This window comes from Halictus rubicundus, chromosome 4, assembly GCF_050948215.1.
Source record: "Halictus rubicundus isolate RS-2024b chromosome 4, iyHalRubi1_principal, whole genome shotgun sequence".
In the NCBI taxonomy this organism is placed as follows: domain Eukaryota; kingdom Metazoa; phylum Arthropoda; class Insecta; order Hymenoptera; family Halictidae; genus Halictus; species Halictus rubicundus.
The window spans coordinates 11317849-11378796 of record NC_135152.1 but is presented as its reverse complement, the minus strand read 5'-3'; the positions used below and the strand labels follow the sequence as shown (position 1 = coordinate 11378796).

The window sequence follows — 60948 nt, the reverse complement described above, 5'->3', positions numbered from 1 at the left end:
TGTGCGAGCAATTATCATACAAGGATATCTAATACCGGAGTTGCACCAGCATTTCGTGTGGACCACAATAACATTCTGAGCAGCATAAAGCATGTCGGTTACGACACCGATTTGCACAATTGGATGAACTATCGCAACGATGTGCTCCGATCGCATGGTTTCAAACAGGACGATCCGATCGAGCACCGGGCAAACAGGTCCAGTTTGTTGTTGTTGGAACCATTGTTGTTAATGCCCGACTTCACGAGACCCAGGAACGGGCACAGGAAAAATCGCTACGCACAATCGGAACACATGAAAATAGTGAAAATACTTATTGCTTACACCCTTTCATTCTTCATATTAGCAACAATTACGTTTTACATACTTTATTTCACTTGATCGTCATGCGATTGTAGAGGAACGTTTTGTTACTTAAATGATAATGTTCGTCTGCAATGCAAAATCGATTTAATGATATGGAAGGCAACTTCTACAGTTAAAGGGACGACAAGAATCCAGTCTGAATTTCGTAAAATTTGTAAAACTTTGGACATAGAGAAAGACAATAATTATATGGAGATACAGTGAAGAAAAAGAGAATAAAAGGAACATGTTTCGAAAAGAGCACAATTTCTTAAAAATTGAAATAAGAAGACCTCTCTCATTGAAAAAAAGAATTTTTCTAATTTAATAGCATTTGTTATATACAAATTTTACACAACAATACAAGATTCACTATTATGTCGCATATACAATCATTTTATTAATTATTGTTTGTTAATGCTATTTGAAACTAATTATTTGTTCTTGCTTGTGTGTAACCATGTAGAATATATTTATATACTTTGTTAGGAAATTGTATTCCAGCGATTTTATTGAAAACATACATAAAATTATGAAACAAAAAAAATAGATTGTATTTAAATGAAAACAAATGTTTCTCCACTTTTTAAATATATACTCGATATCTATTCTTTACACAGTTTTGGCATTCTGTAAAGCTTGTTATCGAATGAAAATCAAAGCGTATATTTTGGGACAGAAAATGGGTTGTTGAGATTTCTAACGCCTCTCTTTTTTATTACATTAATAATATATTTATTATCAGATGCCGTTAATATTGCAGGTATATTTTGGACATATATTTTCATAACCGTTTTCATATCTGTATGGAATATTTGCAATAAAATTAATATATATAATGCCATTTTGCATAACAGTGGAATCATTATTGAACTCTTCCCTCTTTTAGATCTACATTCTTCCTTTCCATTTATTTCATGTGGTATAAAATAAATTAGTTTATTGAACAGTGTGCACATATAACATAGTCACTATGTTAACATATATAATGATAAATAAGTTTCACAGTGTTATTAATTAGATAATAGAAATATTCGCCTATTATTTACAAAACATATTACTATTATCAAAGCAAATAAAATTTTACTTACATTTAGGATATACGGCATTGATTTAGTATAAATATAAACTTTTCTTCATTTGTTGAAACTTTAAAATATTAACTCAACGGTTAACGTTCGTAACACAGATAAATCCCTGTTTCCATTGTAATCATGCAAATTATCTCATTCTTATGCACTATAAATACAATCAAGCAGATACTTTTTACTTCAACTATATGATAAGAATTATAAGTACCCACTTATACATACATATAATTACTCAATGACACAATAAATTACACCTGTTTACAATTAATCAATCAATTATTTCTATATTTTAAAACTTAATGTGTAGCTTCCCTGTACTTACTCACTAAAGTGTTCTACTGTTTTAAACTGAAAATAAAATTGGGACCAGCAACACTTACAGTTCGCGTGCACTTCGATTTTTCATTTATATAATTTACTATATTAATGAATATTTATGTTTATTTACGTATACTACAGCTACGTATTCATTGTTAAAAATATATCAAATACTGTACGAAATTTAACACTTTATGTCAGATTAATAAACCTATTTTTAAGATTTATTATTTGGACAGCGATAAATGTCTCAGTGATACGAATACAGAAATATGAATGAAATAAATCAACTTTCTGAAAGTTTCGGTAAGAAAATCATAGGTATACATGCATTCTACTTTTATTAACTTGATAATGTCTTATACAGACTGCGAATCTTTATGCATCTTTATGACAGATGCAGAATGGTAAAATACAAGGAAACGTATCTATTAACAAAACTAATATTGTTTTAATTTTACTTTTACTACAGACGATCTACGAACAAATTTTCTCTTACTTCGATGTTTATAAAATAACTAATGAAAACGAATATTTGCACAAAGATCTACGGTCTGGTCATAATGGACAGTGAAAATATGTAAATTGAAAATTCTTTTAATCGCACCATTTAAAATTAGTTTGATTGATACTGTATTTATGATAGTATAATTGTATACTATCCCTACCATTCAAACATATAATTATGTTCACAACCTCTGCATTAAAAAACTCTATGTACCAAGAGTAGATGGATTAAATGTGAGTATTATTAACCATATGTGTGTTCGTTTAGTAATTTATTACTGGGCAAATACTAAACAGTGTCGAGTTAATTTTTAAATGTCATCGAACAAGCCTTTCGGTGGAGGACCTACACGGTTTGTGTTTGTAGTAAATGCTCTTGCATTGTCTGTACGCTCTTCGTAAAAATCATCTACTGGATAGTCTCTATCGTAACTATTATTTGCACTGTAACTATCTACACCGGAAGTCATACCGATGTAATAATCCGCCGGATCAAAATCCCGAAGTAGTCCAGCCCTTGCTGATTCCACTGACTCGTCACGTTTCAAAGGTCTCACTGTAAAAAAATACAATTTACATTAAAAATCTCATGTTTACCTCTACGTATTATCTCTATACAAAGTACAGAGTTAATTACAGAACAGAATATCTGAATAATATTCAGATAAATATTGGATTGACGCAAAGGCAAAAAGGAAAAAAAATGCAGGAGGAAATATCTTGTATTAATATAGTCAGTCTCATAATTGATGGTACACACTTTAAATCAGAATAAGTTTTTTAGAAATGGATCAAACGACTTCAGTTTTTCTGCAAAGCTAGATGGATTAGTTTAGTTGGGATTACGAAAAAAAAAAAAATAGAAAATAGTTGATGTTTACAACGTCTTTATTTGAGCTTGTAACGAAAATTTAAAAAATAAGTTTTGTAGTTTCGGAGAAGTTATATCGTGCTGAAAATTTCATCGAAATTGATCAATTGGTTTATGAGTTATAAACGATTAAATATGGTGAAAATCGTCGAATAATAGAATAAAACGGTAAAAATTAATTTGTTACCTGTATCGGTACTTTGCCGTGACGTTCTGTAGCGGGACGAAGTTGCGGAACTGCTAAATCTTTCTTGAAACTCACGTCTTCTACACAGTGAGTCCTCAGCTCTTTGTCGCTTGCGTCTCTCTGAAAGCAATATAAGTAAGGAATATACGAATAGCAAAATTGAAAATAAATGTACAAACACAACTGTACCTCGTTTTATTAATTCTCGACCTTCTTCCGTTAGATCCGTTGTAAATTCATCTTCATCGAGAAACTGTTGGAAACCCAACAGAGAAAGTAATCTGCTTCCTATGCTAAAATATGTTGCTAGGCAAAATGCCAAAATTGCCATTGGAAAGTACACGTTAAATCCATCTGATATAATGGAAATAACATCCATGTGACCCATTACCTATGCGATTAAGTTGAAAAATAAGTCACGTTAACTACAAAGGTTGAAAGGGTACTTAACACTACGTTTACGGAGCATTAAAAGTGAATATTTTACATTTCTTTATAAAAACAACGAGAACGAGACTATTCAAATTTTTAGCCATTTTCCGCATAATATATACCCACAGAAATAATTTTGTCGAATAATTCCTCATGGATGCACCTTTACAATCTCAATAATCGTAAATTAAAAATATTAGAATGCGTTCTGTAAACCTAGTGTTAATATTGATTCAATGAACTAACTTGAGTGTAATAAGTTTCCAATATATGGGTCTTGATAATGTGTGAATCCATATGGATGAGACCCAAAAAATTCAAGCACATAGGCGGTGTCAAACGACAAAACATCATACCGCTAAATATTAAACTGTATTCATTGGTTTGATGATGTGGCGCCAGGTAATACAAATTCAAGACACGAATTTTTAAAACCGTTGAATAAGCACAGTAACAGAGGTATGCGATTATTAGAGTGGACAGTATCTGAAATGAAATATTTCATTTGTTTAAATAGAATCTTTACGTATCAGTATTGTACTGATCTATGATTTAGTTAAAACGGAAAAATGTAAGTCGCATATAGTTGAGAGTAACAAGTACCACATGTACACTAGTAAGTTTAAGCACTCATTCTCACCTCGATCGTAAAATAATCGTAATTCTCCTTAGCTAAATTCACAAATTGAGCAAACAATGACAGCACTGGAGATTTGTTGAAAAATGTTACTTCTGACCATACAACAGCTGCCGAAAGGCAACCAGCAATAATAGCTGCAATTTTCTGGACGTAACTCTTTACGACACATTTCCAGTACCACTCTAAAAATTTGAAGAAGTTGCAAACATTCAGTAAAATATTGAAATTCTGCGTGTATCGGTACATACCTATAGCGGGATTATAAATGACACGAAGTGAAAATGAACGATGTACAGGAAAAGTTGGTTTGAATCTTCGGTCGTGACTCTCTTGATTTTTCGCTATATCCTCTAAATCTATTATTTTATTGACTAGGATTCCCCATTGTGTTTCTATACGTTGCAAAGTCTGGAGCGCTTTTATAGTCTAAAAGAAAAGTAAATAAATCAATATTTCTCCATGTATACATCATAATAATATTAAGCATACAAAATGTCCGATTCGTAATAATAACTTAAACAAACATAATTTTTCTCGAAATAAAATTTATTGGTTAAAGTAAGTTCCATTGCAATCATTATATTATATTCTGTCACCAAACGAATAGTTTTTGATGATACTGTGGTAAAAATGGATTTTTGAGTCTTTTCTATCATTGACTACCACGTTTTGACTAAACATGACATAATGTTGTCGTCGATGTGTTTATTTTCTTACTCATATAAAAAGAATACACAATGATCACATCGGCTGATATTGAAATAAACCAAGATAGGACTGAAAAGATTAACTTTGTACCTTCAAATGATATATAATAAACCTATAGAGTATAATAGTATTTCTTGATTAAAACACTTCATAATATTTGCATTCTGAAATCGGACACTTCATATGCAATAATCTAATATTTGTGATATTTTCAACTGAACGAACTTGTCTGTGTAAACGAATCAACGATTTTTCAGACGGAGTATCAGTTGGTGTGTCATCAGGTAACTGTCTTCTGTTCATTCTATCTTTTAATTCTGCAGGAATCTTTTGGAAGATAGTCTCTAAATTGCAATGAAATGGATGACCTGGTCCAATAGATACTGTAGCAGCTTGCAATGACTAAATGAAAGAATATGCAATGGAAACATTATACATCAAAATTAACCATACACGTATCTTTTAAAATATTACCTCAAGTATATCATCCACTGTCTCTTCTGCGTCACATTTGTCTAAACTTAGTTTAGAAATTTTAAAGTAGCTATAATTTAAAGTGTATCCAGGTTTACTAGCATTCCATAACCCACGAGGAACTTCCACGAGTGCATATCCAAGAAGCAGTACCAACAAAAACAAACCCCATGTGTTTGATGCAGATGAAGCTATGGCTTTCAATTTTTGACTGTAAAAGATAGGGAGTATCAATGAAATCAATGCAGTGAACATTGCATATCAGTTGAAAATATTTACCCATCAAGATCTAGACCAGGCTTTAATGCTATATATATTAGGAGAATGCCACATATAAACAAATAACTTCCATAATATATAGCATTATCAATCAAAGCAGATTTCAGTTTTCCTTGAACTGTGAAGTCTCCTGCCTTTATGTATGATTGCATAAGTGGTAATATTAACCATGTCAAACATTGCGATGTCCAATATACAATTCTCCATAAATTGGGAAATACATTTTCTGGAACATTGGGCCAAGGCTTTTTGCAATTATGAAATGGTATCGAAGTTGTGAGATCACTAGTCACTTTAGTGGTATTGTGAGTGTTCTGTTCAACGCATGTCCTAAAAACAGTCTGCGAACATATACGTTAACATTAATTTTGGTGTAATAGAGGTGTACAAGAATGAGAAAATGTTGAGATCCTGTTTCCACCCCAAATAAAATTCTCGACCTGTCCCAATTCCAAACAAAATTCCTAACCTATCCCAATCCAATGTTTTCAGGTTCTCGCACATACCACTACATACTATTTAATTTGTATAGTATAAAGTTTTTTAAATAGAATTTCACTTACAGATGAAACATCTGAAGGCAATATGAATATTGTCAGCAGTGAAAAGTACCATGCTATAAGCACAGAGATCGTAACAAAGATGTGATGTTGAAAAATATTCCCATATTTGTACAACAAAGTTGCAGCAAAGCAAAACGCTAGCACAATTTCTATCGTAAATGCTCCAAGAATCATTTTGTATGTCCTTTTTTTCAATTTTGGTTTACGATAAACTTCTTACATGTCTTGTTTAAATTCTCAAATACTATTCATTGTTCTCCTCTTTGTTCTCTCCTTCTGCTGTCTCTCGAATTTTTAACTCAGCATCTCTTTGCATTCTTTCCAACTTTTCTAATGTGATTGACTTTAATGGCATCAACTTGGGTTTGCAGAGTATATAATCTAGATTTTCTTCTTGGTACAGTAAGCCTTGCCGTGGAAGTACAACATCAATTTTCTCTGTAGAAGTATCTACTATTTCTGACATTTTTGCTGGAACTGCGGGAAATCTGTAAATCAATGGAAAAACATTTAAGTATTCGATGATATAGCTTGATATTTAGATTCTATTTATTCGAATTTTTGTGTTAACCGTAGACTTCATCGTTTTCCAAGCATGTCATGTTTTCACATTTGGTAACAAATGATATCTAACAATTACAGAGATTTATCTCAAGAAGTAACTACGAAAAAGTAACAGATGCAAATAATAGTACCGAAAAGAAAGTAGCAAAAAGCTATTCCTGATCGTACGTATATCGCGTGTCTACTTCCGTCAATTTATGTTGCTAGATTTACATGTTAACATACTTTTACCATCGAGAAATTTAATGTTACCATTTTTTTACGTTCATAACCGTTAAAAATACATTGTACGATATTATAAAAAGTATCGACGTCACACGAACTCTGTCAAATTGTCATACGCAACCGATAGATGCATCACGATATTCACGATACATTTTCAGACAATACGTAAAGTCACGAACTAGAGAAGAAATGAGAAAGTTCGCGTCCAGAGGTTTGGTGCCGCTGGTATAGTGCTGCACCAAGCGGATTATGCAAACCATAACCTACCCTAACGGGGTTGTGATCGCTAGGTGTCCCTAGTAGTACTAATTCCGTTAGTTTTCCCTTTGGTGCAGCACAGTGCAGCATTATCATATGTGCAGAAATTGTAGACTGAGTGAAGCATGAACCTAAGTACTCATGGACCTTAGGTCCTCTCTGCTTAGGTCCATGGAGTACTCTTTCCAGAGAGGAAATGAGAGTGCTCACGCCCGGGATTTTAGTGTCCCCGGTATAGTGCTGCCCCGAGTCTAATTTTTGGCCTGGATCAGAATCTGCATCATCTTTTTAGCCTGGACCAGAACCTGCATCATCTTTTAGACTAGATCAGAGCCTACATCATCTTTTAACATAGAAGTAGCATCGACTCTGGCATTATTTGGAATCCGCTGCTAATGATGTAGGTTCTGGTCCAGGCTGAAAAGATGATGCAGATTCTGATCCAGGCTAAAAATTAGACTAGGGGGCAGCACTATACCGGGTACACTAAAATCACCGACGAGGTACAGGAGTAGACCAATCACCCAATGTATTTTTTTGTCTCGCGTCCGCGAGGTTCTAGGGCTTTCAGTCTTCCTAAATATCTCGTCAGTGATAAAGACTGCTTGGTTCTGTTCCAGGAAAGACGGTCCGGTTCTGTGCCATGCTAAGGCTGAGCAGATGTCAGCACTATATCGGGAGCGCCGAAAACCCGGGCGTGAGCACTCTCCTATCCTCTCTGTTCTTACTTCATGGGTCCATGAAGTACAGGCTCAGATATCACTAGAACAACGGCCAACATTTTCCATTAAAATTTTCTAAAGATATAGTACATTTTATGATACCAGATTAATGAATTTAGAGAACATTAAACTTGGTTGTATGTTATACGCAATTTTAATCATTTCTTGTACTAACGAAGGATCTCGAAAAAGAAATTATCGTTTATTATGATTAAGTTTAGTAATGAATGTGCTGAGCGATGCTTTATGTCTAAAGTGCTTTAGCAACAATAGATCGTGCTTCATGACTGCATTTATAGTCAATGTCAGTAGTCAACTATGAAGTGGTTATGTGTATCACTGTCCATCGATGACAGTTCTATGACATCTATTAAAACTCATATACTAATAAACACTAAACCATGAGTGACACAACAAAAATTGAATGCAATTCTTATATAAGTATCAAATACAGGTAAACTAATCGAGCACATTAGGTTTAAGTTGATATGTATTGATATAACATTTTTTTTAAAAGTACGTTTCGATTGTAGTACCCTGTATGTGTACTTTCCTTTCGCTGATAAGCTGATAACGGTTTAAATGTCACTGATTCGCAATAATCACATAACGAAACATAATTGTTATCTCCCAATGCTGATAATAGTTACTACAATCGTTTATGTTGACAGTAACTACTTACAATGTTCGTCAGTTTCATAATGTACAACAACGTAATATTTCTTCAAATAATTTGTATTGGTAACGAAGATAAAAATTAACGAATTTACTTTCATATTTAATGTAATTGATCAGTAATTTATAATGATCATTTTTAATTAGAGCTCATCATTTAGGTTATGTTTACAAACTTTTGCATTTCCGTTTAACAGTCTTACAAAAACTGATGGACATTAATAATAAATTTCGTTTCGTTGTAAGAGTAAATTTTAAAAACAATACTAAAGTGTCAAAATAAGCCAAAGTTTGTTATCATTATATTGTTTTGATAATTTTTCTTTTGTGTTTTTAGTGTTTAAAAAATGAGTAACAGCTCTTGATTTCGTAAATACAAGAAAGGCATAATCATGGAGGAGAACGAGCTGTATAATGTTACAGTTCCATCTTTCTCTGGAATTGAACCAGCTTTCTGGAATTATTCCGATCATGTCAACCTTGATGATATTAAGATGGATAGAAGTTTTATATATTTACTTTGCTCATTAGTGTCTGCTACTTCTTGGATTATTTATATAGCTTATTATAATAGCAGAGTCATTGGCTACATATTAACAAAATTATTAAATCGATTTGTTATTAGAGATGGATATGTTAAAGTAGGTGAGTGTTGAAAATATAAAATACTGTTTCACTATAATATATATCTTTGTTTGTTTTTCTTGTAAAAACAATTGCAATATATTGTTTCTATTATCAGGTTCTTTTACTCTAAGTGTACTAAGCGGAAAAATAATGTTTAGAGATATAGTTTATATTACAACAGATTATAGTCTCAGAGTTCAAGATGGATGGCTTATATTTAGATGGTGGAGGAGTTATGTTCCCAAAGATGTATCTGAAGGTATGATAAATACAATTGCATAACAATTGTAACAAATCTTAACAGAAATTCGGTTGTTAGTTCAGTTGTTTCATTCGGTTGTTAATCCTTTCCTTTCTTTTCAGATCTTTCACATTCCGATACTCGACTATCAGTCATGCTAAATGGCTTTGAATTACACGTTTACAATCGCTGTCAACTGTATGCACAATTAGAAAAAACATTTGGTCTCACACCCCAAATGTTTCCTGACGAAGAAGATTATACTGTTAATATTGATGATCGTGATGCAGAGTCAATTAGAAACTCTGCTAATCAAAATTGCCAGCAAACGAACGCCATGGATGTTTCGCGTCACGTTGATAATATTAGAAAGAAAGAAGCTCATGTTATAGCTCGAACTTGGAGAGATTTAATACCTGTTATTAAATTAGATGTCTGCACGGTTAGCTAACCATTCATATTTCCAATAGGTACTAGAGGTGTGCGAAAACTTGAAAATGTTGGGTACCCGATGGTCGGGACTGGTTGGGAAGGCATCGGGTCGAGACGAGTAGGGTTCTCGAAAATTTCATGATTCTCGAGAGCTCGTCCCGATTCCGAATAAAATTATTGACGATATTTTCGGGTTCTCGCACACCTCCAATAGATGTCGATTCTTTTTTAATGTGTGCATATAACAAAATTTTATTATTTTAGGGGAGAGTGGTATTTGGCAATCGATTGGTCCCAACAACTTTGTCAATAACCGTAGAAGAAGCACATTTTGTATATTCTACAAAACCAGCGGCATCCCGACATGATCATTTTATGCACTTTACGAAATGTAAAGCAGAAAATTTCAAAGTGATTCTAGCACCTAGTCCGAAATACACTGGTATGGTGGATGATCCGCCTAGATACATGGGAGAAGGGTTTGTTGTATTAAGCTCAAACAACATGGAAGTTTATTACTATATGGACGAGCCTGGATTTGTCCCTGAACATCCAGAAATGATTCAATTGGTAAATGGGGATATGGTAGAGGCTATGCCACCGATTTGGGGTATCGACATTAAATGTGGTAAAGGTACAGACTTCAGTTATGGACCTTGGGCAGATAGACAACGAGAACACTTGTTTAAATTCTTTTTCCCTAATGACTATCAGCCGCTAAAAGTTACGAAACCTCCTGTGACCGGAGAAAAGAGACAAGTTCAATCATTCGATATCAGATTGTCAACGTTAAACGAAGCCACGATCGATATACTCTTTAGTAAAAATACGGAAACGAATGCTGTTCACATCAACGTAGGGCCTGGTTCATATCTGGAAATCACTATGCCATGGATAGTTTTACAAGACGGTTATACCACGAAGATAACAGGCCAACTGTTACATTTAGAAGCAACCACGAGTTTACAATATCGAAGTTTAGTTCAAAGCGAAACGTTAGAGTTCGGTATTAAATGCCATTATCCAATAAGATGGAACGATCACCAGGAATGGACTTTGAATTTAACTGGATGCAAAGCCACTGCTAACTTAGTTTACTCGCACAAAGAATTTTTTCAGGATATGATTAACGATTGGGCCAGTAAAGCCAGACCTGATATTTTACATTTTGTACCTTATACGTGGAAGTTTAACTTATTGTTAAAGGAGTTCGAATTGATTACGTTATGCAACGAGTATAATTGGATCGATTGTTCATCGCAGAATCAAGAAAATGCGCACATCGCTTTTTGTGGGGAATTCTTTGAGCTGTCGTTCGATCTCCCGTTCGTGGACTATTTGCCAGTCACGATACGTTTACGTTTCTGGATTCAAGGCGAGAGTGTTGATCTCTCCTTTTATCTACCGGAAGTCAACACGAACCATACGATTTTGTTAGCTTTGCATAAGAATGCGAAGATTATGACGCGTGACGGGTCACACATATATCTGTCGGAATTAAGTAAAACTAAAAAATGGAGAAATGTTTGTCAGAAAGGTACAGGTTGGGTTGATTGCTGGTCTGTACCAATCGTGGCGTTAAGTATTAATTATACATATCATCTATGTCCACCTCTTGGACCTACTCCTCAAGCGAATATTACAACACCGGAGAAAGAAGAGATTCTTTTGTCCCCGATGAGGATTCCTCGATGTAGAAAATCACCCGGTCTTGAATGGACAACAAACGGTAGTCAGAAATTCGACCCACAATCTATAGCTCCCGACAAAGTTACTTTAGATCTTGAAATAGGCCCGTCTATATTGCTTTTATATGGGTCGTTGTTGAAAAATTTTATACATTTGAAAGAGAACTTGTTTGGTGATTATCAAACGTTCACCGACATGCAACAAAGTAGAACTAATCCTACATCCACGACTACGGAAAGAAGCAAAGACAGGGATGTACAAAATAGTAGTATCGAGTCTGTGGATGATGAAGACGCAAAGTCGAAGGCGTTTGATCCCAGAGATTATAGACCGCTGGAAGTAATAGTTGGGATCACCATGCACGACATTCAAGCCCATCTGATAAAGAATTGTGGCGAGAATGATCCTCCTTGTCCTGTTATACTTCTCGAACGATTCGGATTCGAAATGAAGAAACGATATAGGGAGACGGAGCTCCAATTGCTCCTCTCGCCTGCTATTGCATTGCTCACTGATAACGTGGTTCGATCGAGCAAGGAACGTCACATGAATCAAGGTCATTTAATGTTAAGTGCACTGCAAGTCAGAGGACACGCGATGTTCAGTAACGAAGGAAGAAGTTTAGACCAAGAGACCTTGGAGTATGCATGGCTAATCGAGGTGCAATTAGGTAAATTAACTGGGAAAATGAGTTCTCCGCAATTGCATCATCTCATCACGTCTCTAGAAACATTTTTACTAATGGTAAAGAATAACGAAAATACTTTACGTCCTCCTGATTTACCGCACCATTGCCATCATGGTATTCCTCCCTTGCAATGTCCTGATAGTGACATTGATAAACATTACAGGTAAGTAATAATTTTATATAAATAATGTCTCTAAAGCGATACTATACTCAGTATATCATTTTAGGTGTCCCAGTTCTGAGGATATAAAGTATAGGATGACAAGAATAGCGATAGACGCAGTCGATTTACATTTCCAAGAGGTGGGAACAGCCGTGCATCTTTGGATATCTCCAATTCGTGTTTCTACTTGTAATCTTCATGGTCACCAAGTCAAGTCTGGCGTAACTAGTGTACTACCTAGAATATTAATTCGGCAATTTGTATCGGCAGCTGATCATTTCGCGAATACAAGTAACACTAACACAACAGGCAGCGGAAGGTCACACAATAATGCAAGCAGTCGTATGTCAGGTATACTAATTTTATGCATAATTAAATATACAAGCTGATTCAATTACAACATACAACATTTTTTCATATACCAAATAGTTTACAAGTAATTTAAGTGGTACACTTAGTTGTATCACCCTGTATATCGTTTTGTTAATACTTCACTGACTTTTTACGTATTCTAGGCGATGGTTCTGATGTCTGGTTAGAAGTTGGATCAGTAGCTCTAGGTCCAGTCATATTAGAAGCCGCAATGTCACTTCCAACCCCCGAACACAATTTACATTTAGTACAAAACAAATATTTGAAGTTACACGACGAAGCCACGAAGCGTTTATGGTTCTTATGGCCCCAGGAAAGCTGTGTAAAGCCAACAAAGTGCGGTTGCATAGGTGGTTGTACATTTTTTGGAAATAATCGAAACGGGCCAAGATTCTTTAAGCCAAATTATCATGATTTTCAAGATGGTATTAATGTTGCTGCTTATAGGTAGACAATGTTTAAACTTACAATATTGCTTCTCCAAGTTTCGTTTCACAGGAACGAGAGAATACATCGTCTTTATTTATTTTAGAATTAATGAATCTGGGAAAGAAAAGGGTTTTGGGCAGTCCATTTTACACGATGGTCAATTGGTATTCCACACTTCGCCTTATAACTTGCAAGACGTGTCTCTGCAAGACTATCCAGTCGCAGGAGTAAAGTTGACTGCCACACAGGATGGAGCGCACACTTCGAAAAAAGTTGAACGTCCCAGGTCTGTGGCAGATCATACTAAAGATTCTGGTATCGAAGAACATAGTAGTACAAAATTAATTACTGCATCAGCAAGTCCATTCGCATGCAGTGGGGATCGGAAAGTGCTGGGCAGAAGATTTTCTTATACATCACTGCGGTAATTCTCGGAATAGCTTTGAGCCGGCTTATTCATGATTTCATTTACTTGTTGTTACTTTCCTTTTAATACTGCATGGTTGCATATGTACGCTATAATTGATAAAAGATATCGCATACACTTGAAATGATAATAAAACGAAAGAATATCAATGATAAAAATGAGAAGATGAAAATTGCGTATCGTTTATGTTGCACATCAGTTTTGTGAACTATATTCTAAGTTTTTATGAGTTTTTCTGAAAATTTGCTGCTTTTTGCAAGCTCTTCACTTCTTTTCAATACAAAAATTACTTCATGGTTTTGCAAACATTTATTTTTAATATGCTCAGTGCAATGGCAAAATAGAATAATGCTGCTAGTGCAAATGCGTTAAAATATTGAAAGTTTCGCTAATATATCTACATTTATTTACATCTTATTTTTGTTACAGTGGAAGCAGCACCAGAGATGTCCCATATTCTCGTCTAGTCGATGCAAGTCCCGTAGCACATTTACCTCAGAAGTTGGATTCGGATTCTAAATTGCACACAGAACGTAGTAAATCCATTTTAAGCGTTCCCGAGATAGAAGCAACTCCTAAAAGTAGTGTGTCTGACTCTAAACTAGCGGTAGATTATTTCAACGCATCAGACGTAGAGCCATACGAATCAAATAGTCCACAGTCGTTGCCAATAGTGTCCACAGACACGAATTACATTGAGTCAATGCAAACATCTACGAGAACTGATAGTATTAACATTTCTGATTCGCATCATTCGTTGTATGTTAACTCGGAGTCTGAAGAAAGAATGAAGCAAGAGGTGCGATTAACATCTATCAGATTCGAATCTGTTATATCTTAATTATATCGAATTGTATCTTCAGGTTCAACGGACAATATCTATGTCTTCGGAGAATCATTCGGAAGCTTTCTATTCTGCTGACGAGGACACGAGTCACGGTTTAAGCGGAAGTCGTACGTCCAGCTTGCGTCAATCTATCATTGGATCTGGTTCGGTCCTGACACGCAACGATAGCATGAAAAAGAAATTCTCATCGGATTTATCCATTGTAGAAAGTTCCGCGAACGTTACTGTTCCCGTGTCCGAGAAAGCACACACTTTGGAAAGAGCAAAGCCGCAGACGATAAGCACGAAACGTAGTCCCAGAGTGAATCGAAACACCAGTTTCCAAAACGACGCCGATTCGACCGGAAATGGTATATTGCGTGACTCGTCTGATAGTCATTCTGTCTCTTCCACAAGTTTCATCTCAGCTGTGTCGTCGCAAGAAGATGTAACCCTGGTCAATTTGCATATGCAAGTGAACAAACCAATCGTTGATTCCCCGTTGCTAATGTCGAGTTACGTTAGTCACTTAACACAGGTAATATCGAATACGGTTCTACTATTTTTAAAAAATTGTTCAGCGAAATTGTTCATTGAAAATATAATGAATTTCAGGTGCGTTGTGCGAATTGGAGTCAGTCCTCAATACCGGCTGGAAGTAGCGCGTTTACTACACCGCTTTTCCAACGCACCGAGGATGGTAGATTAGTTTACGTTGGTGCTAAGCACGTGCCGAAATTCGAAACTATCGCTGAAGGATTTACATCGTTGAAAATGATCACTCGATCGGATGGTTCACCCACAGCTAGCTCATCGAATAAGACACCTACACACCCATACCTTTGGGATAGTGCGACTATAAGTCTAATGGAAGGTAAAACATACGACATACGAAATATGTGCATATCCGAGATAGCTACCTTTGTAAAAAATTAAAATTGCTATATCATTATTTACACAATTATTTACAAATATGAACAAATTTATGAATTACTAAACATTTACGTACTATGTGAGTAAATTGCATCAGTTTCATATGCATAAAATGAAGAAAACTATATAGAATGGAAATATTCTACATCGAAAGAAATGTTTGGTTCTCAAGTTAAAATAGTTCCGAGTGTAAAGAGATAATTGGTATAATTTTGATTATAACATTTATTGTTATTTGTAGGAGAAGAGGATCTTACCACCCACAATGAAGAGGAATTGTTGGCAGCACAGCATGAAAGTGGATCGCGTACTACAGTAATAGTGAAATTCAAGGGAGATGTAGATATTATGTTAAGTCCCATGGTGTTAGAATCTTTGCAGCGTTTTATTGATGCGATCATTCCAACGTTAGCCACTTTACACCCACTGTCTATTTTAAATCATCTTCATCACGAATGCATCGGAAAAGTTGAAGACGCCAATGTTTTGAAACAGGATCAAAGTTTATCATACTGGAGTCAGGTGCAAACTAGTTCGAAACGATCTACTGCTGAAAGAAATATTAAAAACGGACAAGGTGACGACAAACGTTAGTTTGAATATTTCAAAGTTTTTTCATGTGCAATGCAAGGAGTACCATTGACTCGGCTTTTCTTTATAACAGGTAAAATTGCACTGCAAACTAATGTGTACGAAGAAAGTATTATGACACAAGTGCAAGGCAGTATTATTTTACCAAAAGTAAGTAAAAGTTTGTATAAGCTTCTGCTTTGTATAATGACGAGATGCCTTTTTCAGATGAATATAACGTTGCTACAAGCTTCTGTCGTCGAAGAAATTATATCTTTCTCCGCCCTCGAAAATATTCGTGACTTGACGTGCGTATCATTATTTGCTATCTGCTTCGACGATGTAACAATACGGTTCTATATTGGCAAACAAGCACGAGAAGTCGTCCAAACGTTTCACAAACCAGCTGTATTAACAAATCAGAAAAAGGTTAACAAAATCAGCAAGGCATTTTTACCTGGTCATCAAACAGCCGCTGTGGTTACAGACATCGGCAGTGGAGAGACAGTGTACATAGAGACTTCAGAGAAACAACAAGAAGAAATTGTAGTCACGTTAAATATAGGTAAATCTATACTATTTTGCGTACTTGTATAATGCATAACTTAAACAATTGACTTAAATAATTAATGTAATAGGCAAGGCTCACTCTCAATTACGTAGGCTACGAAACGAGTCTTCGATATTAAAAGATGCTGTTATAACAGCAATTCCTGCTCATTATTCGAGAGTATTATTTACATGTACCAGGATAACTTCTCCGTTGAAGTGTGTTGACTATTATATGCATCAGTTCGTGGATGAGAAAGAAAAAAGTGTAGGTTTTTAATTTTTTTTTTTGCAATTCGTATATAGTAATAATATAAATTAACTTATACTTTTTGTAAATGAATTTATTATAGAAACAGAGCGGTCCTCCACAAGCTACAGAGGAGTTTACTCTGGGAAGCGGGGAAGACAGATTAGGTTTTATAATGTTCGAATGTGGATTAGAAGGCATTAAACTTAAAGTGGTGAAAAGATCGCAATTTGAAAAAGGAGAGAATGGGGGCGATAGTAAAAAAGCAGATACCGAAGTACTTTATACGGACAGCGTGAAAAGTCAAGAGGAATTAGATAACACAGCCGGTATACGATAATCATAATTAAATAACTAAAAATTGTATAGTGTGCATATGCATGTTTACTTATGTCTGATTTATTATATTGAAGTATCTACTGCAACTGCTACTGAACCGGAAACAGCATCAACGAATTTACCTAATGGAGTTCAAATAAATCCCAGTGCTACATGCGCTAGTCTTGCGTCGAAAGCGGGAAATGGAAATGCGGTTTCTTGTGTTATAGAATTGAAAACGGTGTGGTTCAATTTTGCGGCTCCACCGCGTACACCGATAACTAGAAAAATTGACTATACACGATTAGATTGGAATTTATTGAGCACCGCGTCCCCAGCCATAAATGCTTGGATGAATCCTAGTAATAAATTTGCAATGAGGATCGTGCACATGTTTAGGACTATGTACAGAAGATCCACGGCTATTGTGGCCTGTCTTATGGCAGAAGCATTAGACGTACAGGCGATTCATATGCCTGCTAAGGTAATTCACATATATTTTTTTATGGGAATATTCAAGAATACTATTTGTATCATTATTTTAGAGTCGTTATGGAAGATTGACTCCATTAGCAAAAACATTGCAAGAAGATCCATCGTGTCAATTATGTACAATTCTTCAGAATTATGTTTTATTAAACGATCTAACAAATATCGAAGCTAATTTAAAAGAGTCTGATTTACCTTTGTTATCGACACTTCGTCAGGTACGTTGAATTACGAGGATTTCTTTTCTTATTACATAATATTTAATATAATATTTGATTTTTAGGGTGTTATAGTACTGAGTAGACAATGGAAGAATGTTCTGTACACACCATTGTTATTAGAACATAATTATAAAACGAAACATGTGAAACCATTGAATGTCACATTCGCTGTGTCAGATCCGGAAGAGGTAAGAACAAATTACTTATGATCTGCATAAACTGAAAAATTCATAACACGTCTGAATTTTGAAATATGTGGAATGGAATTCTATACGTTTTGTTTTGCATTCTAATGATAACTATTTTTACACGTATTAATTTTTTTCTGATATAATCATTAACAGTATAGTTGTTTCTCTAACTCTTCGTATGGATTTGGAATTAATTTCGTTCATTTTAATAACATAACTTCGACGTTACGGAAGAGGTTTTTTATTTCATTTGGAAGTTTACAACATAACTTATAGGGAACATAATTCGGTAGATCATTTTTTTTTCAGCAAGTAAGGGAGGAAGTGCTGGAGGATGATAGCAAAATAAAATGGCGTAAGAACTTTAAAAATATTTGCACAAAGTAGCTTTCACACGCTCATACTTTTCCATAAAGAGAAGTTTCTATCAAAACCGCAATTTCTTTCCACAGTAACAAAAAGTACAAGCTCTATCATGTGACTAATATTAACTCTGTTGTAACAGTCAATAATACAATAACGCTACAATGTGTTCTCAACATGTCTCATATCTCCTAACACTTTACTATTCAAGTTTTAATCATTTTATACTATGCAGGTATACAATAATAATATCACACATCAGAAAACAGTTATTTCATCTTGCATTTCAAACAAAATTTTAATTTTCATTACACATCCATATACAGTATAATCGGTGATGGTTTTCTAATCTTTGTGCAATATGTTATATAAGTGAAAACAGATATTATGAACCATACATACATCTTGTAATAATGCTACGACTTCCTGTGAAATTCAAAACGTCTGAAAACAATGTCTCCTCAAAACTATTCTCACATTTATTTGTCGTAAAATCTATTCAGTATCATGTTCTACTGAGAATTTAATTACCTAGTTTTTACTTTGTCACTGATTAAAATAAAACAAGGTGTTCCGTCTTCAATTCTTAAGAATAGTGGATAGCAGTTTTTAGTATTACTTACTCGTTCGCAGGAGAATTTGCTGACGGACGGTGAGGGTAGTGCAGGAGAAGTTGATGATCAGGAAGTCACAGATGAATGTGCTATGTTAATTCATACGGACCACATGCATAAACATATACATGTCAAGGGTGGACAAGATAAGACTACAGGTACTATAAATAATACTAAACAGAGTATTAATTACATAATACTATATACTATACCCGAAATGCAATATACATACTCGAAAGTATATGGTACAGTATCTGTACATTCAATACAATTTTACTGGATTATTAAGTATCTCGAAAAGACTTCAATTGAATACACCTGCAGCTTCTTAGCATCTGCTTTAAATTGTGATTTCAATAACTGCTTAATGTTTTACTATGCATTTTCATATATAGGCACATTATAGCATGTGCCACTAGAAATAGTGATTGTAAAGTACGTCGGCATTATGTTCAGTCTTTACGTTAAAAACTTCTCCTTTGTGTTTTATAAACATTCATTTGCTTCTACTAGTATTATCTGACTTTGTACTATAATTATTATTAACACTAGTTATAAATCTTAGACCTGTATACAGAGTTTTGTACAATTGAGCGACTCGTGACGAGTCTCTTGCAGGGACTGAAAAGGTTCTGAAAAGAACTGTTTCAAACTGTTATACATATGTCGGTTTCGGTTCTCGAAACAGCTATGAAGAACCGAAATACTGTTATAACTGTTATGAGGATATCGGTTTTGGCTTATATCGCTTACGGTTAAATAAGACTTTATTATGTAAACAATTCTTTTAATAAATGAATTTTTATAATTCAGAACCGAAGTGCAGAACCGAAAAATAACAGTTATAAATCCTCCATGACTGTTTTCAGAACCGAAACTGATATTATAACTGTTTTCAATCCCTGGTTTCTCGACACTGGGACTAACATTGCAAGTTTACTCTGCATGCAAGTCTTTAACTTACTTCAGTTTCGAGTACTACTTTTAGAGTATTATCTGTAGAAGTCAATCGAACGATTGCATTTTGTAAATAATATTATAAATGTCATTGAAACTTTATGACGCTTCTTTCGAACATATTTTCGTAATATAATCTTGGGCTTTCTGAACAAAACACTTGGCTTGATATGGAATGACCAGGTATTTGTGGTGATGGTTTGACGGTTCCTGTAAGTTCTCCTCGGGGGAAAGACACAACCCCCATAGCAACACCGGTTCCAGGCCCGGATTCATTAACCTCCCCCTCTCCACCAGTAGTTCATCCAAAGAAAGGAAAATCACTACAACCCACGCAAGTGCCTGCTAGTACACGAGCAAGTATTGTTTTTCCATTGCTTGCAAGTGGCGGGTTATTCAATCAAACTCGGGAACCAAATAACATAAGTAAGTGCGAGATGATCAGATTCCATAGAGTAGCAGTCTATACATTGGTGTAGTGTTGAACCAAAATTTCATTTAACTTCATTAAAGTGAATGACTGATCAACAGGATTTTCCATTCGATTGATTTACAATATTCCAGTGTGCAGACTGTTTAAAGTGTATTGATTACGTAGTGCCATAAGTTCCCTCCGCAGTTTATATGGCTTCGCACTTCGATCACAGCACAACATTTTTGTCTATGCATTGATTCCTGTTTTTTTCACACCTGTTACTGGCTTATTATTTCAGAGTAGCACTTGTTAGGTATCTATATTCCATGTTTATTTCCCTTTATATGTTGTTCTATACTTCTAATCCTCTAACATTGTTTTCTACCCTCTGTGTACGATGAATGTTGTTGCACTCGTTAATCAAGTTTATGTAAATATACACAGAATTTTGTGTTTGTTAGGTTATGGTACGCTTAGGGAAGAGAAGACACCTCAGATTCACATCTCCCATTCCCATCAACTCGGTTCCAATCCGAGTATTTATTCCGCTGGAGGTCACGGTAGCCAGCATAGCACTGGAAGTTTGGATCAAGTGACTTCTCCGACAAGTCATCACTCTGCTAAGCCTTTGAATACAGGCGAAGATCTGTACAGTTGGATGGCCAAACAACAAGAGTTTATAAAGGATAATGATAAAAGCAATTTGAAAGGGAATTGGGTGAGTACTATCTCAACATTTTAACAATAATTGTGTAAAAACCATTTGCTTCAAAGTGGTTTTGTTTATCGATATTCCTTTCGCTTAGGTCTTTCGTGCAGAACAAAAGTCTTTGAAGGTATTTGAAATTTGCTTTTGATTCCGATGTGATACTTTATGTAGTTGCTGTTTCGTACATTGCATACAATGTATTTGGTCATTTGATATAATTCTAAACATTGAAGAGACTATATTATTTTCAGGATTCCAAAATCAATACGATGACAACGGATGATACAGAAGACTCGGATGTCCATAGTGGTACTCTTCTTTATCCAATGAAAGATTCGCTCAGGCTGCTAGACGCGCATTTAATTTTCGAGCCACTTTTGTCTTCCTTATCCGTTATGCCGCAACAAATGCTTTCCGCTATTGGTTCAGGAAATGTGAACAATGTGTCTTCCTTAGATTCATTAGGATCTAATCTGTCTTTGGTGGGAAACATGGAAACTATGCGCATTGACATCGTCGTTAGCGAATTCGGGAAAGTAACGGACAAAAAGAAAGGTATATATTCAACAGTTACTGCAAGGAACAGATTTATTTGATGCGCTAATACAGATCTAAACGACACAGGCAATAAATATCAAATGAAGAAAGGTAACAACAACAAATTCCATTTGGATATACCACCAGAAACCCCAGCATTTTTATGCGAGAAGATCGGCATTGATATAGATGTTAAGAAAATGGCTGACATGACTGTAGACGATATGATTCAAAAGCAAACTGTTTTGTATATATCTCGGGGCCAATTGAAAAAGCATACAAGTACAGTTGTGAATTTTAGTTTAAATATACGGTACATTAGCCAACAAGTAAATATGCCTCTTCTCAGATTATTACATCAGATTAGTAATATGTATCAGAATGTTAAGGAAACCCAAATGGAATTAAAAGAACAGCAACCGGAAAGTAAACGAAACAATAATCTAATTGTTAATGATATAGTGACCAAGAATGGTTCATCGTCAAGTAAATATACAACTTGCTAGCTTGGTTTTTTTTTCAATATTTTTAGCATAGACTTAACATTCGTGTATTTACTCGACAGCATCCGATCTACAAGAACAGCTTTTGCTAGGTGGCAAGAAGATGGATATTCCATTGCTCCGCAACAGTTTCGAACCGAATCTATCGAAAGTCACGTCACCCGACACGAACAGCCGATCTCGACCGCAAAGTTTTGCTCAAAAGTTACGCAGCACAGGGAAAAGCGTTAAGGGTTATATTAATTTGAGCGAAGGAATTATCACTCCCAATTTCGGAGCAAGTCCAAGCGGATCTGGTTTAGATAAATTCTGCGTACTTCCCGATAAATGCAAAGATACCCCGCATATGACGCCTCGATGTTGGAAAACAATCTATTATCTGTTGGATTTGTACGCTACACGTCCGGAGACTAAAACTATCACGCATCGATTTTCCATACCAGCGGACGCATCGGAGCACTATAAAAGTGGTCGAAAGTATGAGCTGCTGAACGAAACGAAAGACGCAGATCTTGAGAAAGGCTTGAATGCTGAAAACAGCTCAACACCTGTACCACTTCCGCGAGAGTTGAGTTAGTACACACCATTCACGAGATCAAACATATCTTTGAAACTCAAATCATTTTATAATAATGTATTACAGGTATTGTTACAGGGGAACGTACGAGATTAATTATCTTCGGCGTCGCTAGGATACACAGAACTAGATGGTTAGCTACTCTCAGCGGTTTAAAACTCGAAGCGGAAATAACAAGTCTTCAGGCAAGTCTGACTTGTTGTAAGAAATCAAGACCAGCAAGTTTTGAATGCAGCTTGACCGGACAAATTGGCAGAACCATGATTGTCTTGTTAGAAGGTGTGGCTCCTAGCCAACAGACAGTTGTGAAAGTAACCGTAGGGAAGTCACAGGCTTTATACTCCAGTATTAGTAAACATCAGAAGGATAAGAATAGCGGTCTACTGACAGTCGGTGTTGTCAATATTGATATTCCTCAGCACCCAGTGGCTCTGCATGGTATGATGACCAGGGGCAGTAAACAGTTGTCATCGACTTTACAAGTAAATCTAGATACTTCTTTCTTATTTACTGTTTTGGTGGAACTGCGGAACAACTACCTACGCTTCGATTTCGATGATTATTGAATAAGTTGTAGAAATCGATATTTTGAACAATTTTTTCATTTGCATATTAGCGACGGTCTCGCTTAGTTTCCGAGATAAGAAAAAGTTAATCTGTTCTGCAGATTCACCACTGTTTGCGATATCTGTTCATAATAGTTATCTACTTCTCATTTAGGAACTCAGAGTAACAAGGACTTCCTCGAGAATGTCCAGAGGCCAACAGCAGGACGATGTAGACACAGGTGTACCTGGTAGTCCACATCACTATCCCACAGTCCCACAAGTTGATATACAGAAACCACAAGTTATATCTAGTCTACTGGAACCTATTGTTATGCAGTTCAACATTATACTTCAAAGTTTGAGTATAACAGCGGCTTTGTTACCGTCTTTGCAAGCACAGTACAAAATGGATCAAGTTACTAGTTCTGGTATAACTGGCAGTAAAGCCAAATTTACAATAGACCTACCTCATCACACTTTGAGTTTCACGACGAAGCTCCAAGTGACTGAAGCGAACTTACCTTCTGAAGCTAGCATTGAACTTCCCAAAGTACACGTGTCCGCGGAATACATTCAAGATGGTAGTAGTAATATGAATGACAGTAAATTGGCTGGTCAGTGGTCTATAACAATTTATACTGTAGTTAATTTTAAAAAATACACTTTACAGTATGGATGTCTCGAATTAAACATCTTATAATTCACAGATGGTGTGGTGTTGAGACAGGGCAGCTATCTGAGTGCTACTGCTGACATCGGTGTATTTGAACATTCTTTGACCACGGATCTTCTCAACCATTTAGTATTTGTACAAAAAGTGTTCATGAAAGAAGTGAACGAAGTTGTACAGAAAGTTTATGGCGGAGAGAAACCTGTTCCTTTATGGTTAGAAGATGAGGAACCGAATAATTCACCAGTGAAAAGAATATTATTCTCATTAATTATTCGCATCAAGGTACAATGTGGCTACTAACTATTCGTTGTTACTATACATATATTGAATTATGTCTCTTGAAATTTCTGCATTATTTATGATATTTTATTGCTAACAGAGAGTGCAACTGACTGCAACAACTCCAACGAATTCAGCAGTGCGCTTAGAGACTGGAGCCGTTGAACTTCAATTGTCCAATAGAGTACAAAACGTGGTTGGTGCTACACAACCAAATCCATATATGAAACTATTTGGAAAGGCGCAGGTTGATATTAACTTGAGTCTCGGACAGTTGTTGAAAAATGTTTTATTCGAAGAGGCCGAAACGGAATTCCAGCAGTTTGCGTTTTTCAATACTAGAGTAGGGTTGAGAAATGCCTTTCAAGAAGAAATGGCACAGGGCGAAGATAAGGAAGTGGTTTTAATCACGTTGAAACGCCCGTTGATATACATCCAACCGGTAGCTATCGATAAAGCCATTCTTGTCTGGTTGAATTATAAAAATGCGTACGAGTACTGGAACGAGAAGAGAGCGAACTTAAATAAAGAAGTTTTGACGGCTACACAGCAAGTGTTTGAGAAGGTTCCATTTGGTCAAATAACGAGTCAGCTTAGTGCTCCTCATTTGGGAACGCTATTTTTGCAATTGACTGTAGATGATATGGGTATTTGTGTACCACTAAATCCTTTACCACCTACTTGGGGAATGAATAGAGGACTCTATGACGGTGAATCGAGGGATGCTGTTGTAGTGACCTTGGAAAATACCAGCATATCTGCATGCAGCAGTGGTAGCTTAGTTAGTAAAGGAAGGTATGCTGTTCGCTAACTCCATTGTACTGTATGCGTTGTATCAAGAGATTAGGTCATGTACAAGGCGATAGCTCCGCCATAGCACGCGAAATGTCAAAAGGACAAATTATTTGGTTCGGGGGGACACATATTGTCGGCGAAATAATTTTTCCTCAAGTTCTTTTTGAAATTTCAAGGTCACTGATGTTTTTTTATGTAATTAGTAATATAAATTTGTAATGCAATAGTTAAAATCAAGACGAAACCAATGACCTACAATGTCATGAGCTTCGCGTGATCTTGAGTACCAAAAATTTACAAATTGTACACATAGTGATGCAATCAGTATTTAGTAAATATCGTAGGAGGACTTATAATATACCGATTACGTCGTACAGGTTTATGGGCCTGTGCTTAAGGTTTGCCGAAGATTTTGAAACCTCTCTGGATGATTGGAAACCAGACACGACTGATAGTAGTATAATGAACTTGTGTATGGTATCAGAAGGCACTTACGAAGTGTGCAGTAGAACGATTGCACAGAAACCAGACAAGTCTGGTAATAATAGCAGAATTATATCACAATAAGTTTTTCTGGATCGTGTGCAATGTACTTCATCTATTTCTAGATAATGCCAAGTGGATTTTGAATGTCCAATGGCAAATGGAAGGTGTTGATATTCATTTGGATGTTAGTGTCGGACAACAACTGTCAGCGCTCGGACATACGTTAACAATGTTGACTGGCTCTGAAGAAGACGACATTCATGCACCTGCAGAATACGATAGCGACGACGCGGATCAGCCAGATAATAGCACTAGCCAGGTTAAAAAAAAAGTATGGATTAATTATATTTATTTTGTCCAACTCCCCTGGTCCCATTGGTTCGGTAATGTATTCGAAATGATAAAAAGATCCCACATTACCCAAATTTATATTTCAGTTTCTATAGTTTAGTAACACGTACCACTTTCAATATTATATCTAATCTATATTTACAGGAAAGTATATTAATGAGGAAGTCGAAGAATTGGACAGACAGTTTACCAGCGTTTGTCTTCGATCCAACGCTCGACGCGAAGAAGAGATCGAAACTTATTGAGAAAGAAATGAACGAACAAGCGAAAATCATAAACGATCTGCGATCGCTGGGTGCTTCCCATGGAACCATAGAACAAGAAATGAAGCGCCTGCATGAATTAGAGGCTGTCGTGTTCAAAGATTTTAGAAGGTATTACTGTGCGATGCGTTATACATAATAAGTTATAACACTTGGTCTACGGGACGCGTTCTAATATTTTTAATTTACGATTATTGAGATTGTAAAGATGCATCCACGAGGAGTTATTCAACAAATTTATTTCTTTAGGTACATATTATAAAAAATGCCCAAAAATTTAGATAAACACATTCTCGTTATTTTTATAAAGTAATGTAAAATAGTCACTTTTAGTGCTCCGTAAACCAAGTGCTATTAGAACAATGATTATTAATATTTCTTTGTGTATTATGCAGAGACATGATTCAGAAATTACGGAGGCAATCGGTCAAAGCGTCTGGAATAAAAGGTAAATTAGGGCTTGGTGGTAAGACGAATGCATATCGATCACGATCGTTTATAGTACCATCGCCGACACTTGAAAATCAGCTAGAGAGTCCTGAAGATATGAACATGGAAGTCAATTCAGCCAATTCTGCCAGTTACGAAAGTAGTCCTAGGAGTGGTCCAAGTCGGTATGATATTATAGTTTTGTTTCAGTGATTGATTAGATTTGTACTTAACACTTTATCTACCAGAAGCCTATCGATAGAGTTTTCAGTGACAGAGCTGTATGTAATAGAAGAAGTTGAATGTACATTATATCTTTGATTTTAAAAAGACTTTTAAAAAAATTGCTTGTAAATGAAGTGTTAAAAGAATGCTAAACATACTTGAAGCGAGTTACATGAAAAGTATAAGAATAAATATTCACTTACAGGTCTGCTTCTCTTCGAGTAAGAGGTCTCAGTGGTCCACGAGTTACATTTAGCGACACGCACACCATGGGAAGGTATGTTAGGTAGGTTCAATATGTTTTTGAGTGATCATGAACGATATAATTTCATTATGCAGGCAATCGTCTCTGCCAAGTGCCGGATCAGAGTTAAGTTTACCAGAAGGAGAATTGGATTGGCCACAAACTATTGAAATAGAGGGAGAAAGAGTTGAATTGAGGAAGAAGAACAGGGATATCAGTTGTACCTCCAGTTACGACAGTATGGAGGGAAAGTAAGTGCAATGCATTATTTTGAAATATACTACAAAATCTTTTATTGCTATTATAACTAATTTCCAGCGCTCCACTGCTTGATTCGTTCACGAAAGAGCAATCCTCTTCAACGTCGTCACCATACATAACACCGCAGAAACCTCAAGATCCTAATATAGACTTTGAACTCGACGTGAAAGTTCTAATTAACAGTGGCCAGTGTGTACTCCACACAAAAGATCCAGGAAAGGAGGATGAAATTAAAATGTAAGTAATGGAGTCTATATTTTTGCATTCCGTGAATTTCCTTTGATTAATATGTGTGTTTCCCTTTGCAGTATGAGTAGAATGAAAAAGGAGCGATCGTGCTCGGGAGGCACATTCGAATTTCAACCAAGCAGTCCTAGTAGCAGTAGGAAACACTTAAGTAGTAAAGAAAAGTCGTCTACTACGAGCACGTCCCGCTTACGGTATTTGCAACATACAAACGTACCCCTCGTCGATTTGACAATTTTTCATATTCCCGGTTTAGATGTAAAGGTAGGCGAACGTTCACTATTTAACACTCGCACGACCGCCGGCGTGTCTTTTTAGAACCAGATAGTTCTATAATAGTATTTACATAATAATTATTGTTTAATTAATTTATTTTATAATATATACTAAAGTACCCTATTTTTAAAAACGCGTAACATTTTTACTCAGGGTCCTGCGAGTGTTAATGATACACCAATACATTATAATGATATTGATATCGATCAAATTGTTTCCGTAAATTGTTCAGGTGCACTATGAATCTAAAACGCTTCCTGAAGAATCCATGTCTCCCCGCGTTTCATCGGACAATAGCATGCTCAATCCCACGCCATCGGCGACAGCGTTTAGAAAATCCAGCACAAAGAAGGCCAGCTTGTTCGCGTGGATGACGCTTCAGAGTATACCGGAAGAAACTATAATAAGTCCGCATATCCTTGAATTTTTGGAGCAAACGTTAGAGCCGATACCGTGTAAAACAAACTTCCATAGCAATGCACAAACGAACTCGGCTTATCCTATGGAAAACACAGAAAGTACATCCTGGGCAGCCACTGCGGCGAGCAGCAGCAATTATGTTTATGCGAGTTTTCCTGTCGATGTAATAGTATATTTTCATATGCAACCCTCTACATTTAGGTAAGCGGTGCCACTACACGGTGCCATTGTAATAGTGCAGGAGGTTAACATGAAATTAGTGCCATAATAATGTTGTTCCATTCCACCAGGTTTTCCTGCTTACCAGTATCTCGCGTAGAATGTATGCTTCAATTGCCGTCCCTCGACATAGTCTTTTCGTCCAAGCGAGCGGAAGAGGAGCTTATAGAGTTTCGAGAGTACAAATCTCCAGGCACGCAGTCCACAGGGAAAGAATCAAGTTCGGCCATCGGTGGATTATCTGTCACCGGTTGTCTTGCTGACTTTTCCATTTATATCTTCCATCCATATGGCGGTGGGAAAAAGACTGGCTTAAAGGAAGCTCAGTGGTCGCCATTATCAGACAGCGAGAGAAAGGATTCTTTAAGTATCAACGTCGAGTTTGTAAAGTTTCATATCGCGAGAAGTAGGAAGTTAAATTTCCAAAGCGAACAGTCGAAGAAGATGTTAGACACTAGTCGTGCAGTTATACGATTTTCTAGTATGTATAAATATTAATTCATTCAGTCGCTGGACTCATTGCTGAAAGATATCTTTTTCTCTGAATACTAAAATATTTGTTGAATAATTTTACAGCGATTGTCGATTTCGGGTCTGCATCGTTCAAGTACGATATGCGAAGATTAAGTGAAATACTGGCCTTTCCGAAGGCGTGGTACAGACGCAGTATTATGCGACGATTATTTTTGGGTGATCTAAGTTCGGGTACAGCATACTCCGAGGGCGATGGTAGTCCCTCTATGAATCAAGACGAAGCTGTCATGGGCAGTTCTTTGTTAAAACACCATGAACGACAACATGGCACCAATGGTTTATCAAAGAGTGCTCCAGAACGAAGTCCAACGTTAAACAGAGACAAGCTAAGGTTGAGTTTGGAGAGTGATATGCCGAAGCACGCGCGATTGAAAGGTATGCTGCATCTTACCCTGTCTTTTCTATATGAATCTCATCGATTATTTTCGTATTAGATATTGGCAGAGGGTGGAGTTTCACTTCGGACAAACAATCGGCCTCGGAAGTGAAGCTAAGAGAGTCTGCATGGGAAACATTAGTATTGTTCGCTATAAATTTCACTCGCCTGAATGTTCACATGAACATGAGCAACGTGATGGGCAACGTTACTTGGATGACGAAGGATTTCTGTTCAGATGGAAGACTTTCCATCGGTAGCACTGGGCATAAAAATTTGTACATAGGTGTTGGCTTGGAAGGGTCTAGTTTAGACGCGAAGGGTGGTATCGTGGGTGGCACTATAGAATTGAGTAAAATTGATACATGCAGTAAGTCGTTGGACGTAGTTTTTGCATTGGACAATTAATGTTTCATGTATTAATCGTAGTATTATTTTATAGTTCGTATTCGAGAAGAACCTGGAATAGAACCTGATCACACTCTAGGTTTGACACTATTTGCGCTGGAATTGAGATTGGATTATATGGGGACTAGTGTACTAATGTCCAGAGTCTCCTCATTGGATGTTACCTTGCGAGATGAGTGGAAAATTAGTCGAAGTCATAGCGGAGAAACTTTCATGCCAACGAGAAGGTTGCATATATACACATTTCTTTACAAACTTTTGCACTCACCTAATATATTTTGACAAAATTAATCTCTAATTCTTCAAATATTAATACCTAGGCCAGCGATAATTTTCATACACGGCGATTTAGGATGGGATCAATTGCAAATCATGATTAGCAAATCAACGACAGCAGATCTACTAAAAATGTATTATAAATTGGACGAGTTTTTTAATCAACAATTCAAGAGTAGCAAACGAGTATTCAGTTCTTTACAACCAAAACATCAAAAAGTGAACAACAGCAGCTTTAGAAAGAGGCAGATGAAGTACAGAACTACTGGTGAAGGTATACATATCGTTGTTGAACTGTAAATAATTAAACAGTGCATTTAATTCCAGTATGTAAAATTACAGCTCCATGTAATATAAATCAAGCAACGATATCAGATGCTCGTCATCACAGACATTGGCAAGGAGTGTTAGCTCAAGTAGCAGACCTCCAGTTGGGAAGTTTAAGATTCTCTCTACCAACAACAGGAACTGTACTTGGCGGAACGATGGAGCTTCATGGTTGCAACATTAGCTTAGCCTGCTTCCACGGAATCAATTTTAAGAGCAAAAGTTGGGCGCTGTTTTCGTTAAAGGAACCCTGCATCAGTTTTGCTACAGAAGCTCAGGAAATCCCAAGCGTTGAATGTAAACATTATTATGAGAATTAGCCAGATTCAGTTAGAGTTGGGCAAAAGTTAGTTCGATTAACGAATAAACTCATTTTCGTTATTCGTAATAATATTTCATTCGTTATTCGAATAAAAATTTATTCGAGATTTATTTCAAATAATGCCCAACTCTGGATTCAGGTTTTAATTGTACGCAAACTTATTAACAAGTACGCATTTTCCAGCGCCAAATACATGTGATGTACACGTCGTGCAAACATTGACCATCAGTTTAGGCCAACAACAGGAGCAACACGCGAGGCATCATTCAATGGCCACAGTTTGTAGACTGAGCCGCAGTGTTCTATTCCCGCCGCAGTTCAAATCGCTGCAAGAATGGTTCCATTATGCATTTGCTAGCAGCGAAATCGATGGTGTGTTGTGAATGTTTTAAGTTAACATGTTGATCGCCACAGTGCTCACCGGTGACCGGTGTTTTTGATTTGCTTAAAAACGATTGTCGCGAAATTAATGGCACTGAATATCAATTTATTCGTTCTGATTCACGCGGCAGTCAACCTGTTAATAAACGATGCAGACTCAGAATATGAAATTAACTGGTCTTTGCAATCTTTTATAGCCGTAGATCGGTTTCCATGTGTCGAAAGAGAACGCACAGACAGTACGTCTGACAGTGGCAACGTGACTCGTGGAAGAAGTACGTCAACAACTTCTGGAAAATTGCAGGAACACTCGCATGCAAGAGAAGTTATATTTGCGCTACCATCGTTGCAATTATACCTGAAAACTGAACATCTTCAGACAGCCAAAACCCCGGACGTTATTGGTGAGCAACCCGCGTCTTGTCGTTGTCATTTAAAAATTCATACAAAAAAGTTTTCAATACATGTCTCTGTTGTTACACATAAGTGTGTGTAAAAATAATTGACACGACTATGTGTTGCAAAGTATTTGTTTCTTTTTATTTTGTTCCGATATAAGACGATGGTTCGGCACCAGCTTTCGTCGTATTTCGGATCAGGGTACCTATGCAGCTTGACTTTGTTCTTGACTGGGCCGCGAGAGAACACGGAGAATGAGCGAGGAGCGAGAGACAGCGACAGACCATAAAGTTGTCGGCCGAGTAGCGATATCATTCGTTGGAAAAGGACAGAATACGACATACCCTCTCGTTCTGGCACTAAGCGGTGTCGAGCGAATAACTTCAAAAGAAGAGAAGGGGATAGCGATCTCCTTATTTCGAAACAAACATCGTCGTCTTATATCGAAATAAAACTGTACATACAGTCTTGTTCCGATATAAGCCCACGGTGCTTGTCTCGAAATAAGGAGATCGCTATCCCTTCTAATTCTTTTGAAGTTGTTCGCTCGACATCGCTACGTTAGTGCCAGAACGAGAGGGTATGCCGTATTCTATCCTTTTCCAAGGATAGATATCGCTGCTCGGCAGACTATTTTATGGTCTGCCCCTATCTCCCGCCTCTCGCCTCTCGTTCATCTTCCGTGTTCTTTCTCGGTCCACTCGACTACAAAGTAAAGCCGAATAACGTATTGTCAGTGTCTCATAACGTGGGTGTGGGACGGCACAAGAGCAAGGGGAACGAAGTTCACCGTTACGCGTAGCAATATACCTGAAGTAGTAGTGGTAATCTTCTCAGCGAATAGGGAGAATTCGTGTGACCCAACTGTGTGCGCCTGACCAATCAGGCGGTTTCTTTGCGAATGCCTTTCGCATTCCTTCCGAGTACCACGCTGTGAAACACCGACGATACTTCATCCGATATACAGCGAAAGCCGGTCCCGACCTCGAGATCGATTTTCTAGTATTGCTCTCACTTCTGGTTGTTGTTGTTGTTATTATTGTTATCGTTATTGCTGGTATTATTGTTATCGAGTTGTTTCCGGCTATTATTACTATTTTTGTTATTGTAAATAATCATTATTTGACGCGGAACGTTAAACTATTATTTAATAAACTAAAAGTACAGTGTTTTCTTTAATCATGGCTAAAAAGCAGGATAAGGCAAGAATTTTTCTCTCGGTGCAAGACAAGATTAAAATTGCTGAACAATCAGAGAAAGGAGTGCCAACGAAAGAGTTGTGTAGAAAATATGGAGTTTCATCGAGTGTGATATATCGTATTCGTCGAGAGTGTACACATTTAACAAGTTTTGGAAGCCGAGGAGGATGTCTATTACAACACAAAAATCGAAGAACATCTCCGAATGTAGAACTAGAAAATCGTCTATATACATGGTTTCTGGAGCAGCAAGTAATGGATAATCCATTGACTGATGTATTATTACAAAAGAAGGCGAGGGAACTCTGTGGTCAATTCGCATCTACACCATTCAACGCGAGTGGAGGCTGGTTAAGGAATTTTAAGAACCGATATAGAATCCATTTAGTCCGGGTTCATGGAGAAAAAGGAAAGGCAAACGATGATGGTGCAAAAGCATTTTTAGATGCTTTTATGAAACGTATCGAAGAAGAGAAGCTTAATTTGAGCAATATTTATAATATGGAAGAGACGAGTCTATTATGGAAGACTATCCCTTCGAAGACTTTAATATCAGAAAAAAAAGGAATATTGGCAGGGGAAAAACAGAAGAGGGATAGAGTATCCATTGGACTGTGTGCCAATGCAGATGGAACACATAAGCTCCCACCAATTTTTATTCATAACTTTAAAAACTTACGAGCACAAAATTGGGGACCACCGCCTGTTATTTACAAATATCAGCCACAAGCATGGATGAACTTGCAAATCTTTAATGAGTGGTATGAGGAGGTATTTAAACCAAGTGTGCGGCAGTATCAATTGGCCAATGGGATAGTAGGGAAAGTATTGTTACTTGTAGATAATTGTGCCAATCACAAAAGAATCTATATATCACACGAAGATGATAATTTTGAAATCGTTTATTTGCCAGCAAAAACTACTTCATTTATTCGACCTATGGATCAAGGCATAATTGCAAAATTGAAAAACAATTATAGGCACAAAATTCTGCGTCGCATTTTACAATTGGATAAAGGACTTGAAGAATTTTATGTTAAATATAGTATTAAAGATTGTATATATTTGCTAAATGAATTATGGAATGATATCACAGCTGCTAATATTAAAAACGGGTGGAATGATTGCCTATGTAAACATTCTGGAGGGGAAGAGGAAAATCTATTAAATGCAACAACACAATCACAGATGAGTGCTATGATACATATCATTACTGGTGAGGAGAACAGTCCTGAAGACTTCATGGAAATATTAAGGCATTTGGAATGTGAAGAAACAATTAATGTAGAAGATATAGAAGAAAATATTATACAAGATGAGGAAGAAGACATAAACATAAAAATAGAAAGAGATGAAGGAGGAGGAGAAACTGAAACTTTGCATGAGGCAGAACCATTACATGAAGCAGTACCATTACATGATGCAGGACTATTACACGAAGCAGGACCATCACACAAGGCAGGACCATCATATGAAGCAGGACCATCAGATGCGATAGGACTGTCACACAAAGTAGAACTTAATTTTATAGAAGAAGAGAAGAAATATTTAACAATGATAGAAGATGGCCTGAAGAATTTTATAGAAGAAAAGAAGACATTTTTAAGCCTGGTGGAAGATGGCCTGAAGAAGTTTGCCAAGAACAATCAAACACTGTTATCTCTCGGAGAAGCATTGTTAAGATGTCTGGAAAATGAAGCACCTCAAATACAGAAAAATCATCCTTGAAAGTGCTGCAGTAAGAAGACAGGACCAGCTTCTATAAAATAAAATTCAAGAGAAAGAGGAAGTAATTTTACTAAAAAAATTGCTTGATACCATTATGAAGGGCCAAGGGATGATCTTAATGTCTAAATTACATATTAAGTACATATGTGTATATTATTATAGTCTATTTTATTAGTTGTATCATAACATATTAATATAATTCCTTTGGAAAGGGATAGAATAGGACATACCCTCTCGTTCTGGCACTAAGCGATATAGAACAAACAACTTCAAAAGAAGGAGAGGGAATATTTTCTTATTTCGAAACAAACACTGCTGCCTTATATCGGAACAAGACTGTAAATGAAAAAGATACGGTTCTGTTTAGTAGAAACTTTTTCTCTGAATTGTTGCAACTATTTTCTTCGTATATTTTTAGGAGCTCCTAAACATATTTTATATAGTAAGTACAACGTGAAAGTTGACTTCAATCGAGTCTGGTAAGACGCATTGTGCGATCTGTAGATGGCTTTGTATTCTATGAAAATTGATTTGCATGAAACTTATCAAACATACATACGTGTACACATTTACGTTACTACATTCGCATAATCATAATTCAACTAATTGCGCATGTCGTGCACAGACTAATATGATTCAAAAGCATTATAGAATATAGAAAAGTTGCATAATTAATGATACAACTAAAGAACAAGTTGTTCTACTCATAACTCGTTCATTGTCAGCGAAAAAGAGGAATTGCTTTGTTTCGTGAAGAGCATACTTAGTGTAGTAAATTGATTGCACCGAGAAAGTATTACAAAACACGTGAAAAATATTTTTAAAACTGCATAACTGTAGATATCATGAGATACAGGCTGTTATTAATTTTTAGAGCATTTTGAACTAATATACAAATTATATTTATGCAAAAAATCGATTGTACAGCGTCATAAATGTATGAACTAGTATTAGTAATGCAATTAGCAGTGCAATGTAATTACTAGCTACAGTAAGATCATTACAGAATATTTTATATAATAATTACTTGTTTGACAGGTGAAAAACCATTAGTCGAATGTAGTTTTATAACAGAATTTGAGGACCATATCTTTGTTACCGTGGATGCAGAGGCCTTTTTCTTCTTGCATGACTTGATTACCTCATACGTGAAGGAAAAAGTGGTAAGAGTAATTTTTATTAAATTTTTCATTGCATCAAGATTATGATATAAATTACATTGTTATCTTTTGCATTGTTATTATGCAGAATATGGGTGCACATAGTCCGGATCCTCAAGAAAAGAGAAGCGGAAGCGCGTCCACTGCAAGCACTTCTGGTGCAGCATCAACTACTTCGGATGATGAAAAAAAGCGAAAACAATTTGACCCTGCAGATATGTTCATTAAAGACTGGAGATCGTATAGATGTAAAACTTGGCACTTAGAACCAACTGTTAGGTAATACCACTTCTCATAACTTTTATGAAAATTTCTATTCAAGTATTAAGTATTCTTAAACATTTTACTTACCAGAAGTTTACTTTTAACAGTGCTGTATCTAAAAGAAGCTTAACAATTTCCTTTTAAGTAATAATTTTACAAAAAGTAGATAAAACTTTTAAAATAGAAAATAGGAAATATCATTGAAAATTACAGACATCCAAAAGATAACAAGAGAAACAATAGTAACTGGAATTAAAAACTTGATATAAATAAGACCTGTAATTCTTTTATATTTTCTAAAATATTAGGATTCTTAATTATGGATTAATGTTCAACGCTTCTGTTAAAGGTTGCTATCTTGGGCTGGAAAGAGTATCGAACCCTACGGCATCGACTACATCTTGCAGAAGTTAGGATTTTCTCACGCCCGTACAACGATACCAAAATGGATTCAACGAGGTTTCATGGACCCGTTAGACAAGCTATTGGCCATTTTTATGTTAAGAATGGTTTCAGCCGTGCGCGAAGAATCGTCAGAAGAACAGAAGGAGTATAAACGTGAAAAATAAAATGGACGTTAACGCTCTTAGCGGTAAGGATTGTGGAAGCGGAACGAATTCAGAGGTGAAACCATATTAATAATCGTCCATCGTAGTAATGTTCTTTCGACAGGTTAGTAAGCGAGGATAACGATACACGATTCTCTATTCTCTTTCTTATAATACGCAGAACGAGTTTAATCATTTTGCAAGGAAGCAAGCACGCCGCAACAATTGTAAGGACTGTTCTCAATAATCGTAGAATCGTCGGACTGAATCTTGACACTTCGAAAGCATAATGGGACACACTTTAGGGGACATTTGTACGAAATGTAATTAGCGAAGTGCAACCTGTTATCGATTAATTGTACATTAAACTATAGATAAAGATTTATAATCATCGATATTCCGTTCGAACGTGTTAGATATTGCACAGAACGCCACGGATAAGTCCGACAGCGTTTAGAGTATATATGAATAATATACGTGCGTATACATATTACAGTGTTCAACGACGCCTCGTTATATTTTCATAACGTAATTCACCGGGAGTTTTAGTTCAGGAACGAGAGTTTCCGCGATCGAGACGCGTTTCCTGTACGATATTTAGATTCGGGTATCGATGTAGAGCCGGGTAACGTGGTTTCAGCTTTAGAATTTTATAAATTGCGTTCATGTGCTGTGCAGAGACAAGAATGTCTAACTTTACTTCTATACCAAAAATCTATGTGTTCAATAATTTAGTTCGCCATGTTTAGTAAAGATTCATGTCAACATTAACACATTAGTTATCAACGATTATTTTATAGTTTTTAAAAGTCTGTAATTCATAGCTAACAATTTAAGAAAGTTGGTAATTTAATCTGTACTATTTTTTATCATTTTTTGGTACCATTTATTTAAAAACCCTAGACGTGTTTCAATCTTTGACACAGTCCCGGATGCTATTAAATTCAAGACTGCCCAGACCAATTTCGGACGTCTGGTGATCCCACCAATAAAATCAGAACAGCATTTTTTCGTTCAGGTGTCTTCTTGTCTTTGCACAATGCGTATTATGTACAGTTAGTATGTAGTGATTTAAGAAGTTACGCGCCTAGATAAGGAAACAAAGGAAATCGAAAGTTATATACGTGTATACACACGAAAACTACACGGAAGCGTAGAGGCTTCCGGTCCGGAAAACTTTGCAGCTTTCATAGCGCAAATTGTGCAGGGTGTTCTTCAGTTGCTTGGCCAGGATTTACCAACGTGTTCGATTAGATCGCGAATATAAAAGTAATTTCACGCAAACGTCATTTCGGAAATGTTTCTTTTGTGATACAGTACAGCCAAAACTGGGATGGGGGTGGGGGGTGCGTACGTTTGTTTTAGCTGTGATATGTGTAACTATATATACAGGCTTAGTAGAAATTGTGTTAACACTTATATGAAAAATTGCCTTTCCGTATAACAAAGAAACCGTTGATTTTTAAGAAATATATAAATTGCAAAAGCTGTTTAATTATCTTTCAAAAATATTAATTGTAGTATGTCAAAGTTTATCCTAATATGAAGTACCAAAAATTCTGTAAAATATATACTCTTCATTAAACGTCGTATTTTGTTGCAAACACGGAAGGTGTTGTAACATTTACGAACGAGTATATATAAGTATTGAACATGATTTTTTATCGACTAATCCTGTATTACGACGAAGACTTTAGTTCGAATTAAATAACGAAACACGAAAGCATAGAATTTCATGACTCTTTCAAGCTGAATGTAAATAGTTACTTACAAGTAGAACAGGCCCGGGCAACTTCTTCTCTGCTGTCGCTTCACGACTCCCACTGCTAGTGTACTGGTTCCCACCACCAACTGTATCATATGTATTGCCCTTATCGTTCTTGCTCGCGTGACCACGTACTGCGAATATATGCGTGTACACCTACACTCCGCAGGAGTTTGGTGGGGGAACCCAGGAGTAGGGAGAGGAGTCCTCTGTGGCTCACGAGCCGCAAGTTGCCCAGGCTTGAATTTAGAGTGTCTCAGAATTGGCAATAATATCCGGGAAAGAGTAAAAAATTTGGGAAAGATTTTCTCGTGTAAATTCACTCTTTTTTGAGTTGCACCACCGGTTCGGAGACACTCTGCACACAAAAGATACCAATTGCGTTCAAAGTCACCTTCGGGAAGTTGGATTTCATTTCATTCGAATCACTTCTTTCAAAACGAAACCTAAGAGGGAAGCATTTGTGACTTTGCATTTGAGTTTAACGTTTCGTTTACGAGCATAACTAACGAAATAGTCGAGTAACAACAGTTTGGTCATAGAATTAAGAAACACGCTAACGAAGGGTTGATCTTTGTACGAACTGCTCATGCGATTACGCTTACATTCTTAAGGATATTTTACGTCGCCGTCTTTCCGTTGTTTTGTTTTTTTATTACGCGGAAAAGAGAAAAGCTGGAACTCAATCGAGGATGGGTTCGAAGCTTTTAGTCAATCGATATCGGCCGCGTTTCTTGCTCAGCTTTACGGATAAATTTCGCGCGAGTCCTGTCCTATACAGTGATTTAACATTAATTTTTTTTTAACGAGAACACACACACCGCTTTTGTGTATATGGATTTATAGCCGCAATGTAATATATTTTTCTGTACGCGTGGCGATTACTTTCCATGTAAATTACAAGTATGTATATATTATACGCGTACACAAGGTGTCCCAAAAATATTGTATTTCCTTGAAAGGAGTAATTCCTGAGTTAGTAAGTTTCTTCAAATGATCCCAGGAATTACCCATTTCAAGAAAGTGTAACATTTTTGCGACACCCTATATACATATTTGCAATTATTCTGTGTAGCGTGAATCTGTAACGATGACGTGCACTTTTTAAGCAGATAAACGTAGCTGGTACAAGTCGTTATATGTAGGATAAATTATATATACATATATATATACACAAATAGTTCCAATGTACACATATGCTGTATTTTAAATCAAATGTAAAAATTAAATGTAAAAGTAGAAGAGGTACAGACGTGCTGAATTGATGTATCGTTGTTCAAGCATCTTATTTCGTTCGACGGGATCGCGAAACCGTTGAGCTTGCGTCACAGTCGTCGATATAATTTTACTAAAGTGTTGTTTTTCAATCTACAATTAATTTTAGAACAAATCGTTCGTTGGTGTCTTGTTTCTAAATCAGTTTGCCTATGCTAAAGGAAGAAATAAAATGGAAAGGAAGTGTAAGCGGTGTTAACACTTTAGCGAGTCAGCGTGGAACAGAGATGGACAATATTTAATTTCTTTTCGCGTTTCATCAATTGTACTAAGACTGATAAAATCAATTCAATTCTAAAATTATGTTAATACTTAGAGAAATTCGCTGGGGACAAAGCTATTCGTGCAATGAGAATGTGAAAATGGCAAGAATTCTATTTTCTGCGTGATCAATTATCAATTCAAGTAGACTTTAGTAGCGTAATTCTCCTCTAGCCCTGTATATTTGTTAGTATTGATATTTACATTCGCGTATGATATAAGAATACACGCGTCGTAATATAAATCATGATACGGAAAGTATAGTTCCCTTTATTTCCACATTTTTATTACGCTATCCCGCTCCTAGTAAAATTGTTGTTCTATGTTGATTGAAACTTTTGTTAGCATTTTAAAAAGCGGACGAATAAATAACCAACTTTTATTAATCTTTCATTCAACGAACGCACTCTGTCCTTCTCTGGTTCATAATCTCTATAACAATGGTTTGAACGAACATTGACTAGGCGAAAGCCGCGAACAAGCACAGAGGCAGTACCGCGAATCTCAGACCAATGCAAATCATTTAGTTCATTTTAGCACCCTTGGGCTTCTCATTGTTCACAGACATTGTGATAATGTGTATTCGCAGTAGGAGGGTGAAGATAGCTACTACTTTGAATGTTGTAACGCCAAACGTAGTCATATATTGTATATGTGTATTTCTACACGCGTCGCAATAGAATTTGCATCGTGTGGTACGTCTGTTTACTTTGTATGCAAGTTCCGGCAACCATCCAGTTGTACAGTTCGAAAGTAGCTGATATATGAATTGTAAAAATGGTCGTAGCGTCGAGCGAAGTTGTTCCATAGGCGATTTTTTTACACTAATTTTACGCGATTCGTTGTACTCTTAAGGTAGACTTCTTGCGAATTAGGCAGCCGGATATCGTCCGAATATCCTTCTTTCACGCGAACGACACAAGCACGGCTTGTCGATTTGACAATAGCGCACTTTTTTGCGAGGTATTTTACGGTAAATTGTTAGAACGTTTTTTTAAGTTGTACACTAGTAAAATTGTGTAATGTACATTTCTCTGCATCGAAATTGTGTACAGTTATTCTGATTCTAAATTTTCATTACCTCTCGAATGAACAGATTTGGGTCCAGTTTGGTCCAGAGATACAAAGGTTCCATCGAAATTCAAATTTTTTAATAGCCAGTTTAAATTGTTGATTATTTATATTGTAGGTCCAATTGGAGGATCAATGTTGGTGTTCAAAAATATGTAAAAGACAAGTGATATGCAAATCTTTGAATGGATTTAGTGCCAGGAAATCAAAATAATTGAACCACTGAAATACAAGAGAAAATATGGTCAGGATAAAAGAGATCGAAAAATTATAGAGCCGGCTATTTAATAGCAAATGTTGAGAATACCTTGTGAAAAATTGCTGTTTCAAAAGTTACACCGTGGAAAGTTTCAGTCAAGCTGTGCGCATCGATAGGCATGATCGATAATTGATATTAAGTATATCTACTTACTGATCTACTTCAAAATCTCTGCTAGAAGGCTGTATTATATACATGTACACTTGCGCATAATTACGATCTTCTTCACGTGCGTGTTTCTATAATAAAAAGGAAAGACTTGGTAGATCCAGCCAGTACAAGGATAGCGAATTTTACATTGTAACGTTAGTATTATTTACGGATACACTGCGTATTTATATATATACACACATATATACATATTATACATACAGTAAAACATAATTTTTATTTATTTGTTTATTCGAGCGACGAGACTGTTTCGCCGGCAGGTTTTCTCAGAGTTCTAAAGCAATCGGATCAACAGTTAATTGTTCAGTGGATATCGAACGGTTCCCCGCTAATTAGCTTATCTGCCGGATACGGTAGTGTTCGTGTGGTACATATAAATATTCTAGTGCGAGTTAGTGGAAAGATATATAATATTTGCGTAGCGAACGTGCCTCGAAACACGCGTTTTCACAATATTTTCCCGCAGCATTTGTCGGTGCAGGCTTGATTCATTTCCTTTTACTGAATTATCAACTGTTGTTCTATTTTCTATGTATATTTGTTATCGATATTTCAACAAACGAATAAAAACTTTTAAGCTGAACTCGGTGGCAATTTATTTTCTGCTTTTAGCGCATGATTTGTTTTTTTTTTAAATAATCATTGTTACTCGGAGTTAGTCTGGAAAAATGTACAACATCCAATAACGCGTTTTGTTTATTCGTGCATTGAAGCTACCGGACTAGCGGGTGTTACGCATTTATGCACAAATAATACATCCCATAATTTCCCATAATTAATAATTTTCTAGGGTTGCATTTAAATCAATTCTTATTTCACTTGATTGCGAGAGCTTCAGAAATTTGTATAAAAATTAAAAGCTGCGGAATGCCAATTTTCTTAGTTGCAAAATTTCACTAATTCCGTCTGTCTGCTTTCAAGTACTTCAAAGTATAAATTAATTAGCGGAACGGAGTAGTAGTGGCCAGCTTTGAGAACTCTGAACGACTTTAATAAAATCATCTCAGGAAGAATTCAAATTAAAGTAAGACAAGAAGCAATGAATTGGAGATCAAAGTACGAAGAGAAATAATAAATTGAAAAGTACAGATGAAAGGTATAAGGATTCCCATTAATATTAAAAGGGACTAACTTTTTTAATTTATGGAAAACAAACCCTTAGTATTCCCTCTGTGATCACACCAAGTTACAATTTTTGTGAAATTCCATTTACACGTTATTGAGTAAACTAATCCTTTTAACTTCTCAAAAAAAGGTGAAGTCGTTTCTTCCATTTTTAAAAAAGTTATACTCTTTTAACCATTTATGAACCAACGCCACCGCTGAGACAACGCCGTCGCGAAATAAATCATAATATGTTCTCGTTAGTATCGAGGTTAAAGAGTGTCTAAATATTAGAGAATAATGTTATTATGACCAAGCTATGCACTTCCAAGTAATAGCATACGCGAACAAAAGGTACCGAGGCAAAAATGATCGAAAGGGAAGGAAGATCGAGGGATTGGGACACCCTGTGATCGAAACAGGAAGCGGCAGCATGTAACGTGTCTTCGATTAATTAACGTTCGCGAGGTCGGTGTTAACATTTGCGTGCGTTTCAAGCCGGGATTGCGTAAGCCCTCGTGATGGCACATGATCTTCGAAAGTCGGTATCGAATTTATGAGGGCAAATTGTTCCCGGATCTCGACACGCACGCATTTAATCTGGATGGAAAGAGTTTCCGGTGAAAGAAAGTCTGCGCCAGCCGTCCCCCCGTAAGATTTACGATGGACGCGTGCATATTGCCGGACAATCTGCGTGGATGATCGATCGAGATGCACGCAGGTTTCCGATACGATGTTACTGGTTACCATCGGAACACTTAATTGGAGGGTTGGTTGCGTGACAGTGCGGAAAAATTGCGAAACAATGCGCACGCGAAATGATCGAAACTGAAATTCGTGAAACTCGCGGTAGCATTCCTCTGCCAACGTTGCAGTCACGTTTTAAAAAGTTTCGGCACATCTATTGTTACCATTTTTTTTGTCTAGTTAATTAGTTATTTCTTCGTTATACATAGCAATTTTTGCACCGTTTTAATTAATCGTTTCTTGATTTTATGTTGATCACGGTAAAAGCGCGTTCTGAGATGAAATCTCGAAAACTGCATGACAAATTGCTTTTAAATTTGTACAAGTTATTGCACATACTACCAGCTCTCGATGTAATTAAAATTATACTGAGTGCATCATACTTTTTTTTATTGAAATATTACTGTAGTAAGAAGAATGAAATTTCTGAACTTGCAACTTCAGCATTTGCGATTTTGGCAGTGTGCAATATAAATTATTTATTTTTTAATGAAGAATAATCTGGATTTTTTAATTGTAATCCAACCTGGTAACATAATTTCTTAATTGGTGCTAATCTCACTAACGAGCTACGATCTTAAAACATAACTTTATTTTTAGACGATATAAAATCAAGAGACAATGGACTAAAACTGTATAAAAAAATGCTATGTACACCAAAAAAGTGACTAAATAAACTGCATGAAAGTATCGTAACGTTAGACGTAGCATAATTTTAACAAAAATGTATAAACGTTGTTAAACTTTGAAACGTTCGAATTCCCGCTTAAAGATCGGTAGGCTGATTATTATCGCGAAGCATTACAAATTATTTTTACAGACGATCCAGCCAAGCGAAATGCTTTGCATAATTATTGCTCCTTCTCCTGGTCAGATATGTTTCCATTCGCGTGACATTTAATTAATATCGAGAAACAAGTAATCCCCTATGGATTATCACTCGATCCCAGTTATGAGGTATGACATTTCCTTTTAATCGTAATTATTTATAACGATGCTACAGAGTAGTGCAACCATTCAGTTGAAATGTGAACAACCGTGTCAAGGTGGTCCTAGAGTTAGTAGAACGCACTCTTAAGGATAATCGTTCTGCGCCATTCTCTTAGCGCGATGAACAGCCGTAAAAAGCTTGTCCCTAGTTTCTTTTAAACGAGCTCGTTCATTCTGCAGTGATTTCAATGCCCCTCCCTGGCTTGGTAGATTTTTATCTATACTCGTCGACTAAGAGAGATGCTCCTGAATCTGTCTTCCATTAAAAAGTCCAGGATTTGATGGTCGAGAGGTGTCCAACTTTTCCTGTTGCATGAAACTGTAACTGTTTTATTTTCTGCCTTGTGGGGTAGTTCCAAGTTTACAGTCTACAAAAAACCTGATGTCCAGGATTTTTTCTGAAAAAATTAGTCAAGCACATATACTGTGCAGCTCTCGGTCATTTCTTTACTGCGCAATCTTAAAAAATGAACAGCAACCTCTCTTCCAGAAGTTGTTCTCTTTCTTATTTTAAGCATTCCTTCTGGTAAAATAAACGGACTGTTTTTTTTTTTTAAACAAGCACCCTATTTAAAATTACATATATTGTGCACTGACAGTAATTTTTTCACTGCGAAATCTTAAAAAATGCCTGAGCAGCAGTCCCTTTTCCAAACACTATTTTCTTATCAGTGTTGAATAATCTGAAATAAAAAATTCATGAAGATTCTGTTAATGCATGGTTTTGTTCAGCAAATGAAGAAAGAACGAAAAATTCGACGTTGGAAAATCTGCTATAAAAATGAAGATTGAATGTATTAATCCTTTGTACTCCGTTGGTTACACGATAATGTGATTCACAGCTGTAATAATAATAATAATAATAATAATAATAAAACCATTTTATTTACCTTAGAACGAAACAAATGAACATAGAAAATAGGAATAAATAAATTGACAAACATTTCCAATTTTTTCTTCTCAGAACAGAATTTCTGTTCTTTTTTTTTTTTATTTGGACTGCTGACGATTGATCGAATTGCATCTTGTAATCATGCAATCTCCACCTGAATATTTGTGCCATCCCTATTTAGCATGATCTCTCGAACAAGAACAGTTACAGCGTAGTATCCGATTACTGTCATGTTACGGTGTAGTATCCAAATCCAAAATTTCATTAGGCTTGTCACGTATCGATTGGTCGGCAGTCATTTTCGGTCCACTTAGCAATTTATTCGGCTCTTTGATAAGAGCAACGATTAATTCGGTTTCTAGCCGGCGTTGACTCATCGGCTGACACGATCTCCATCACGAAGATGGTATTCAGAATACGCTCGGTGTCCCTAAAGATTTTGCAATAGTTCACGCGGTATTGGGGCCGGTGGGCGGCCCATTCTTTCGTGACATTAATATACACCCTCTTCTTTGTTCTGCGGCGTGGTAATGTCGCCTCACGTGTCACGCAATTAATCAACGGCCAGTTTTCAGTTAAACCTGACACCCGACGAACTTTTCAGCCCACAAGGATTCGAACGTTTTAGGTTCGCCGCACGGAAACGTTCGTTTATCTTTCTCTCGAGGCTTCGATTCTAGTACACGTCTTTCCACTTTGCAGTGTAACATCTTATGGTAATGAATATTATTAAAAATCTCACGATTCGTGACACGTCTCCCTTTCAAATAAATAAAAAATGTAGATTGTCGATTTTACGCGCTTATAACTAAACTGCCGATTTTATGCGTTTACGACAAACATGAATAAGTGCAGTTCAAAACAGTGAACTGCAAGAAATTAACAAGAAATTAATAAAGTATTTTTTGATATTTTCGCTTTTCTGTTTGCGAAGTATTAGAGAATTGATTTTTTGTTTCAAGTGAAAGGATGTGCTGATTAAGTTCGAAGGAAGGTTGTTATATGCATAAATGGAGTTAGTGGATTTATAATCGTAAAAAATTCTAAATATAAAAGGAATACAGTTATGACTTCGTGAAACAAATTATATCCGGTATCGATACACCCACGCCATAACGGTGTGCCATTGAATTTCTCCAATTTGCATAGTACTGTTCAACTTGGAAGCATGTTTCTCACGAAATACGAGTTTGCTTGAATTTTGGAATTTCCAAGCGCCAATATTAAACCACGCTCAAAGCATCGTGAACCTATAAAACATTAGCAATGCGGCTGTAGATTAGTACAAATCTTAGTTTTGATGGTTGAAATTTGTAAAAACGTGTTTTGCTCGCCGACGAACGAGACACGCGTAAGTCGATCGCCGGCAATCATATACACCGGTGATGAGCGAGTGACTGTGAGAGAGGGAGATAGAGAATGTATGCGTGTGCAGAGAGCTACGTGAGCGAGTAATTAGCGAGCATTATTGGGAGACAGCGAGTATTATTGCGAGATAGCGAGTAACCGTGTACATTTGTAATTAAATGTATAATTATTCACACGGATAGCACGTGGGATAACTATCCTAACCGGTAGAAAAACCTGAACCCCTATAATACCTCTTTGCATTTAGAAGGTACTGAATGTATTTTTGCAAATTCTGCCTTTATTTACCGCGGGGTTAGGAGAAAATATTGGAACGAAAGGATACGAGTGAAACTTGACTCTGAAAGATGTCACGGTCGATAAAAATGAAAATGTTTTCGTACCATTTTTGTTAAAAATTGTAATGGTATTTCTGTAGTTTTAATTTCTCAAATTAGCTTGCATGGGGTGATGAAAGACTCGCCATTTTGATTTCTCGCTGATTTAAGGTGTCACTGAGCAATGTCGATCGATGCGCAACGTTGATCGTGGATTCTAAAAGGTTTACAGCTTTCCCCGTCTGACCTTATCTGCACAGGTGGACGGCTAATAATTCGTGTCATTCAATTCGCGATGTAATTGTCAGATTACGAAAAGTCAAGGTCGAGATCCATCGAACCGGGAGCGATTACAATGGATGAGGCCTCGTGCTTTGAATTCGCTGTAATTGAACGAGCTCCTGCCGGGAAAGCGAAATCTGCATACTACACATCCTGCGCGAACAATTTCATCTACAAAGGATTCAACAACGATTTATTTAGGTCCGGTCGAATCTTTATTCGCCAGTTTTATTTTATTAATTAATTTTATTCTCAATAACTTCTTTTTACTTATTGTCAAAGTAGAGGGCATAGTTATAAAAGGGACAGGGGGCAAGCCAAGGAGCTCTTATTTGCACTTGCAATTAGTGAACTGTAAGTTTTATGCATTTATGTCGGTATAGTACTTTCAATTTACAAGGATCGTCGAAAGAAGAAACTTTCTGTCTGGCTGTCGTTCCTCGAAATTACTGCAGAAAATCTTATTTTGCACAGAGATCTACAGTCCAGCAGTGAGTTAGAACTTTTCCGTTATACTTGCAAATGAATGAACGTCACAACCCAATACTTTAGACATTTTTTACTACATTGGACCTAACACAAACACCAAATTTGCAACTAGAAAACTAGAATTTCGACGAAAAAGCAATCGCGTCCTACCACATCGCCGATGAAACTCGAATTTGCGAATTTCTCACGAGGTAGATATAGCAAGATTATGCAAAGCAGTTCCGGTTAAATTTTCGGGCGCCTTTCTCCTCGCGGTAAGGTAGCAATGACCGGTCAAAAAGTCACGTATTTGCGATGTTCCCCCGAAAAAGGGTAGAAAGATGACTAACAACTAGAAACTTGTGGTCAACCGCAGATAATCCCGCGTATAACGGACCAAAGACGGAGGACAGGTTCGAGAAGTAAAAAAATAATTTCATATTTGTGCGGTACTTAACCAGATACTCGGAAAAGACCGGGTTCTTTGAAACGATTTGCATTTTGCGGTTTTCTGCGGCCTCCTACGAAATTCGGGCACATCGTGGACTTCGACCTGTCTCGCAGGACGAATCATGGGATTTCATTCGAACCCGTAGGACGAACTTTTGATACGTTTTTATCCTGCAGGTAGAAGAATGCCGAAGACAAGGGAGAATTAATTAGTCACTAGGTTTTCCCGGACCGAACTGGTTTTGGTGTAGAAATCCTTTTCATCCTGGCGCACTTTTTACCGCGATTGGAAACCGTTGTTGAAGGATTACCCGTGTCACGTGGATCGGGGTCAAATAATTCTTCCCAAGCCCTTCCTTTCGACGATAAAGGGCTCCGGGTTATATAATCTCGAACTGCAATTGATCTGTGAATCAGCGAATAAGATATAAAATAAAATATAAAACTATTTCTTAAATTCTCCTGAAGTTTGACGATTGACGATGCTCAAGACCATTCGCAGCTTGATTTGTCAATTTTTTTGCGAACAGATTTTTGTTGATGGGCTAGTCTTTCTAAAATTGTATGTGCTTATTTTAATTTTACATATCACCGTACACCACTGTACGTGTGGAGCAAGAATCAGGCAATTGGAGAATCAGAAAATCTGTACAGTTTTTGCCCAATGTGCTTCGATCGCAGAATTTTCTAAATATTGCGAGACTGTCTTTGAGCAGACACGTACAATCTGAAATATCGCAGAGCATTAAAGCTGAGATTTTTCAAGAACGTGAATCTGTTGCGAAGACCAACACAGTCTAGAATCAAAATGGTAGCTTTCTCCGGACCAGGAAACGGTCTCTGCGCATGAATGTCAAGGTTGGCTTATGCTCTTGATCTTCGGATAAAATATGACGTAACGTGGCTGTACACACAGAAGAACAGGACCATAAATTTTCCGTCCATGAGTGCCATCGACGAAGATACTAGTAATAAAGAACGATAATTAAGGCGATCCAGATGCATAACGAAGCTGCGGTACATACAATAGCGATGGGAGATACATCGGCAACAAGTTAATCGTTGAAATATACTTACCGCGTGGCCGATCGTTGATATCGTTCCCGTTGATAGCCAATCATACGTTTGTTACCGTTGTAAAGTAACGCACGCGATTATCGAACCACGGATTTAATTGATGTGCAAACACTATTTCGATTGACAAAGTGTGGGAACAATTTATGCTCGTAACATGAATAGGAACCGTTCGTATTGGAAATCCTGAAATTATCCACATTACTCGAAATGTGCCAGCGATTCTAGCAGCCTCCTGAAAGTTTGCTCTACTGATTAAAGCAAATAGTTTACAGTAATTTAACCCGTAGCACTCGAATGGTGACTGTAAGGCGCCACTAAAAATTGCTGTATTATTCAAAATATTTTTAATAAATTACTAAACATTTCAGTGTTGTACGAGTAAATTGCACCATTTTCGTATGTAGAACATGAAAACAAATATATAGAAGGGAAATATTCTAGGTCGGAAGAAATGTTTTCTTTTGGAGTTAAAATAGCTTCGAGTGCAACGGGTCAATGCTTTTCTAGAAACTCGAATGTTGGGAAGACCTAAAGACGTGTGCACGCGGCACACATAACACAGCGACAATGCGAAGATCATTCGGGAACAGTCGACTGCGTGAGAATTGAATCCGCGGACAAGATGTTGCGCAATCGGTTGCGAAGAGCCGAATTTTAATCGTTCGTGACATTCGAGTGAGATGGCCGGGTGTGGAAATCGGTTTCGCGCGTCCACGCGGCCGAACAATGGACAATTAATATCCTGGGAGGATCACGAGCGAGTGGCACCTCTTCGGTCTCACTTGGTCTCGCCTGGTAAATCACCTCGTAATTATTTGCGGGCTCGGGTGTCTTTGCTCCGTCCGCGGAACAGAGCCGCTCGGCACGAATGTCACGAGACGACGATCAAGAAGACGAAGACGAACAAGAGATCCGGCTGGCTGGCCTTATCTCGAGACCTATCGAACGAACCTATCACACAGGATTCGATAGCGAACGGACGATTCGACGAGCTTTATGACATCGACATTCCCCTTAGGCGAACCATGATCTTTTACTCGTAAACTCCGCGACTTAATCGCGGTGGTGTGTGCAGAATGCTCTTACATTGCTCCGCGAAATCAGACATCGAAAAAGTTATGGTGCTCTTCGATGGGTTCCATTTCAGACATTGACCGTAGAATTTTTTGGAGAATGTTCTCGTGTAATTGTTCGAATGGGGACTTTATGGGAAAATGTCGGACTGTAACACGTGCGCCATCACCGTGCCGTTCATTATTCGCGGAATGTTAAGGCAATTTAATGGCAATAGCAAATTTCACTACTTTTAACGAAATTGCGAGATTGTGAACGTCACTTATGTGTGACAGTTTTACGGACGCTGTTATATTGTTTTCGTTGTAGGAGGATGATTGAAACAAATTTCTATTTCGCTTCTGTCACGCGCATTCGATGCAGAATATGTTTATTTCGCGTGGAGATCCGTAGTCTTGTACGTTTCGACAGGATAAAGAACAATTCTGAAAAGCGAAGTCATAGAACTTATTTACAGTACCAAGTTTCATGAAAATTGGAGGAGTTGAAATGTTTTCGAATTCATTTTTGTCCGAATCCTGAAATCCGTTAGGACAATAGCGACGCAGAAAATGTGCATCAATGACTCAAGAGTGACTCAACCCGAAATTTATTGTCCTTTAGAGTTCCTGGTACAAGGACGGAATATAAATTCATACTGGATGAACGGTTCTTGGGAATTCGTGGCACTGGAATAACTATGCTAATTGTTTTAATCCACTTTGATACTTTGTACACACATTACCATTTGCATGAACCATCCTGCAGCAACGGGAACAAACGAAAAATTGATTTTATCAATTAAAAGATCGTCTATACGAACAACAAAACTAACAATGTCATTAATTTTTCTGAATAACATTTTCTTGCGTTCTACTAGGTAAGCTTGCGTATGTCACGATCACAGTAAAACAGAGTTGAAATTTGCTAATCAAAGGAGATGCGTACAGTTTAGTTTCAATGAAACCATAACGGGAATTAGGGAGTCTTACGTGCTTAACTGGTTATCCGGTTAATTTCATGAAGCTTAATTCTCGGAGGAACTTTCAGCTCTAGAGATTACCAGTTAGCTAGTGATACTCTATGTCCCATTTTGAAAACAATTGGACCATGTCTTTTTTTAGAAAGTAATCTTGAAGTGGTTCAGTAATTTAAACACGTTTGCAGATGTCAGTCGCTTCACGACAGCAATTTCCCGGCGATTTTTCGGTCGCGTGACAGAAAAATAAAGTTGCGTCTACACCCATAAAAGCATCCGAGCCTAAATCCTACTTGGATGGCTCGTTTTTATGAGAAGACGTGCAAAGATTTGATGGACTGCCAGGTCGCGCATGCGAATGCTTTTGCAAACACCATGGGGCGCGAAAGAAGGTACTCGTTTCGTTTCTATTGTAAATTGCCTGAGTACGTAACATTTAAGCATTTTCAATAAATTCAACCTATACTTGTTCCAATATTTCTGGCAAGAAACGCGAATGTAAGGGACCCAATTACTGTGCATATATTAATTATACTCATTTTTAGAGTCTAATGAATATTAAAAAACAGATATTCAATTTTTATTATTAATATCAGTTAATATAAGTATAATTAATATAGGTACAGTAATTGGCACCCCCACAGTAGTTGGGTCCTTTACCGTACTTGATGGATATTCGAACGCTTCATTTACTGGAAAGGGTGCTACATATTTTGAGAGTACTATGAAATTGAGAATTTTCCAAGACGTCGTAGAGCACAATGTACACTATCGAATAAACGGAGCGACAATAATCAGATCAGCTCGTAACTCGACAAATAAACTTTTCAATAATATATTCAACGAATTGTCAGAGATAGAGAAGTTCCCAAGCATGTGGTTCGATAGTTTCTCATGTAAAATAGAGTTAGGGGAGAATTATAGTATTATTGAAAGTTATGAAGTTCAATGCGACAATAGTTACAGGGAATTTCGAACAGAATCCCGGGATTCCATGTCGTGTAGTCGGAATCAGGATTTAACGTGGTTTGGAGGATCGGATAATGGTCTTTTAATTACTGTACACCCTAGTTGTTCATCTAGAAATCAAATTATCTTACAGTGTTACGTACACATGATTCTCTGGGATGTAAGCTGACGTACCAAAAAGTCGATCTTTTTTCTATTCATTTTTTGGTTGTAGTACAAAGTAATACTTTCCTGCATCTATATTGTTGATATTTAGTGATAATCTGTTATTAAAAGACGAACCAAATTTTTTTGATCCTGATTTCTACGAAAACACCTACGGAAACAGATATTTGATTTTTATCGAGTCATTATAAAGTATGAAGAATGTGTCGTATTTCCTATCAGAAACAATTTTTCAAAAATTATCTACGGTTACATATGCCTATCGAGAGTGGTACAGAAGCATTGTTAGCTCAGTAAGGATGTTTAACACTGAACCTACCGTAACTGATACGGTTGTCTTATAAAAATGACAAGATTGAATTTATTTAGATTTTCTGCGGCTCGTATTATAATAAATGCTCTACTAAATATATTTATTTCATCATATCCCACGAAAGCGTCTTTATAATTTCAGTAATTGTAAAATCAAAAATCTGGAACCGGTCATTTTGACCGGCGGTGGTAGGCTTAGTGTTAAAAAGGTGATTATGTTCTTCCAAGAGTGAGAATTGTTTTTGTAGGAAACAAGAAGTTCTCTGGCGATCAGAACCGGCCCAGCGTCGATTATTTCGACCCGGAGTTTCGCGTTAATGTGCAAAAAGGAACGATCGCAGGACGAATTGAGACACGCGCGAGCGGTATCGACAGATCGACAAATTAAAATGCCGGACGCTTCTCTTCGACACATGTAGCGATGGCGTGCCGGCGGCAGTGAAGTTCAATGTTTTGTGTCGGTATTGCCCGTACAACCACTTGTTCCCGCAACGAGCGGAGCATTAGAAAGTAAGAACGAACTATTAGTCATTGACGGTCTCATAAGGTAATCCCGCGAGCAAATACGTTTCGATTTCTATTCAGCTTTAATGTAACATCTTTCGCCGTGGCACGTGTCTGTCACGGTGAAGTGGCGACTGAATAGCGTGACAGAACATAATTATTACACAATCGTTCTTTTTCACCCTTTAAACTAATTCAGTCAATTTTATACTATTTTATGTTGTACTAGATTGTAATACATGCGTTATTTGGCAGATAAAAAGTTTAACATGCAACTTAAAATAACAAGTCTTCAGGAAATTGTTTAAGCGCGTATTTAATTCAACGAATTATATCCTCCTTTGCTTAAACAATTTAGCAAAAGAACATTACGGGCTCTTGGAATATTATGCTTAAATATAATGAAGCGTGTAAAATTATGTTGACTTTAAGTAAACTAATTTATTTGTATATTTTTCTACGTAGTTTATGTTATAATTAATATTTGTATATATTTGTATGGTATTTTTATGGTTTAAATGGTATTTTTAATGTACTTCATTCTACGCCCGCCTACTTAATTTCTTGTTTGGCATTTTTATCATTCCGAATGTAATTAGATAAATTTGTAAAATATAAGGATACGTGTGTACCGGCGAAAATGAATAGTATTTTTATTTTAGTTTCTGCACATTTTTTAATAGTCAAAAGAAATTCACCTTGTGTTCTGGTTTCTGTGGATAACGTACGGAAATGGCAATTTGCAAAAAACATCCGCGACCTGTTTATCACCAACGACTCCCGAGCGAAATTATGACTTAGTATGTATAATTCTTGTCGGATTACGACTTCGTTTACGACGTCGGAAGTACCAATAAACGGTCGCGACCCAAACAAAGCTCGTAATTTCGCAAGAAAAGCGCAACTCGAACGACTCGTGCGCAGAAACACAGGCGCCAAGCGCTCCTTGGACTGCGGTATAGCAACGCGCGATCCATAGTTCAAAGAAAAAAAGGTCAACCTGGCGTTGAACTTTCGAATGACCTGTGCGATCTGATGTTTTTCGTTAAAGGTTCCCCTTTTGACGAACGCTCGATCAAGATTACGAGTCGCGGCTAATTAAGATTTCGCCGAAACAAGGAGACAGAGCAAGGCCGGCACTGACAATTTCACGGTGTCATCCCGCGTGAGTTAACAGTTCACTGACTTTCACCCTACATGGCGATGTTCTTGAAAGGAAGGACGAAAAGAGAACCTGTCTAGAACGACTTTGGGCAAAACCGACCGGTGGACGCGCGTCACGACCGTGATTTGTTGTTACCATAATCAGTCGAGTTTATTATCATCGTTGACGGCACGGAAAAACGCCGGAGCATTTCGGAATGGAATACCGGATCGTCATTATACTCGAAATTTAACTGGTCTTCTTAATTAACGATCTGAAGAGAATATATGATTTCGAAGAATTTATTTTTCAAAAGACGCCGTATTTAAAAGTACATATATTAAGCAATTTACAGTAATTTTACTGTTACGAAATCTTGTAGAACGGCTGAGTAACGGCTTCTCTTCCAGACGCTGTATGTACAGTCCATTTTTCGGAGTTGTATGTCTCAAAATAAAAAATTCACGAAGACTTTGTCAATATATGATTGTCTTTTCAATTTCTTTTCTGATGATTGTCTTTTTTTTATTTAAAAGAACGTTTTCGAACTTCTTGATCCTCAGTTACTGAGAATTAAAAAAAAAGCAAATTAAGGCAAAAATGATTTCACCAAGTTTCTTCCACGTTCACAACATATCATATAGTACAATGTAACGTTGTCCATCATTTTTTGATGTATACTAAACCTTACAGACGCACAGTGCGTTCTTCCTTTTAATATACCGCGCACGTGACATGTCGCGATGCAACAGAAAAATTTGCAGCGAACTTCATCCGGGTAAAGTTTAATTCCATGTAACTCGTGAGTCTACTATCAAGACATCTGTTGTGAACCGTTTGAAAACGAAATCTAAATTTTAAGCGAGTATTCCGCTGCGTTTGCTATCTGAACATCTGGCGAGTCTCGCGTACGCGTCGGCCATTTTGAAATTGTGAGAGCATAAAGCAAAATTTGCATTGAAAATTTTCATGCATCAACTCCTATCTCCAATATAAAATAACTGTACGAATTGCATCGGATGGCTGAGATGATATTCTATTTTGTAATTTTTTTTAACAATTCTTCAACTTCTTCCATTATCCGAACATTTAATGTTATAATTAAGCTAGTTATATTTCTTGCATCTTCAGGATTGAGATTCTATTGAGAAGCACGTGCAACTGAATTAGTTATTCTGGAATAGTTAAAATTATTGCAAAGAATAATAGATTTCTGTTTAACTCTTGTTTTCTGCAATTTATAAAGAGCCGCAATTTATTTATCCGATTTTTAAGAAATTCTCCAAATACAGGTTTCAGTGAGTTTCGTTTGTGTTTTATTCGGAACATTTGTCTCTTCGACATAAGAATCGTACACGCTTCTGGGCTTCGTGTTTTGCAATATCTCTCGCGCGGCATCCCGCGAGAGAGAAAGAAGCATCGACCGCTGCTGATCTGATGAATTTAGAATTCCCTGTACCGAGCCGTGTTCACGAATTCATTATGCTTTCAAGACGATTTATAACGTCTACCGAAGCACGGTATCCATAACTCGTTCGTGCTGTAATCATTCGACGTGTTACGTCTGCCGGTTTCGTTACCCTGATACCGACGCATTCCCGGCGTTCCAAACATTCCAATTCAATTGGTCGCGAAAGTCGAAAAATGGCACGGCCTAGAAAAGAAAGAAAGGAGAAAGAACCGCGCGTCTTCTATCGACGTATATCACTTCCCCCTTCGCCCTCCATCTTGTTTACCTAGGCTAACGATTCTTTACCTACTCCTATTCCGAACGAAACTCTTGCAAATTTCCTTCAACGTTAAATATTTATTTTCGAGCCATTTCATTCGACCGTCGTCTAATTTTTCTTCAACTTCGTTTTGAAATAGACGGATTAATTGTCTGTAGTAAAATTTGATTCCTCTTTAAGGAAGTCCTTCGCGAATCTTCGAACAAGATTGATTCGGAAAGATTACTGAATTATAATATTGACAGTAATATTAATTACTTGCGGCACGTGAGGAAAGTATTCAGCAAGTGCCAGGGTGGATTCCTTATGCAACAATTGTGTAACGCATTCTCGCGGATTGTAAGTAATTGCATATTTAGCAGACACGATTCAGACAAATGCACGCGAGTTCAAGGAAGAGTTGAACACAAAGTATAGACGCCGTCGAACATTTGTTACCATTGGACTGCGGATGTTCACTTAATTATGGCACATTTATCTCTATCTCTATAAAATATAATGACGTGTTTCAATCTTATCATTTTTACACTACTTCAAATGATTTTCTATCCTGAGGCTTACTTTTCAAAAATTGTGTGAACATCTGCAGATTAGTTGATACAAATTGTACACTGGACTCTCGTTTAAATAAGTATGTAGTGTTTGAATATATTGCAGTTTCACTTTTCATACATTTTTCCTACCTAATATCGTTGACAGCGCTTTTATAACTATTTTCAGCGAGACATCTACATTTTTCGAGATTGACCGGATCATGGTGCAAAACTCAGGCTCTTCCGCTGCTGTGTTTCCTCCAGTATTTCACGTTTTCCATTTTGTGTAGGGCAGTAAAGTTTTATTAAAGACTGATGGCGTCTGTTCGTTCGACACACATTTTATCCGATACATGTTGATCTATACTCGCATAAACGAAGCCGAATTTCGATGATTGTGAGTTATAGAATTTCGAGTTATACATCTTCATGCAAAATACAAATTTTATGTATCGATTGGGAGAAACAAAAATCATATGAATTTCTTCTTCCAATAATTCTGATAAATCGCAAACAGTGTAACAATATTTTTCCAATGTTTTCACGTAATTAATTTTGTTGCATATTTGGCTTTCAGTGAAACGGTTTAACTTAACAAGAAAAATCCAGGTAGCAAAGGGGATCTCGAAATCTTTGAACGACAGGCTGTGTATAAACGAAGCAGAAAGAGTATGTGTAAACGCCGGTGGTAAGCAAACAAAGCTGAGCGTGACGGAAAGAAGCGCGGAAAAGAAGAAGACTAAATCAACCATAAGCTCTCGAATATAATCCGGATGGTTGGTTTAGTTTCAAACAATTTTTCAGAAATTTGTTGAGAATACATTTGAAAAGTTAAAGGATGAGATACAACAGTACTTTTCGATGCTTTTCACAAACATAAAACAATCTGGAAAAAGTAAGGACAGAACTGATTAGAAAATATTGCACAATAACGTAATAAATTTACGGAAATCAAAGTCTGACTGGGCCAAATATGATCTATAAGGTGCAGAAGGTTTAAGCTTTCACTTTTCGAGAATATTTTATAGCAGGATCACGTTCTGTAAAACTTAAATCCTACTTTATGGACGTAGTTTGAATACTTTTCCAAAGATGTCGAAACGCGTGGTTTTCTTGTATATTCTAGAACATGCTTTTTACAATTAATGTAAAAATTATTGCACAGTAATAATAATGTGGAAGGAAGAGAAAGATGATCACAATTCATTTCTAAGAAGACTGCATGTGCTAGAAACTTGAAGCTTGTGCTAGGACTTTGTGCTAGGAAACTGAAGTCCTGCTATACGGATGCAATTTTGAATATTTTTCATATAGACGTATGGTTTCAGTATTTTTCTAACGAAATAAAATAAAAACAAAAACGTGAAGTGAGCTACGCTATTTGTTTCTGCGAATACTGCATGTGCTAGAAACATGAAACTTGTGCTAGGACTTTGTGCCAGAAAATCGAGGTCCTGCTTTACGGGCACAATTTGAAACATTTTCATGCAGATCCGAGGTTTTTGGATTTCTTTTTAACGAAACAAAATGAAATAGGGATAAACGGGGTTAAAAGGAGGAAAATGGCGAAGACACAGAGCAGATTACCAAACAGATCGAAACGTGAAAGATGGAGGAGCGTTCGTTTCGGTTCACGAAACGAAGAAACGGTCGGGTCTCGGTGCGGCACGGTATCGAGGTTGTTAAAGGTTCTAGGGGAAAAGGTTAATTATCCGGAGTCACCGCGAAGAATTCCGGAAGATGTTTGGCAACTGTGCCTGCAGTGGAAGCGAAAGTCTTACTCCCATTGGCCTGCTCGAATCGGGGTTACTGGTCAGCTCGCAAAACAGCCGTTCGATGCCTCCAGCCGGCCTTTCGGCGTGATATTGAATAATACTCGCGTTAAGCGTATACGAGTTAATTGTCGGTAATGACCGTGTTACGACAGCTTCCGCTTTCTACAGCGGATTCGGCCGCGATACCGCGCTTCTTCTTCTACTTCTTCTTCTTCTTCTACTTCTACGAGTCTCTGTCTCCTTGCCTCGCGAGGCACTTTATCTTTTCGCGCCGATTTCGTCGATTGTCTTCTGTTAAAGCCGCGCACCCTTGACCCGAAACTTCGTTCGGGTTTGCAAATGAAGAGATCAATAATCGCAGGAACGAAAATGCTGGCGTTGTTTGCGTCTCGCCGTTGATTCAGCTACTTTGGAGAAGTTGGTTGTTGGCCGAAGAGGGTGGAGAAGTCGAACGAATCTCCCACGGATGGTAAAAGCAACGGTTTTTGACGTATCTTCGAGCTGCTGGTGTTCGAGATTATTTAACTCGTTGAGATAATTTGTAGAACAACTTGAAAATACATTTCTCCACGGAAACGAGCAGGGAGGTAACAATGTTTACTGTAAATTGAATTTAAACGGTCACCTCTCACAGGTAATACAACTGTTTTTAGTATATGGGGAGATATTGAAGCGTCTAGGGGTTTTCGGTGTCTGACAGTTCGTGGAGAGAAGAAAGCACAGTTCGCTCGGTGTCAAGGTTTCCTATTACATTCTCGTTTTGAGAGCTGCATCGGCGACGTGTATCGGCATTTCGACAGGCGACAGGTTGCCTCGACATTGACATTTCGATCGCAGAATTTGGGTTGACCACGTATAGGCCCGCCACGAAAGAACGGGCATATACCAGGTTCTCGTAACTCCGGGGTCAATAAACCGCGTGCCAGTCGACGCACATGTAGCGAATCTGCTTAAGTTTCTTAAAAATTCACGCACGGGGGTCAAACGTGTACGGCATATCACGTCGGATAGTAAGAGTATGTTTTCCGGTATGAAATTCGGTTACGTCTACCTACCGTGCGAACCAATGGCGCCTTCCCATCGAACAGCAATTCTCCGTTTATTTGATAGAAACAATTACACTTTACGCCAGATTTTTATTAAGCGGATTATAAAGGAGTCAGTGAACTCGGAAAGTGTTCTATTAACTCTAGTTAGGATCAGCAAAATTGTAACAAAGGCGAAGATTTAGTATTCAATGAATGGACAAAGTAACACGACTGATGTTAGAGAAAGCACGACGTATGGGACACATATAAATTATTTCCGCTTTCGTTCTCAAAGTAAAAAAGTGATTAAAAGGAGACCATTTCGCTTCGAGACGGCCATACAAAGGTGATCGATAGGTCACAATTTGTATAGTATTTGTATAGGATTTGCATAGCACAAGGAAACGTTTGCATTAACACTAGATTTATGGTGCACTAACCGTAACTGTTCTATATTACTTCATAAAAATAACAAGAATGTATTCGTTTATTTTTTAGCAATTTTTACCACATGTCCACAGAAATCGATTTTCTTACAGTCTCAATGATCTTGAATTAAAGAATTTGAAATCCGCCATTTTGTCGGGTTTTGTAGTTCTAGCGTTAATTGAGGTCATTTTTACCGTATGTTTATTATTAAGAATTTTTCACTGCGATTTTTGCATTATTTGTTGAAATAGCGATCTATTTACCAATAAGAGTGTCTCCAGAAAGCGTTTTTTAAATATTTCACAACAATTTTTTAACGTCTATTTCATTAATCGACCTAGAAGACCTGAAACGCAAATACTTTGCATTTGAATACTTCAAATTTTCACACCTTTTTATTGAAATAAAAATGATTGACTGTTTAATCCATGAATCTGGGAGACTTAAAAATATATAGGTCATTTATGTAACTGAAAATGATAGAAGCTTGTTATACTTAGAATATGAAGTTAGCATTAGTAGATCCACTTTAAGGTTCCCCAGGCTGGAGGATTCAAAGGGCCAACGCGAATATTCACGTCACCAGCGGAATTTACGTCGCAGCGCGTGTATTTGTTGACATCGCTGAGAACAATTCCAGCTGACACGCCGCATGCGCTATATCGCAGACAATATCCGCGAAATATCCGCTGCCATCGTGAAATATGCCGGCCTGCCCGTGGAATCCTTAAGAGCAACGCCAAAACGCGTATCCGTTACGGAACTTTCTTCCTTCCGCCCACCGTGATCCGCCTCTGAAAGTTTTTCACTTTGAAAACCGTCTTATTTCAACGAAGGCCGAACTTTCGGCGATCGTAACACCTGAGAACATTTCAATCTGTTTCTTCCTGAGCACTTGTGGTCTGGACTGGTTTGGAATTCAGCAAGTAACGAACGACCGCTGAGAACAGAACGAAATAATTATGTAATAGCTCTCTAGAAACTGCAACTTTATGCGTTTATTAGTTCATCAGAGATACATCTACAATAGACGAAATTTCTGCAAGAGCACTATCACCTTCTATAAAAAAGAACGTCATGTAATTTGATAATTTAATTAATCAAAGTTGGGAGAATAATGGCGGATACGAAATAAGAGATATTATCTCTTTGCCCTGTGATTTCTATTGATGAATAATTTTCACACGAAGGTATGTTTTACATTCATTACTACATAACGAGCGGACTACGAATAAAATAAATAG

At 36.9% G+C, this 60948-nt stretch overlaps 4 protein-coding genes across 22 annotated transcripts; 2 read left to right on the top strand and 2 right to left on the bottom strand.

The window, feature by feature from the left end:
- Window positions 1-592: 592 nt before the first annotated feature.
- Window positions 593-6589, bottom strand: LOC143353399 (LMBR1 domain-containing protein 2 homolog). The gene is made up of 10 exons (XM_076786702.1): window positions 6416-6589; window positions 5853-6193; window positions 5574-5784; window positions 5325-5501; window positions 4640-4817; window positions 4392-4573; window positions 3998-4237; window positions 3509-3710; window positions 3320-3439; window positions 593-2817 (listed from the first exon to the last, which is right to left on the bottom strand). The coding sequence occupies exons 1-10, from the start codon at window positions 6587-6589 to the stop codon at window positions 2573-2575; spliced, it is 2070 nt and encodes a 689-aa protein (XP_076642817.1). The 3' UTR covers window positions 593-2572.
- Window positions 6590-6659: 70 nt separating this feature from the next.
- On the bottom strand, window positions 6660-7369 carry Bbip1 (BBSome interacting protein 1). 5 transcript variants are annotated; one of them, XM_076786710.1, is made up of 2 exons: window positions 7232-7369; window positions 6660-6903 (listed from the first exon to the last, which is right to left on the bottom strand). In XM_076786710.1, exon 2 carries the CDS (start codon window positions 6879-6881, stop codon window positions 6660-6662), a length of 222 nt encoding a protein of 73 aa, XP_076642825.1. In that variant the 5' UTR covers window positions 6882-6903; window positions 7232-7369. The 5 variants fall into 5 exon arrangements, with proteins under 5 accessions (XP_076642825.1, XP_076642826.1, XP_076642828.1 ...); XM_076786711.1 differs by having other exon boundaries at window positions 7111-7366; XM_076786713.1 differs by having other exon boundaries at window positions 7211-7366.
- A 1840-nt stretch (window positions 7370-9209) lies between these two features.
- Tweek (transmembrane protein KIAA1109 homolog tweek) lies at window positions 9210-41971 on the top strand. 15 transcript variants are annotated; one of them, XM_076786676.1, is made up of 50 exons: window positions 9210-9504; window positions 9602-9745; window positions 9850-10169; window positions 10424-12699; window positions 12764-13050; window positions 13215-13518; window positions 13604-13786; window positions 14357-14726; window positions 14791-15291; window positions 15369-15627; window positions 15928-16275; window positions 16351-16427; window positions 16485-16821; window positions 16895-17073; window positions 17159-17384; window positions 17469-17857; window positions 17919-18080; window positions 18146-18271; window positions 19271-19409; window positions 20392-20634; window positions 21085-21341; window positions 21430-21459; window positions 21584-21887; window positions 21957-22355; window positions 22435-22944; window positions 23016-23431; window positions 23670-24111; window positions 24205-24452; window positions 24550-25244; window positions 25622-25782; window positions 25853-26061; window positions 26226-26455; window positions 26740-26958; window positions 27204-27284; window positions 27338-27493; window positions 27561-27740; window positions 27812-28013; window positions 28258-28646; window positions 28736-29145; window positions 29241-29573; window positions 29633-29944; window positions 30017-30209; window positions 30303-30532; window positions 30601-30882; window positions 31091-31279; window positions 31486-31692; window positions 35033-35056; window positions 35653-35777; window positions 35863-36053; window positions 36388-41971. In XM_076786676.1, the coding sequence occupies exons 1-50, from the start codon at window positions 9252-9254 to the stop codon at window positions 36605-36607; spliced, it is 14967 nt and encodes a 4988-aa protein (XP_076642791.1). In that variant the 5' UTR covers window positions 9210-9251; the 3' UTR covers window positions 36608-41971. The 15 variants fall into 15 exon arrangements, with proteins under 15 accessions (XP_076642791.1, XP_076642787.1, XP_076642784.1 ...); XM_076786672.1 differs by having other exon boundaries at window positions 13604-13924; window positions 22465-22944; XM_076786669.1 differs by having other exon boundaries at window positions 13604-13924; window positions 23028-23431.
- On the top strand, window positions 31825-34924 carry LOC143353389 (jerky protein homolog-like). The gene is made up of 2 exons (XM_076786682.1): window positions 31825-31977; window positions 32086-34924. Exon 2 carries the CDS (start codon window positions 32869-32871, stop codon window positions 34612-34614), a length of 1746 nt encoding a protein of 581 aa, XP_076642797.1. The 5' UTR covers window positions 31825-31977; window positions 32086-32868; the 3' UTR covers window positions 34615-34924.
- Window positions 41972-60948: the final 18977 nt, after the last annotated feature.

Excerpts from the sequence above, each read along its gene's own strand:
- LOC143353389 (XM_076786682.1), top strand. The coding sequence starts at position 32,869 with ATGGCTAAAAAGCAGGATAAGGCAAGAATTTTTCTCTCGGTGCAAGAC.
- Bbip1 (XM_076786710.1), bottom strand. The coding sequence starts at position 6,881 with ATGTCAGAAATAGTAGATACTTCTACAGAGAAAATTGATGTTGTACTT.
- Tweek (XM_076786666.1), top strand. The coding sequence starts at position 9,252 with ATGGAGGAGAACGAGCTGTATAATGTTACAGTTCCATCTTTCTCTGGA. Across the intron at positions 21,342-21,429 it reads GCAATTTGAAAGGGAATTGG|GTCTTTCGTGCAGAACAAAA; the intron begins GTGAGTACTATC and ends CCTTTCGCTTAG. Across the intron at positions 35,778-35,862 it reads CATACGTGAAGGAAAAAGTG|AATATGGGTGCACATAGTCC; the intron begins GTAAGAGTAATT and ends GTTATTATGCAG.
- LOC143353399 (XM_076786702.1), bottom strand. The coding sequence starts at position 6,589 with ATGATTCTTGGAGCATTTACGATAGAAATTGTGCTAGCGTTTTGCTTT. Across the intron at positions 3,440-3,508 it reads TCGAGAATTAATAAAACGAG|AGAGACGCAAGCGACAAAGA; the intron begins GTACAGTTGTGT and ends TATTGCTTTCAG. Across the intron at positions 2,818-3,319 it reads ACGGCAAAGTACCGATACAG|TGAGACCTTTGAAACGTGAC; the intron begins GTAACAAATTAA and ends ATTTTTTTACAG.